The sequence below is a fragment of the Triticum urartu genome, chromosome 2A (assembly GCF_056163025.1).
Source record: "Triticum urartu cultivar PI428250 chromosome 2A, HENAU_Tu73, whole genome shotgun sequence".
Lineage (NCBI taxonomy): Eukaryota > Viridiplantae > Streptophyta > Magnoliopsida > Poales > Poaceae > Triticum > Triticum urartu.
Genome location: NC_141874.1, coordinates 87,575,282 through 87,647,370, shown reverse-complemented (window position 1 = coordinate 87,647,370; position 72,089 = coordinate 87,575,282). Strand labels below are relative to the sequence as shown.

Sequence of the window (72,089 nt, the reverse complement as noted above, 5' to 3'; positions counted from 1 at the left end):
TGGTCCGATGAATATTGAGGCTCGCAACAGGTATCATTATTTTCTGATCTTCACAGATGATTTGAGCAGATATGAGTATATCTACTTGATGAAACATAAGTCTGAAACATTTGAAAAGTTCAAAGAATTTCAGAGTGAAGTGAAAAATCATCGTAACAAGAAAATAAAGTTTCTACGATCTGATCGTAGAGAAGAGTATTTGAGTTACGAGTTTGGCCTTCAGTTAAAAACAATGTGAAATAGTTTCACTACTCATGCCACCTGGAACACCACAATGTAATGGTGTGTCCGAACGTCATAACCGTACTTTATTAGATATGGTGCGATCTATGATGTCTCTTACCGATCTACCACTATCGTTTTGGGGTTATGCATTAAAGACAGTTGCATTCACGTTAAAAGGGCACCATCAAAATCTGTTGAGACGACGCCTTATGAATTGTGGTTTGGCAAGAAACCAAAGTTGTCATTTCTGAAAGTTTGGGGCTGCGATGCTTATGTGAAAAAGCTTCAACCTGATAAGCTCGAACCCAAATCGGAGAAATGTGTCTTCATAGGATATCCAAAGGAAACTATTGGATACACCTTCTATCACAGATCCGAAGGCAAGACTTTTGTTGCTAAATTCGGAAACTTTCTGGAGAAGGAGTTTCTCTCGAAAGAAGTGAGTGGGAAGAAAGTAGAAAACTTGATAAGGTAATTGTACCTTCTCCCTTATTGGAAAGTAGTTCATCACAAAAATCTGTTCTTGTGACTACTACACCAATTAGTGAGGAAGCTAATGATGATGATCATGTAACTTCAGATCAAGTTACTACCGAATCTCGTAGGTAAACCAGAGTGAGATCCGCACCAGAGTGGTACGGTAATCCTGTTCTGGAAGTCATGTTACTTGACCATGACGAACTTGCGAACTATGAGGAAGCGATGATGAGCCCAGATTCCGCGAAATGGTTTGAGGCCATGAAATCTGAGATATGATCCATGTATGAGAACAAAGTATGGACTTTGATGGATTTGCCCGATGATCGGCAAGCCATATAAAATAAATGGATCTTCAAGAGGAAGACGGACGCTGATAGTAGTGTTACTATCTACAAAGCTAGAATTGTCGCAAAAGGTTTTCGATAAGTTCAAGGTGTTGACTACGATGAGAGTTTCTCACTCGTATCTATGCTTGAGTCTGTCCGAATCATGTTAGTAATTGCCGCATTTTATGAAATCTGGCAAATGGATAAACAAAACTGCATTCCTTAATAGATTTATTAAAGAAGAGTTGTATATGATGCAACCAGAAGATTTTGTTGATCCAAAGGGAGCTAACAAAGTGTGCAAGCTCCAGCGATCCATTTATGGACTGGTGCAAGCATCTCGGAGTTGGAATATACACTTTGATGAGTTGATCAAAGCATATAGTTTTACACAGACTTGCGGTGAAGCCTGTATTTACGAGAAAGTGAGTGGGAGCACTACAGCATTTCTGATAAGTATATGTGAATGACATATTGTTGATCGGAAATAATGTAGAATTATTCTGTAAAGCATAAAGGAGTGTTTGAAAGGAGTTTTTTCAAAGAAAGACTTCGGTGAAGCTGCTTACATATTGAGCTTCAAGATCTATAGAGATAGATCAAGACGCTTGATAAGTTTTTTCAATGAGTACATACCTTGACAAGATTTTGAAGTAGTTCAAAAATGGAGCAGTCAAAGAAAGAGTTCTTGCCTGTATTACAAGGTGTGAAGTTGAGTAAGACTCAAAGCCCGACCATGGCAGAAGATAGAAAGAGAATGAAAGTCATTCCCTATGCCTCAGTCATAGGTTCTATAAAGTATGCCATGCTGTGTACCATATCTATTGTATACCCTGCACTGATTTGGCAAGGGAGTACAATAGTGATCTAGGAGTAGATCACTGGACAGCGGTTAAAATTATCCTTAGTAGAATAAGGAAATATTTCTCGATTATGGAGGTGACAAAAAGGTTCGTCGTAAAAAGTTACGTCGATGCAAGTTTTGACACGGATCTGGATGACTCTAAGTCTCGATCTAGATACATATTGAAAGTGGGAGCAATTAGCTAGAGTAGCTCCGTGCAGAGCATTGTAGACATAGAAAATTGCAAAATACATAACGGATCTGAATGTGAAAGACCGTTGACTAAGATTCTCTCACAAGCAAAACATGATCACACCTTAGTACTCTTTGGGTGTTAATCACATAGCGATGTGAACTAGATTACCGAATCAAGTAAACCCTTTGGGTGTTGGTCACATGGCGATGTGAACTATGGGTGTTAATCACATGATGATGTGAACTATCGATGTTAATCACATGATGATGTGATCTAGATTATTGACTCTAGTGCAAGTGGGAGACTGAAGGAAATATGCCCTAGAGGCAATAATAAAGTTATTATTTATTTCCTTATATCATGATAAATGTTTATTATTCATGCTAGAATTGTATTAACCGGAAACATAATACATGTGTGAATACATAGACAAACAGGGTGTCACTAGTATGCCCCTACTTGACTAGCTCGTTAATCAAAGATGGTTATGTTTCCTAACCATGGACAAAAGAGTTGTTATTTGATTAACGAGATCACATCATTAGTTGAATGACCTGATTGACATGACCCATTAGCTTAGCACCCGATCGTTTAGTATGTTGCTATTGCTTTCTTCATGACTTATACATGTTCCTATGACTATGAGATTATGCAACTCCCGTTTGCCGAAGGAACACTTTGGGTGCTACCAAACGTCACAACGTTACTGGGTGATTATAAAGGAGCATTACAGGTGTCTCCAAAGGTAGATGTTGGGTTGGCCTATTTCGAGATTAGGATTTGTCACTCCGATTGTCGGAGAGGTATCTCTGGGCCCTCTCAGTAATGCACATCACATAAGCCTTGCAAGCATTGTAACTAATATGTTAGTTGCGAGATGATGTATTACGGAACGAGTAAAGAAACTTGCCGGTAACGAGATTGAACTAGGTATTGGATACCGACGATCGAATCTCGGGCAAGTAACATACCGATGACAAAGGGAACAACGTATGTTGTTATGCGGTCTGACCGATAAAGATCTTCGTAGAATATGTAGGAGCCAATATGGGCATCCAGGTCCCGCTATTGGTTATTGACCGGAGACATGTCTCGGTCATGTCTACATTATTCTCGAACCCGTAGGGTCCGCACGCTTAAGGTTACGATGACAGTTATATTATGAGTTTACATGTTTTGATGTACCGAAGGAGTTCGGAGTCCCGGATGAGATCGGGGACATGACGAGGAGTCTCGAAATGGTCGAGACGTAAAGATTCATATATTGGATGATATGGTTAGGCCAAGGGGTCAAGCCCATGAGGCTTTAGGTCGGTGCAAAAGGAGTTTTGCGGAGGCCAGGGGGCCAAACGCCGGAGACCCTGGCGTCTGGCCCTGGGCCAGACGCCGAGGCCCATGGCGTCTGGGCCAGACGCCAAGGATTGTGGCGTTTGGTCCTGGAGTCCGAGTGGGACTCTTGCCTTTCGGGCAAAACCGACTTTGAGGAGGCTTTTGCTCCAAGTTTCGACCCCGGGGCTCAACATATAAATAGAGGGGCAGGGCTAGCACCAAAGACACAACAAGTTGATCCACGTGATCTATTCCTTAGCCGTGTGCGGTGCCCCCAGCCACCATATTCCTCGATAATACTGTAGCGGAGTTTAGGCGAAGCTCTGCTGCTGTAGTGCATCAAGATCGTCACCACGCCGTCGTGCTGACGGAACTCTTCCCCGACACTTTGCTGGATCGGAGTCCGGGGATCGTCATCGAGCTGAACGTGTGCTCGAACTCGGAGGTGCCGTAGTTTCGGTACTTGATCGGTTGGATCGTGAAGACGTACGACTACTTCCTCTACGTTGCGTCAACGCTTCCGCAGTCGGTCTGCGTGGGTACGTAGACAACACTCTCCCCTCTCGTTGCTATGCATCACATGATCTTGCGTGTGCGTAGGAAAATTTTGAAATTACTACGAAACCCAACACAACTATGGCGCCAAGATAAAGCATATCAGAAGTGACAATGGCACTGAATTCAAGAACACTGGCCTTGATACATATCTTGATACCTTGGGCATCACACATGAATTCTCAGCCCCATACACGCCACAGCAGAATGGGGTCGTCGAACGCAAGAACAGAACACTCATTGAGATGGCCAGAACGATGCTAGATGAATACAAGACTCCAAGAAAATTATGGCCTGAAGCCATTGATACTGCATGCCATACAATCAATCGTGTTTATCTTCACAACCTTCTGAACAAGACATCTTATGAGCTCCTTACTGGCAAGAAGCCAAATGTCAGTTACTTCAGAGTATTTGGCGCCAGGTGCTGGATCAAGGACCCACATCACACCTCAAAGTTTGCACCAAAAGCACATGAGGGTTTTATGCTTGGATCTGGAAAGGATTCGCACTCCTACAGAGTCTTCAATCTCTTTCATTACAAAGTGGTTGAAACAGTGGATGTGCGGTTCGATGAGACCAACGGTTCACAAAGAGAGCAACTGCCAAATGTGCTAGATGAAGTTCCATCCAGTGAATCAATCAAGCTAATGGGAACTGGAGAAATTATACCTTCTGAAGCTCATCCTGAAGAACTTATCATCTCAGCACCTGATCAACATGAAGACAATGCTCAGCCTGAAGACATTCCTTCTAACAACGACAATGATCAGCAAGAGCAAAATCTTCGCCCTGTACATCCTCGCGTTGTCAATGAAGTGCAGATTGAAAGAATAATTGATAGCATCAATGCACCCGGTCCACTCACTCGTTCAAGGGCAACTCAGCTAGCAAATTTCTGTGGGCACTTCGCATTCGTCTCAATAACAGAACCCAAGAAAGTTGAAGAAGCCTTCATGGAACCTGAATGGATTCAAGCTATGCAAGAAGAGCTTCAACAGTTTGAGCTGAATAATGTATGGGAACTGGTCAAGCGTCCCGATCCTCGGAAGCACAACATAATAGGCACAAAATGGATATACCGCAACAAACAAGATGAGCACGGTCAAGTTGTCAAAAACAAAGCTCGTCTCGTTGCTCAAGGATATACTCAAGTGGAAGGCATTGACTTCGATGAAACATTTGCTCCTGTGGCTAGACTTGAAGCCATACACATACTGCTGGCCTATGTGAATCATCACAACATACTTCTTTATCAAATGGATGTGAAGAGCGCATTTCTCAATGGAAAGATTGAAGAAGTGTATGTTGCACAACCACCTGGCTTTGAAGATCCAAAACATCCTGACATGGTATACAAGCTCAACAAGGCACTGTATGGCCTCAAACAAGCCCCTCGGGCCTGGTATGACACACTCAAATACTTCCTGAAGAGCAAAGGCTTCATACCTGCTTCCCTCGACCCCACTCTCTTCACGAAGACATATGATGGTGAACTGTTTGTGTGCCAAATATATGTGGATGACATTATCTTCGGCTGCACCAATCAGAAGTACAGTGAAGAGTTTGGATATATGATGCAAGAGCAATATCAAATGTCTATGATGGGAGAGCTGAAGTTCTTTCTCGGTCTTCAAATACGACAGCAACGCAATGGCATCTTCATATCTCAAGAGAAGTATCTCAAAGATTGTCTGAAGAAGTTCGGTATGCAAGACTGCAAAGGCTTCACGACGCCAATGCCAGCCAAGCATCATCTGGGTCCTGACGACAATGGTAAAGAGTTCGATCAAAAGGTATACCACTTCATGATTGGTTCTTTACTTTATCTATGTGCATCTAGGCCAGATATTATGCTTAGTGTTTGCATGTGTGCTCGATTCCAAGCGGCACCAAAGGAGTCGCATCACTTAGCTATGAAGCGAATTCTTCAATATTTGGCTCACACCCCAACTCTAGGATTATGGTATCCAAAGGGCTCAGAGTTTGATCTGGTTGGATTCTCGGATGCTGATTATGCTGGTGACAAAGTTGATCGCAAGTCTACATCAGGCACATGTCACTTTCTGGGACGATCACTTGTATGTTGGTCTTCAAAGAAGCAGAACTGTGTATCTCTCTCCACTGCTGAATCTGAATACATTGCTGCTGGATCTTGCTGCGCTCAGCTTCTGTGGATGAAGCAAATGCTCAAGGACTATGGCATTCATCTGAAGCAAGTGCCACTCTACTGCGACAACGAAAGCGCCATCAAGATTGCCAACAACCCAGTTCAGCACTCGAAGACAAAGCACATTGAAATTCGCCATCACTTTCTCAGAGATCATGTTGTGAAGGAAGATATTGATATCATACACGTCAACACTGAAGAGCAATTGGCAGATATCTTCACCAAGCCCTTGGATGAGAAGAGATTTTGCAAGTTACGGTGTGAGCTAAATATCCTGGAATCCTCAAATGTCCTGCGATCAGGCACACATCCTAACCCTTATGCATATTGATGACTTAGATGTGCAACACATGAAGTAAAGTATATCTTCAATCAATGAAGACATACATTCTAAGTGTGAATACATTAATGTGGAATTTGACTTTGGAGCGCCACAATAATTGTGCGCCGTGTCTGGGTCTAATACTTCCTATACGATGGGTAACGCAACCACCAAATGTTCTATTTTGAAGTGTTTCACTCATGGCGTTACCTTGCTATGTCTTCACATTTGGTTTGGCTTCAATCTCAACATGTCTTCATGATTATCTTCACTATGTTGATTATATATATACTAGTGTTCTGTCCTCTACAGCATTCACTTATAGCCATGTCTTCTTGTTGAATCTTTTGAACTAAGTGAATGTGATCGGACCCTAACCTCTCTATGCTTTCTATCTCAAACTCTATCTCTCCAAATCATATGCATTCTATTGAAACTGTCGAATGTCTTCTCTGCATCCTTGTCAGCAGAAGATACAGAGACAACCATTAAGTCTGTTTTCAATGCTCAATTCCTTCACCTGAAACCCGGGGAAGTGGGAACGACCACCCGACAATCCAGGCGTGCGTGGGACGTGGAACAAACCCCAATATGCTGCATGATGGCCACGTGTTCCTCAGATGCGAATCGCCAGGGGCACCTGTGTAATAACGCAGTGCCGCCCCTGTACCTATAAATACACACCTCACAGCAGTCATTATCTCTTCTTCCACTCTCGCACGAACCCTAGCACCACCGCTAGCCCTTGACGACGCCGGCGACGAAGCGCTTTGCTGCCGCAACCTCTCCGACGCCGTCTTCACGCTGACCGCGGACATCGTCCTCTCCGCCGTCGCCGTAGGTGTCCTCCGTCGCCAAGTTAGGGCACGGAAGATCGAACTGCTCGGCCTCATCTTCCACTCCGTCTAGCAGTTCTTAGTGTGGTAAATAAAACTTCCTTTTACGGCACCATTGATCCTATGGCTTTGTCACTTTCTACCACAAGCAGTTTCTATTCACACAAGTTAGATCTCTCTCATACTGCATCTCATAACATGCCTAGTATATTCACTCATGCTTCACAAAGTAGTTAGATTCCTCACTTGTACTGATCTCTGGATTCGTACAAATCTGGAACCAACTCCTTATCTATGAGTGAATGTCTTTGCACGATGAGGTCAATGTCTTCTAAACTGATTTATATTCAAAATCTTCTGAGAATGCATATGACCTCTTCCCCTTCCCTCGCACCTTAATGCTGTCACAGGTACATGTCCGTGGGAGAATCCCTTGGTTCTCATAGTCTGCATTCATTTGCAGAATTACAGCATCATATAAATTCTCCCGAAGCAAGTTCCTGTCTGTCCAGCAAGCGAAAATCTTTGAAGCCTTTGAACGTGTTGAAGCCTTTCAGTTTAAAGTTCATGGCTTCAGAGAAATCAGCAAGGAAGGGTGGCAGAAAGCGTCGTGGAGAAACATCTAGAGATCTGCTAGATGACCTCTCAGAACTGTACAAGACAGATCCTGAAGAGGATTACAATCAGCGCAAAACACGAATCCAATGGATTCGACACTATTGGGCAGAACAGTGGTTCAAGTACAGATTTGTGACAAAGGAATATGCTGAAAAGAATGCCATCAAGCGACCATGGGGAGACATCCTCTACAAAAATCTTCAACCCAGGAACAGAGATGAAGCCATTGAACAAGGCTTCTATCCCTACATGGTCCGTGGGCCACGGCCTGCTGATGCACAGCCATCGTCACTACTATGGTGTCGTGATGACATTCTGTTCAAGCGCAACTTCCAGTTTGCCCAGAACTCAGCAAAGCAAAACAAGAAGACATTGGGACTAGACTTCAACCCTGGTCCCTCAGCTCCAAGGGTTGATGGCACACGAGATGCAGAACCCAATGTCGTCGGTCCTTTCTACAACCTTGAAGGCCTCATCACCCATATTTTGGTTCAAGGGACCACCGTGAATGAGCCTGTAGCTGACGCTGAATCAGATGAAGCGCCTGCAGCGCCGAAGCCAAAGAAGTTGAAGAAGCCTAAAGCTTCAAAGCCTGCCCCTTCACCAAAAATCTCACAGGCGAAGCCACTGGCAACTGCACCTCCTGAAGACAGTGTGCGGTCTGAAGATTTGTCACGCATCTCCAAGCCCCAGAAGGTCAAGATGCCTCTGCCACACACCGGCTAAGAGCTAACTGCTGCTGCCATTTTGCGCAATGATGTCATTGATCTATCAAGTGATGAAGATCTTGCAGATGACGCTCTTGAGCAACTCATCAAGAGCAAAGAAGAAGCAGAAATCTTCAATGATCTGCCGCTCTTTGATGTAACAATCATCCACAACTTCATTGATGAGTGGTTTGACACGCCAAACATCAGCTTCGATGATCTCCAACTACCCATTGGCCTCAGTGTCGCCTTCCATGGCACCATTGCTTCAGAGTTAGCCATAGCCCAGCGCATTGTTGAACTGAAGCAGAAGATTGACTTTGAGAAATCTCAGTTCAAGAAGCATATGGCCAAGCTCAGCGTGCAAGACGTGAAGAACTTCAAGATTATGCTGCACGAGCTCAAGGAAGCCTTTCTAAAGAAACGTGCAGAAGCTCAGGGTTCTCGTGAGCGCATGAAGGTCCTGGCTGATAGGTGTGTGCAAGCCTACAATGAGGCTGAGAAGCGCAAGGCCCTTGGGCGTCCTGGCATCGACCCCAGGATGGCTGCCAAGAAGACGAAGAAGCCCGCTATGGCTGAACCCGAAGCACCAAGGCAGGAAGCAGATCCCCTTGTCTTCCCAACTAGCATGACTGGCCCGAAGCCAAAGGCCAGGTCAACCGCTTCAGAACTGAAGAAGACCAGGACTGCTAAGGCTGAAGCAAGGAAGAGAAAACATCCTGAAGCCTCTGCTACTGCCCCCGCCAAGAAGAAAAGAAAGACCAAGAAGGAACGGGCTGCTCCCACAGAGCCCTTGATTGTTGAACCCATTTCCATGGTTCACCCCGACGCCGATCCACAAGAACGTCAACTGACTGTCCATGAGCCTGCTTTCACAGAGGCTCATGAAGCTGAAGACTTTCCAGCAGATGATCCCATCGCTGCTGAAGACATTGGTCATCATGACCATGTTGAAGATGATGCAGCCCTTCCTCAGTTAGAACACCAACAGGTATCATCGCCTGTGCTAACGCACAGCGAAGTCATCAGCATTGGTCATCCACTGACGCCAATTGCACAGGATGCTTCGTGGGCGGATCGCCCACAAGAGGAAGAAGACTCTGAGACCCAGCTAACACATACTCCATAGGCGTCGCCCGCGTTGCGCAGGCTTCGCAAAGGTCCAAGGCCTCAAGTCTCTGCGTCTGAAGCTAAAACTGCTGAAGACATTCCGGCTGCATCAGCCGATGAAGAAGAAGTACCACAAGCTACTACTCCCCTGTCCCACCAAGAAGCAGTTCTCGAGGAGAACATGATCGTAAGCGACCCTCCAGCTCGTCAAGTGGAGGTTGAAAATCTTGCGGCTGCAACCACCAACACCACTGAAGCCACTGACGCTGTCATGGCTGAAGCTAATGTGGAGCCCTCACCAACAAAAGCACCAGAAGTCAGCGAAGCCACTGATCCCGCCACTTCTGTTCCTGAGTCTGCTGCCGGTCCCCAGTTCGACTATCATGTTGAGCATAGGCCTCAGGTACAAAAGCCAATCCCAAGATTGCCAAGGTTCCCAGGTCCTGCATCAGCACCTGGCTCCTTCAATATCAATGGCTTCAGAGCAGACAACACATTCTTCAACAGCTCCAGGAACCCCTACTCCAGGGAAAGAATATCATCTGATCGGTTCTGGAGTTATCCGCAGCGAAGCTATTACTCATGCGTTCTTTACAACCAAGGTTGCATCTTCCCACACAAGCGCCTTGACATTGAAGCAATAACTGGTCTGCCCTATCTAGAAGAAGCTCTGGATTGCTTCAAAGAGGTTGGACTGCTGCCGTTCGTCACTGACCAAGAGCATTGGAATGAAGAGTTGCTGCTCCAATTCTATGCCACACTTCACATCCGCGGGTATAGCAGAGATCCAAAGACTTGGGTCCTGGAGTGGATGACAGGAAACGTTCATCACGAAGCCAAAGACTTTGACATCATTGAGCTCACTGGTTTGCCCACTCCTGGCAATCTCTACGAGCATGGCTGTCAGCTTCATAGTGAAGCTATTCAGAGCATCTTTCAGAAGACTGAACCTAATATGAGTCAGATGCTCAGTATGATGAAGCCATTGCCCCAAGATGCTGCTTATCCCACGGAGTTCTTCGTTGAAGACCTTGAGTATCTGCCAAGAACCATTTATCACATCATAAGGCGAACTCTCTGGCCAATCAAAGGACATTCTCCCCATGCCAAGCTGGAAGGTGCAATGAAGACTTTGGTCTTCTACATTCTTCATGGAAAATGCTTCAATACACAGGATTTCTTCCTTCGCTAACTTGCTGCATCTGGCTCTAATCTGTTTGGTTTAAAGTTCTACGCCCCTTGGGTGATGCGGCTGATCAAACTTCACTCCGCTATCTCATATCAGCCCTCGGCCCGCAACCATCGGATCTTTTTGCCTGATGTGGATATGTCTATTGAAGCCATCTATCCTGAGCCTTCCAAGGAACCTCTCAGTCTTCAGAATGCAGAGCATCAAAGTTTCACTCAGAATATTGAAGGCGTTGAAGCCGTAACTCGTGTGTATCCTTTGGCTGACACTACACGTGCACCGCATCCTGCTCTCACTGAAGCCACTGACAGTACAACTGCTCCACGACCCAAGAAGCGCACTCGTGTTCTCAATGACCGAGAGCTTCTTGTGGCTCTTCATCAGAAACAGGGTAGGCATCATGACTGGCTGAAGCGTCAGATGCAAAGCCTCTTGGTGGATGTTAATCGCATTCGCAATCTTGCCACCAAGAATGCTTTTGTTGCCCATGAAACCTCTCGCCGCACATGGAAAGGGCTAACACTGATGTGTTCTGAAGATGATCTTCAAGAGGATGGCTTCACTGAGCGATTCAAGTTTGACTCCACACCTCCTCGAAGGGCAGTGCTACGACGAACTCCATCCCTTGAAGACTCTGAGTTCTCTTCCTCTGCTGCAACTATGAATGCTAGAGTAATCGAGGATGAAGACGATGCTACTTCACCGCCACCTCCTTCAGCACGCTTTGACTCTGCTCCAAGCTCTTCAGCACCGCCAAACACAACCAACGACCCTGCTGCTTCACCTACTCCTCATGGGAACGAGTAGATGCTCTATGTCTTCAAACCTTTTTGGTCCTTACTGACAAAAGGGGGAGAAGCATATGAGGTTGATAGTCTTCAAGCGGGTCCATATGGGCGGGTGCTTTATATTTTGCTTCGTGCTTACAACTCTCGTTTTGCTACATTTGGTTCTTTGAGTTGTAACACTTAAACTCGATGGTCGTCTGCTACTTATTTGCCACCTTGTGTTGCGATGATAAATTCTGCATGTGCGATGATAAATTCCGCACTTAGATCATTCTGTAGACGTCCATTTTCCATTATGCATGTCATTATCTTCATATACTTTCACATGCATAGTGGATTGTCATCATAAGTTGAAGTGGATCTCCACAAGTACAACCTGCCATGTGCATTTGCATTCCAAAAGCAAATTACTTATATGCACATCTTCAGGGGGAGCCCTTGCAACTTATGAAGACAATTCCTTATCCTTTACAATTTCACAGATTATATTCCCCGTTGAAAGCTTCAACTAGTTTGTCATCAATCGCCAAAAAGGGGGAGATTGTAAGTGCATCTAGTGCCACCCCTGGTTGGTTTTGGAGTATTGACGACAAACCTAGTTGAGGGACTAATGTGTTTGTGAGAATTGCAGGATAACACAGAGAAGTCCCTCATTGATTCGGTTTTCCTACCAGAGATGACCCCTAAAAATGTATGAAGACATTGAAGTCAAAGGTGGTATATGAAGATATTCACATTGAAGACTATGACAAGAGAAGACACCACATGAAGCCTATGGAGCTCGAAGACTTAGATCTTTCGTAGTTCTCTTTCTTCTGTGTTGAGTCATAGGAACCACCGTACTGTTAAGTGGGGTCCAAGAGAACCAGTCAGAATGACTGAAGTGATGCTTAAACAAAACCTATGTCTTCGAGTGAAGACTTTGAGAGCGAATCTTGTCCAGAGTCGGGCAAGTCAGCTTTGCTTGAAGCCCAAGTAAAGTTGCCATGTGAGTTTGAAATCTGACCGTTGGAACACGTGTCAGTTCCCTAGTGACCCAGGGTCATTTCGGACAAATCAGGTCGGGTTGCCAAGTGGCTATAAATAGCCCACCCCCTACAACCATAAACGGTTGGCTGCTCAGATTCAGAGTACGGCTTTTGTCGTTTGAGAGCAACCCACCTCGAAGCCTTTGAGAGAGAATTCCTTGCGAGGATAAAGCCCTAACCACCCAGAGCCAAAGAGAATTAGGCATCACTTAAGTCTTCTTGTCTGTGTGATCTGAAGACTTATTACACTTGAGGACTGTGCATCCTCCAGCCGGTTAGGCGTCGCCTTCTGAGCATCCAAGAGACATTGTGGATTGCCGGTGAACGAAGTCTGTGAAGGTTTGGGAGTCTACCTTGAAGACTTACCAGAGTGATTGGGCGAGGTCTGTGTGACCTTAGCTCAAGGGGAATACGGTGAGGACTGGGTGTCCTGAGCTGCGTGTTCAGGACTGGGTGTCCGAGACTGTGTGTCCTAAGGTTTAAATACCTAGCCGCCCTAACCAGACGTACAGTTGTCACAGCAACTAGAACTGATCCAACAAATCATTGTCTTCAGCGAGTCACTGGTTTCATCTTCCCTTCCCTTTACTTACTGTTACTCCTTGTGAAGTCATTGTATGTTCGCACTATCTTTTGTCTTCACTGAGTGACTGCGTGTTCTGTGTGGCTTCACAATATCTTCCTACCTGATCCTTACTACATTGCTGCTATTAGTCATTGTGCTTTCACTCTATTGAATACTTGACTGTGGCTTGCCTAGTGTAGTCTACCTTCCGCTGCAGGGTAATAGGTTTATTTCTATCGTTTGTCTTCATAACTTCCACGTTTTGAAGACTTTCATAAAAATCGCCTATTCACCCCCCCTCTAGTCGATATAACGCACTTTCATAAGGTCGTAGAGTTCCTTATCGAGTTGGTACACATGATCGGGGAAATAGGGATCCTCGAACCCGGGGGGTTGTTTGACATACACCAACTCATTAATAGGACCATTAAGAAAAGCACTCTTCACACCCATTTGTTGCAACTTGAAGTTATGATGAGAAGCATAAGCAATCAACAAACGAATAGATTCAAGGCGAGCAATGGGGAGCAAAGTTTTCACCGTAGTCGATACCCTCACCTTGGGAGTAGCCTTGAGCTACCAAGCGAGCCTTATTGCGGACAATAATTCCATGAGCATCTTGCTTGTTCTTGAATATCCACTTGGTTCCAGTGACATTATGGTTCCCTAGTGGCCTTGGCACCAATATCTACACCTTGTTGTGCTCGAAGTTGTTGAGTTCTTCATGCATGGCATTAAGCCAATCCGGATCTTCAAGCGCCTCATAGACCTTTTGGGGTTCAACGCAAGAGACAAACGTGTGATGTTCACAATAGTTTGCCAATTGTCTACGAGTGCTTACCCCCTTTCGTATGCTTCCAAGCACATTTGTCATGAGATGACCCTTGGTAGATAGCTTGGATGCAATGTTGGCGGCACGACGCTCCAATTCCTCCTCAGGAGTGAGTCGAGGAGCGGTTACTTGATCATCTTGAGTGTCGTCTTGAGCTTGTTCTTGATCTTGAGCTTGCTCTTGATCTTGAACTTGCTCGGAGGAGAGAACTTGACCTTGGGCATCACTTGGTGGTTCAACGCCATCTTGAGGTTGATCTCTCCCTTGGTCTTGTTCATGAGATTGAGGGCCTTCACTTTGTTCTTCGGAAGCGTGTGGGTCTTGGGTTGGTGATGGTTCCACTTGAGTGGAACATTGTCCTTCTCCTTCGGTCACAAGGGGTTACTCAATGGGTAGGATAAAACCAACACCCATTCTTCTTATGTCTTGGGGAGGAATTTCATCACCTACATCACAAGTACCACTTGGGAGCCATTATTCTCATCAAACTCCACGTTACACGTCTCCTCAATAAGTCCCATGGACTTATTGAGGACACGGTAAGCATGAGACTTTGTAGCATAACCAACAAATATGCCCTCATGAGCTCTAGCCTTAAATTTATACAAACGGACACCTTTCTTGAGAATGAAACACTTACACCCAAACACCCGGAAGTACTTGAGGTTGGGCTTGTTACCGGTGAGTATCTCATATGGAGTCTTGTTCAAGCCTTTGCGGAGGTAGAGCCGATTGGATGCATGACATGTGGTGTTGATGGCTTCGGCCCAAAAGTTGTATGGAGACTTGAACTCCGCCATCATGGTTCTTGCCGCATCCATCAACGTCCGGTTCTTCCTCTCCGCTACACCATTTTGTTGAGGGGTGTAAGGTGCGGAATATTGATGTTTGATCCCCTCATCACTAAGAAACTCATCCAAGGTGTAGTTCTTGAACTCGGTGCCGTTGTCACTTCTTATTGTCAAGATCTTTCAATTGTGTTGACGTTGAGCTTCATTTGCAAAGTCAATGACGGGTTGTTGGGTCTCACTCTTCCTCTTGAAGAAGTACACCCAAGTGTATCTTGAATAGTCATCCACAATCTCCAAGCAATACTTTCTACCCCCAAGACTATCAAAGGATGGAGGCCCAAAGAGATCCAAGTGAAGGAGCTCCAAAGGCCTCTTTGAGTAAATGATAGTCGTGGGAGGGTGAGCCTTCTCATGTAACTTTCCTTCAATGCAAGCATTGCAAGCATGATCTTTGGCAAAACTGACATTTGTTAGTCCACGGACATGGTACCCCTTGAGAAGACTTTGCAAAGATCTCATATTGACATGGGCTAAACGGCAATGTCAAAGCCAACCCACGTCAACTTTAGCCATTAGGCATGTCGCGGTCTTAGTGGGTCGCTCCGAAAAGTTAATCACATAGAGACCGTTCTCGACATGACCAACAAAGGCTACTTTAAGAGTCTTGCTCCACAAGAGGGCCACGATATCAATATCAAAGAAAGTGGCAAAGCCCATGATTGCAAGTTGACGAACAGAAAGTAAATTGTATGCAAGGGACTCAACAAGCATGACCTTCCCGATTGTGAGGTCATGAGAAATGACAACCTTGCCAAGCCCCAATACCTTAGAGGACGAGGCATCACCCCACTCAACATTGGTGGGCATAGATGGAATCTTTTGCACGTCCACCACCAAGTCCTTGCTTCCAGTCATATGATTAGTGGCTCCACTATCGAGAAACCATGATCCCCCACCGGAAGCAAATACCTACAAGAGATCAATTCTTGGTTTTAGGTACCCATTTTGTAATGGATCCTTTGATGTTAGTGACAAGGGTCTTAGGAAACCAAATAGACCATTCAATGTACTCATAAGGAGAACCAACAAATTTAGCATAAACATGCCCATCACTAGCACGTCATAACACATAGGAAGGGTTAAAGTCATTGGTTTTGTTGGAAGGGGTGGCATTGCCCTTCTTGACACCACCACCCTTCACATTGTTCTTCTTCTTAGAGGCACCCTCTCCCTCTTTTACAATAGTTTGCATGAGAGGAGGAGGTCGGTTGGCCTTGTCATTCTTCTTCTTGTTCTTGGACTTGGGTGCAAACCCAATCCCTTCCTTGGACACAACTTCCTTTTGTTGCTCAAAAGATCGTTGAGGTTCTTCTCACCTTGTATGCATGACACAAGGCCTTTCTCAAGTTGCTCCTTCAACTTTTCATTCTCCTCAACAAGATGCACAACAAGGGTTAGTTGCATTTGCATTATCAATTTAAACCATATGAGGAAAAGTGGCTTTCTCCTTGGTTAGCCTCACTTGGAGTTGATCATGAGACTCTTTAAGACTAGCATGAGTACTCTTCATGGCCTTGTGAGCCTTGTCAAGGATATCAAACTCCTCCTTGAGTCTAGCAAGATCAACACCAAGTTTGGCCTTCTCAGAATTTAGCACACGAGACACAACAAGAGCATGATCAAGATATTTCTTTAATTTAGCATGGTCATCGTTGTGTGACTCCTCAAGAGCCAAGCGATGACCACGCTCTTCCTCAAGATCATTAGAGAGATCCGATATCTCATCGGCATAGTCACGACTATGCCCCTCCATCTTAGAGATGGTGTCTTCGTGAGCCTCGATCATGTCATTGGCTTCACCAAGTTGTTCCAAGAGAGCAACGAAGTGCTTCTTGGATTTACCCTTAAGCTTACTCATAAAAGACTCAAACTCATTTTCCTCCATGTTGGACCCCCCACTTTCATCAATGCAAACCGTCAAATAAGCATGAGTAATGATGGTAGTTTTGATGTTGGGGGTTACCTTATTGGTGGCTTTAGCCATGAGGCACTTGACGGTGATGTTCTCATTGGGTGAGTCGAAGAGGGACGCCCGTGGTGTTGTCGCAATGGCCATGGAGGCCATGGCAACCGTCTCGCCATCTTCATCATCATCATCCTCATGGTACTCTTCTTGTGCCACCAATACCTTGGGAGGAGCCTTCTTGGTGAAGTGGTTCTTGTTGGGGAAAAACTTGGCCTTGTCCTTCCGGATGAGCTTGCCACCATTGTCTTCCCTCTTCTCATAGGGTCACTCCGCAACAAAGTGGCTCACATTGCCGCAATTTTAGCAAGTCCTCACACGTTGCTTGCCCTTGGCGCCACTTGAGTTGCTCTTGTTGAAGTTGGGCCTTGAGTTCTTCTTGCTCCAAATTGTCTTGAAGCGAGATCCATGTGCTCATGATAATCATATTTTGTATCCTCGGGGTTGCTCTCCTATTCTTCCTCTTCCTCCTCTTCTTCCACAATAGCCTTGGCCTTCAAAGCAAGGTTGGGCTTCTTGGCTCTTTGAGAACGCAATACCGCATTGTCGATGGTCTTGTCCAAGATACTCATTGCCACAAACTCATCGAACACTTCGCTTGAGGACAAGGTGTGGAAGTTCGGCCTTTGACGGATGACGGAGGACATGGCCTTATGGTAAGGCATCATGGCTTTGAGAAATTTCTTCTTGATCCAATTGTCATTTGTATCCTTGCTCCCATGATCTCGGAGTGAGATCGTGAGTGTGGTTAGTCTCCGATAGAGCTCATGAGGTTCTTCACCTTCATTCATAGCAAATTCATCGGCTTCATCTTGCACCACTTCATAGTTGGAGCGTTGAATGCTTGTGCTTCCCTTGTAAAGGGAAACAACATGGTTCCATGCTTCCTTTGCCACGGTGAATGGTCGGAGATGCGCAATATCTTCGGGAGGGATTGCATCTTGGATGATGAAGAGAGCATTCTTGTTGAATTGATGATCTGCGGCTTCTCTTGGGGTGAAGTTGCTTGGGTCATGCGGATAGAAACCTTGCTCAATAATTCTCCAAAGGTTAGTATTAACATGATTTAAATGACATTTAAAGCGATAGACCCAAGCGTCAAAATCCTCATTTTTCACAATCCTAGGAGGAGAACCGGCATGATTTAAATGAGTGGAGGGAATCGGTCCTCCATAGGTAAGTGGAGGTTCCACATGGGCAGAGATGCCATTTCCACTTTTACCACTAGACAAAGGAACTTTATCACTAGAAGCTTCCCCCTTGTCGAAGTTAGCAACCGTCACCTTGTTAGTGGGATCACCCACTTCCAATGGTGTGGTAGACAATTTAAGACCATCAAGAAAATCCTTAAGCACGCCTTTGACCTCGGCCGTCATGGAGGTTTTAAATCCAAGGCCACATTGAGCTCCTCACGTGAGACCGAGGTTCCCCCATCGGCCGTAGACGAGGACGGAATCACACCGGGGTGCTCTTCCTCACCGTCTATGGTGTCAACCATACTCTTCGGACGGCAAAGTCCTTAATAAAGAAACCTGGCTCTGATACCAATTGAAAGGATCGATATAGTTGACTAGAGGGGGGTGAATAGGCAACTGACAGTTTTTAGCTATTCTTTACCAATTTAAACTTTGCATCAAAGTAGATTGTCTAGATATGCAACTAGGTGAGCAACCTATATGATGCAACAACGATAAGTAAACAAGCAAGCAAGGAATGTAACACAAGATAAGCTTACACGAGTAAAGGGATGAGGTAACCAAGAGTGGAGTCGGTGATGACGAGGATGTGTTACCGAAGTTCCTTCCCTTTGAGAGGAAGTACGTCTCCGTTGGAGCGGTGTGGAGGCACAATGCTCCCCAAGAAGCCACTAGGGCCACCGTATTCTTCTCACGCCCTCACACAATGCGAGATGTCGTGATTCCACTATTGGTGCCCTTGAAGGCGGCGACCGAACCTTTACAAAAAAGGTTGGGGCAATCTCCACAACTTAATTAGAGGCTGCCAACAACACCACGAAGCTTCACCACAATGGAGTATGGCTCTGCGATGACCTCAACCGTCTAGGGTGCTCAAACACCCAAACACCCAAGAGTAACAAGATCTGTGAAGGATTAGTGGGGGGAATCAAATATCTCTTGGTGGATGTGTAGATCTAGGCCTTCTCAACCAATCCCTAGGAGATCAATAAGTTTGATTGGCTAGGGAGAGAGATCGGGCGAAAATGGAGCTTAGAGCAACAATGGAGCCTGGGGTGGAAGAGGTAGTTGACTCGGAGAAGAAGGCTCCCCTTTTATAGTGAAAGAGCAAATCCAACTGTTATCCACTTAGCTCGCGACGAGTGGTACTACCACACTCAACAAGCGGTACTACCGCACGAGCCCACGATACTACCGCAAGGCCCTGTGGTACTACTGCTGTTACGCCACAAGCTAGGGCAGACCTGAGGCAAGGAAGCCGAGGGCGATAGAACCACTGGTGCGATACTATCGCAAGGCAGGATTGGTCTAGACTGGGAAGGCACAGACATATAAAAATACATCCATGACTACTTCCGCTGACTTCCGATCCATGCAAAAATCCGACACGGTACTACCGCAAACCCGGAGCGGTACTACCGCGTAGGGCACGGATGTAAAAAATTACATCCGCCCCTACTTCCGCTCATGTTGCTGTGCCTGCGCAGAGCTCGCGGTACTACCACGCCCATGGCGCGGTACTACCGTGTAGGGCGCGGATGTAAAAAATTACATCCGCCCCTATAGACGCTCGAGCCGCTCAGCCTGGCCTGAGGCCATGGTACTGCCGTTCCTAAGGAGCGGTACTACCGTGAGCACCTGCGGTACTACCGCGCCAGAGGCCGGTACTACCGCAAGGGCCTGCGGTACTACCGCTCCAGAGAGCAGTACTACTGCATGCCCAGTTCAGCAACACTAGGAGTCCTTCATTTTGCAGAGGCACAGAGAAACGGAGGATGCCCCAAAGGGCCAACGGAAAGGTGGTGCAACAAGGAACATATGTGTACGTGTTGATTCCACCCAAACCTTTCCAACGCGGATCTCCTCTTAATAGTATGGCTTTCCTACGACTCAAACCACCAAAAAGAAATATAGAGAAACGCCGTCTTCAATAGTCTTCGAGGGGCACCAAATCGTCTTGTGCCTAGACATGATATATCTGAAATGCTCAATGCACACGATTAGTCCACAAAAGCATTCTCATCAATCACCAGAACTACTAAGGGATAAATATGCCCTTACAAGTTGTGCCTACATTCAGAGGAATTATTGGTGAATGAAAATTTGATCGAGTGGGCTCTCCGAAACAATAGAATTCATAGCAACCTGAATGATAAGAAATTCATGCTCACTTATACAACACTTCAGATTTTATTAAAAAGGTGCAACTCACATTCTACGCCGCTCTTATACAAAATCTTTGAATTGAAGTTTCAATGTTGATCGATATTTGCCTTCAAAGCTTTCTTTTCGAGTGGTGACGTTTGAATAGGCCGAGTCCAACTCCAATCTGCACCATCTGTTTGGAGGAACCTTCTGAATCGACCTCGATAGGCTTGGTGTTTCACACTATAATTAGTTATGGTATAGGTACCCGATCCTAAAGGGGAGTTAACCACATGTGGGTCCCAAACTGGCTCAACTCGTGCGAGGAAAGTGGATGGTGAAGATACATAATATTATGACACGTGGGCCCAAAACTATAAAGTAAGAAAAAGATGAGTTAATGTTGGAGCAAATTTTAGTTTCCTTAGAACTGATAACGTCGCTCATGCTCGTGCTTCGATCAGTCTTCATGTACGTCTACTCTGCGGAACATACCACCCACAAGGGTACTTGACATGCATACTCCCAATCAAAATATTGAGACATTTGCAATAATTCCACAACAAGGTATAATCGGAAGCACACCATATAGAGTGAGAGTAAACCTGATCGTTTGTCAGTCGTAGCGGGGGTTTGGTCATGGCTTGCAAAACCTCGTCTTTCAAATACATTCCTAAAAAACACTTTTGTCAAACCCAGGCTCGTCCTGAATACAAGCCAAAGCCCAAAAGCCTGCCCCGAACATAGATTTTCAGTGCTTCATGTGGAAGGTCGGCATGAAAACCTGAAAAAACAAAAGCTTAATCCCAGCCCGGATTATCTTTCGAGCTACAGAACTAGGCCTCAAGCCCGACCCATGAGACAAGCCCCATCCATTTGTTGGGTTAGGCTACCCATGCTTGGGTTTAAGTCACACTTTGGAAATGCGCCAATAGATTTGAGAACCCCCTCATGATAAGCAAGGTGAATTATGTCGATTATACATATTTAGGGCACCATATTAACCTTACATGAGAGATAATCCAAATAATAGTGTTATTGGTTCCAATATAATTAGTTCAAGCATACCGTGTGCATTCTTTCCAAAGATTGTGCATATTGTGTGCATTCTTTCCTCTTTTAGGGAAGCCAATTGGGATGTGTAGCTCGTATACGTTCACTGTTGTGAGCTTTGATAAGGTGGAATAAGGTGAATAATGGAAAGAGTGTGCTTTTTTTAATTCACATGGGCAAAGATTCTAGTTCAGGCCATACTTTTTAGTCATGTGTTTTGAGAATTCTTAAAACACATGACTCATATCGAGAAAGGTGTTTGTCAATGCATGCTCATTTTTTTGTAGATGCAAGGCTACGACTCAGAGTTACAATCTATTCCATCCAAAAGCAATGGTTTGTTTAACCTTCTATTACAAGAATTAGATACCAAGCTTATACTTTCATAGGCCACGACGAACCTTCAAGATCCATAAACCATGCCAATTTCCTTGTTTTGTTCAATCTTTTGGCTTCTATAACAAGGAGGTGAAAGATGCTCGTAAAAATTCAAAGTACACCTCCCATTTTGTTTAGTGCGGTTCTTATTTTTCTTTATCATAAGGCAAGAGGCGTCAGTTAGCCAAGAAATTAGTGAGAACAAATTTTGTATAATTTTGAAAAAGCTCCTGATGAATAAACAAAGATGAGAAATGGTGTTGGTCCTTTGCAATAATGAAGGTATTTTAAAGCGTTTCCTTGATGTTGTTCATATCAATGACATTTGTTCTATTGACTAACAAGGTGTCAAATTGCACCGTCCTAACAGATAATAACTAAAAAATGCGAGATATCAGAGGTGAAGACTATGGCGTGTCAAGTACCATGAGAAGAAGAGGAATGGAGTGAATGCTTTGATTCCTAGGGAGTGCCCTTATGCCTATAATATTCATTTATGGCTTGTTGGCAATAGCCGACTCTTGTTGCAGCATCAAGGGAGCTACATGAACTTCACAAAAAAAATCGGCATGTAAATTTCATCAACAATGTTGTTGACGAGTTACTAGCAAATCAAGCTGCCAAAATTGTTACTTAAATTGAATTGGGGAGATTGATACACCAAAAGGTACAAGTCATATAGGCTCTAAGAAATGACAATAAACACTAGATGAAGTTCCCACTTCAAGTGCATTTTGGATCTTGAGGAAATTGTTTGATGCTACAATTATAATCTCACAAAAAGTATACTCATTTGGTCTCGAAATATTCTCGAGGAGATCCTAGAGTCACAATCAAGATAATTATCTAATTTTATTTTTGTTATTTCCTATCTCATGGATAAGATCGTGAAAATCACAAATGTCTTGTGTCATACACTTCACAAGAAATCTTTGGATATTTTAAATGCACTAGATTCAGTTTTGACGGCAAAAATTGGTATTGAGATGGTCAAAGCCGCTTATAGAGGAGGTGAAGTATTTTTTTAATGCCCCTTTTCCTCCACCTCTGCAGTAGAATAATAATTCACAATTACTTTACTAAAATTTATGTCACAATTGTAATTCATAGGTATGTTGATGTGACTAAGTCTTCAAACGAACATGATAACACCACAATGCTTCACCATTACAAAAAAATGTGTTCAATGTGGCGAAAAATCTACAATTGGTTGAACTAAACGACCAACCAAGTGTGCATACTACATAGCTTCTGACACTACGCACATCCTTTGGATCCAAGACATGAGTAATTTTACACGTCAAAGATTTGCATGCTTGTGCAAAAGTTCTATCTGATGACTTTCAATTTAGGATGAGATCAATTGGAGACACAGCTTCTGCACTTCCAGTCAGATGTTTGCAACCACATAGACTTGAAATATTTTTCCATGGCCTTGTACTAGTTAAAATATGTACATTTTCTATCCATTCATTGGTTGATATATTATTGTGGTTATTCATCTCTCTCTCGGTGCCAATTGCAACCATAGAGCAAAATATTTTCAGTGTTTAGCAATAAAGCACCTTAAAAAGGGTTATAAATTTCTTCAATCTTAGATGGTTGTTAATTTGAGAAGGAACTACTTGTAAAGCTTGACATTTGTGAGATTGCTGACTTGTTCGACAATGGGCTAAGAGGAGGTTCTATTTTGCTCACGACATTTCAAATACATGAGATCATATTAAGTGTGGCAACATGTGTTCATTCTAATGTGCGCACATGTAATGGATGGTGTGGATTACATTTGACTGCCGCAAAAAACTTGCACGACATGACGCTCAGGCATGTACAATGTTAAGAGGGTGTTTGGATCACTAGTGACTAGAGACTAGAGACTAGTAGTAGTCACTTTTAGTCAGTAAACCTCCAAACACCCCTGACTAATGGGTGACTAAAACTAGTGTAGTCCCTAGTCACCCCACCCCCAACTAAAAGTGACTAAAGTCTCTCCTCTAATTAATTGGCGGGCCCATCCTGTTGCGGGCACAAGGGAGAGAAGAGAGATAAATGGAAGGGAGAGAGAAGAATTTAATACTGAGACATTTAATGCTGACTAGTAGTAGTCACCTTCCAAACAGGGTCTGACTAAAAACTTTTAGTCTGACTACTACTAGTCACATGACTAGAGAGTATCCAAACACCCTCTAATTTGATTCCTAAAAGCAAGTCATAACATATTTACATATGCATCCGTCAAAATACAATAAATATAAGCAAATCATAACATATGTATACACGCTAATATAAAATATAAACAGACCATAACATATTTACATATGCATTTGTTAAAAAAAGTTGTAGTCCTCATTCAAGTGCCAAAAAATATATGAAAATGTTCCAGCATTGAAACTTATCAAGATGCGCCTTTGAAGCAAACGTTACATGGTTGTATAAATGGGGAAGGAAATAGCTGCAAAGTTCAACATTGGCCCGCACCGCCTTGGAGATGATAGAGCGTATCTTGGGCCTGCCAGAGGAAAGTATATTGTGTACTGTTTGTCTACTATGGAGGTGGTAGACAGAGAGAAACCGAAAGCGCATGGTGAAAGGCGTCCATCTCCTTTAGAATATACTAGCTAGATGAATGCCATGTTGTCGGAGTGGACACCTCATCATGCTCTTGTGCAACCCGCGACAAGTGATGTTTAATTGTAATGGATAGCACCAGCACTCGAATGTGTGCAGATGAACGCCGATGCCACTTCCATGAACACTTGGAAAGGAGGATGGGATATGGCTCGAGATGAAGGAGGCAATGTCATCTTTGCAGCCGACAGTTTATCAGGTCTATCCAGGGCTCTACATGCAGAAGCGGTGCCCCTTATGCACACCACCAGGCTTGCAGAAAAGTTCATTATAGGACATGTTTTTACCACTGACTACCTCTCGATGGGATCCGACAGTTGGGACCATGCACCTTTGGGCATTCTATTATGTGAATCAAAGTTCAACCTGCAAATGGGGTTCATAAACTACAAGATTGCACGCCAATGTAATGTACCATCTCATCTATTAGTTGGTTATGGGCCGAGGGCTCTAATCGGGGGCTAGCGTATCTGCCTGTCTGATCTCCCCCTACATGTTAGTGGTGTTGTGGCCGACGGTATTGCCAGGCCCACTAGTTAATGGAATGCATGGTGTTCCTCATAAAAAAATTATTGACTTTGTTCGGTAGGCCTAGTGGTGTGTAGAGCTACATTCAAACAAGTAAAAAAATGTGATTTTCCTTTTCAATTGTAAAACATATGTCGTTATAGTTTTATATTGATACACATATTTATGACATGATATATTTTGTGTCATATCTCTTGTACGCCCATTGTCTTCTTCACCCTCCTCGATGTTCAAATGTTGGCCCTGGTCCATGCATGTTAATTTACCTCTGAAATGGAAGAGAAAGCTAATGACATGGCCGAAACCTCAAGCTAGCTAGCCAATACTTGAATTGGATGGATCTTATAATGTAGTTGCTGGCTCATCGGGTGGTAGTATGATTCTTAGGAATGAGATCGACACCATGATCTCAATAGCATGGAGATGCTTATCCCTCATTGCTCGAGAACTTGTGGTAGGAATAAGTGTGAATATGGCGGACATTGCCTTGACCATGCAGTGGAGTAATTTGCCAACCATCATTCATACATATTGCTCTACAACAATCAATTACATAGCATGCAATATATATGACATGGCACATTTTTGTCAATCTTCTTGAGGGAACTAGGCATCTTAGGATATTTCATGACCTTGCTTTTCCAAAGACTCGTAGAGAACAAAACATGGCTGCAATTTTTTCAGCAAACCATGGGAGATTGGACATAACATTGTGTGACCGTTACACCATGTGCTGGAGTTTGTTTTACATCTAGTATTAGTTGATCATAACCCTTTACTAGAGGAGTGTTATCTCCATTTCCCCTAAAAATGTCATAGATAGGTCCGAAAAAACCGCTCCACACACACCTTAGTGCCCGATCTTTGCACGGCCAACATCCAGCGGTCTGTAGCGACCAGACCTCAAACGGTCCAATCTCTGTGCTCAGGTGTCATCCCTGGATCAGTAATGCTCACACCACACAGTACTTGAAGGATTTATAACAGAGTAGCAATCACACACTTATTACATCGAAAGTCTCAAAAGAGAACTCATTACAATAATAATGGCTTAAGGCCATCTAATAATGATAACAACGGAAGGCTTGGAAGATAAGTGAGTCCATCAACTCCAACGGCATCACTGAGTATAGAACCACGACCTAAAAACACCTTACTCGTCGTCTGAAAAGTCTGCAACATGAACGTTGCAGCCCGAAACGGGTCAGCACATGGAATATGCTGGCAATGTAACACATAGAGAGCAATGAAAGAAAATAGGCTATACTATATGCATATTTGGCTGGTGGAAAGCTCTATGGTTACAGTTTTGCGTAAAGCCAATTTTTCCCTACTGCAAAGGAATAAATTTTATTTAACTATCATGGTAGTTGTTAAACATTGAGAATGGTTGACAGCATTCTCAATCCCAATTAAGCATCATCATTAAGAACCAACAAATTAATTAGAGTAGCATGATGAGATTCACATGATAATCTAAGTACTAGATACTCAAGATGTCCATAACCGGGGACACGGCTAACCATGATTAGTTTATACACTCTGGAGAGGTTTGCGCACTTTTCCCCACAAGACTCAATCTCCTCCGTTGGTTTTCTCGCACTACATGGTGTTTGAGAAACGGATGACCGAGACATAGTCTTTCAGAAACGCTAGCACCTTACGATGGGTAGACCGTACCACCTACATCCCCTACATCTGCTAGTCTACCACTTTAAGAGTTCGCACGACTTAGTCAACTATGCTAGAGCCCATAGTAGCTTGTGGCTGCACACGGAAGTTTCTAGCATGAATAATCTCATGATCCCTTTGAGCCTGGGTGGCGGTCCGAAGAAAAACAGGCAATCGCTGGGATACCCAGGTGCCTCAATCCACCCAGATGTGTATTTAAGTTGCCACATTAGATAAACCATTAATTTAACAAACTCACATCTGTCATGGATTTCACTCACCCAAACCATGTCTACTGGCATAGCATGGCATAATAAGCAAACGTAGAAGTAACTCCCAAAGGTTTGATAATAACAGGTAATAGGTACTACCTCATCTACTTTCCAAACCCACAATTTAATTAGATCCTAGTCAATGCAATGTGTGAGGATTGATCTAATGCAATAAAACTGGGTAGTAGGAAGGAATGATCAAAGTGTTACTTGCCTTGCTGGTGATCCGCAAAACCTAGCGATTCGAAGTAGTAAGCGGCGCACTCCGGGTACTCTATCGCAAACAAACAAGCATATGATAAGTACTCATGTAATGCACAGGTAAAACTCGAACAAGATATCTAACCAGATAGTTCAAATTAAGAACTCTAGTTGGCAAAAAGAATCAAATCGAACGAAGCAACGAAAGACAAACGACAAAAGAAATAAGCTCCGTTTACTAATCTGAGTCTAGGACAATTTTTACAGAGGCAAAAACTTGTGTGAGTTGGTTAAACGGAAAGAGGGTTTCGAGACGAAACTCCAGGCGCTTGAATCGCCTGAGTCCAACAAACGAGCGAAAAGTTAAACTAAAACGAACATCGGATCAGAAATCGCGATTAGAAAAATCGCGGATTTAATCCGAGAAAAAGAAAAATGACGAACAGGTTAACGAACGAACGTTCGTTAACAGGAACTAAACGATGAACGCGTTCGTTAAAACGAACGGACGAGCGAACGCTCGCTAAATAAATAAACCGGAGAAAAACTGATCTATTTAAAAAAACGACAACTAGGGTTTAAAAAAACCGAAACGACTTTTCTCAAAAAAAACCCGGGACGGCGGCTACCTTGGCTCGGGGCTCCGGCGGGCGACGGGTGGTGCGGGGCGGCGGGGCGGCAGGCGGCGTGCGGCGGCGGCGCTGGAGGTGTGGGAGGCGGCGGCGGGTGTGGGGCTGCAGGAGGGGCGGCGGCGGGGTTATAAAGGGGGGAGGCGGCGACTTGGGGGAGGGGTCGGCCTCGGGAGGCGGGTCCTCCCCGGACTCGGGCGACGGCGGTGGTCGGGACTCCTGTCCCGACCCGGCGGGAGCCGGCGACGGCTGGCTGGGCCGGCCTGCTCGGCTGGGCCCTTGGCCCAGTCGGTCGCGGGGTCTCTTTTTTTTTAAACAATTTCGCTGCGACTAAAAAATCTAGAAAAATAAATAAAATTCTAAAAATGCCAAAACAAATTTTCACCGTCTAAATAAAATATTTAGAATAGGATGAACATTTTCTTGGCCCTAAATGCAATTTTTGAAAACGTGCAATTTTTCCTAAATTCAAATAAAATAGCAAATAAAACCAAAATAAAATCTTATTTCATTTTTTTATTAAATCCCCAATATTTCTATATTTTGGGAAAGTCATTTTATTCCCACTCTCATAATTTGTATAGTAGAAATAATTGAAGATAAAATAAATAAAATCAAATGATCCTATTTTCAAAATTTGAGAAAACTCAAATATGAAAATAACGAAATCCCCAACTCTCTCCGAGGGTCCTTGAGTTGCGTGAAATTTCTAGGATCAACCAAATGCAATAAAATATGATATGCAATGATGATCTTTTGTATAACATTCCAAATTGAAAATCTGGGATGTTAGAAACCTACCCCCCTTAAGATGAATCTCGCCCTCGAGATTCGGGTTGGCTAGAAAATAGGTGAGGGTGGTCCTTCAACAGATCTTCCTCTCGTTCCCAGGTGGTTTCATCTTTCGTGTGGTGGCTCCACTGAACTTTGCAAAACTTGATAACTTTGCTGCGGGTGACTCGGCTGGCATGCTCAAGAATCTTGACTGGTTTCTCCTCATAGGTCAAATCACTGTCCAACTGAATCGCTTCCAGCGGCACTGTGTCTCTCAGCGGTATGTCAGCCATCTCTGCGTGGCACTTCTTCAACTGGGAAACGTGGAACTCGTCGTGAACTCCTGACAATCCTTCGGGCAATTCCAACCTGTAGGATACTTCTCTCATACGCTCCAAAACTTTGTATGGTCCTACAAAACGTGGCGATAACTTTCCCTTAACTCCAAAGTGCTTAACTCCTCGAAGTGGAGATACTCGAAGATAAACTCGGTCTCCGATTTCGTAAACTATCTCCTTGCGTTTTGAGTCTGCATAGCTCTTCTGCCTGGACTGGGCTACCTTGAGCCTATCACGAATCAATTTTACTTTCTGTTCAGACTCCTTAATTAGATCCGGTCCAAACAACTGGCAGTCTCCAACTTCATCCCACGACAATGGGGGCCTGCACCTCCTTCCGTACAGAACTTCGAAAGGGGCCATCTTCAAACTGGATTGATAACTGTTGTTATAGGAGAACTCTGCGTATGGCAAATTCTCATCCGAACTAGATTCATAATCTAGCGCACAAACACTCAGCATATCCTCCAAAATCTGATTGACTCTCTCGGTCTGTCCATCTGTCTGCGGATGGAAAGCTGTACTGAATTCTAGCCTGGTACCCAAGGTTTCATGCAACTGATTCCAGAACTTTGAGGTAAAATGGGTTCCTCTATATGATACAATGCTCCTTGGAACTCCATGCAGACATACGATTCTGGTCATGTATATCTTTGCCAACTTTGCACTGGTATAGGTAGTCTTCACTGGGATGAAATGAGCTACCTTTGTCAAACGGTCGACTACAACCCATATCGAGTCATAGCCTGAACGAGTTCTGGGCAATCCGGTGATAAAATCCATGCCTAACTTATCCCACTTCCATTCGGGTATCGGCAATGGCTGTAGCAATCCTGCTGGCTTCTGATGTTCCGCCTTTACTCTCTGACATACATCACAAACTGCTACATACTCCGCAATATCCTTCTTCATTCCGGTCCACCAGAAATACCCTTCAAATCCAAATACATCTTGATATTTCCTGGGTGAATCGAATATGGTGAATCATGGGCCTCTTGCAGAATTAACTTCCTGATCTCCAAATCATTAGGCACATAAACACGGTCTTCAAACCATAAGGTACCGTGCTCATCCTCACGAAATCCTTTAGCTTTTCCATTGCTCATTTTCTCCTTAATAGAGGCAATCTCCTTGTCAGTCTTCTGGGCTTCTCTGATCTTATCCATCAACGTAGACTGAATCTCCAATGCTGCTACATAGCCTCTCGGAACTATTTCCAAACATAGCTCACGAAGATTTTCGGCTAACTCCCTTGGTAAATCTCCTGTCATTAAGGTGTTGACATGACTTCTACGGCTCAACACGTTAGCTACTACGTTAGCCTTTCCAGGGTGATAATGCAATCTCATATCATAATCCTTGATGAGTTCCAACCATCTCCTTTGTCTGAGATTCAACTCCTTCTGCGTGAAAATGTACTTCAAACTTTTGTGGTCAGTGTACACCTCACAATGATTTCCAATGAGAAAATGTCTCCAAGTCTTTAATGCATGCACTACAGCTGCTAACTCCAAATCATGCGTAGCATAATTCAACTCATGAGGCTTGAGTTGTCGTGAGGCATATGAGACAACTCTTCCTTCCTGCATAAGCACTGCTCCAAGTCCTCGACGTGAAGCGTCGCAATACACCTCATAATCCTTGGTCTGATCTGGCAAAATCAACACTGGTGATGTAACCAAACGTTTCTTTAACTCCTGAAAACTAGCCTCACATTCCTCAGTCCATATGAACTTGGTATCCTTCTTCAGCAACTCCGTCATAGGTTTCGCAATCTTCGAGAAATTTTCAATGAATCTCCGATAGTATCCTACAAGTCCAAGAAAACTCTGAATCTCTCCAACTGTTGTTGGCGCTTCCCAATTTGTCACAGTGTCAACCTTGATGGGATCCACTGCTATACCTTCTCCAGATATAACGTGTCCGAGAAATCCAACTTCCTTCAACCAAAACTCACATTTGCTAAACTTGGCATATAACTGATGTTCTCTGAGCTTACCAAGTACCAAACGCAAATGCTCCTTATGCTCCTCTTCATTCTTCGAGTAAACCAGGATATCATCAATGAACACTACGGCGAACTTATCCAAAAACTCCATAAACACTTTGTTCATCATGTTCATAAAATATGCAGGTGCGTTAGTCAGACCAAATGACATAACGGTATACTCGTACAACCCATACCTGGTGGTAAAAGCCATTTTAGGAATATCCTGTTCTCGAATCTTCAACTGATGGTATCCTGATCGCAGGTCGATCTTGGAAAATACCTTAGCTCCTTGCAATCGATCAAATAGATCATTGACCATCAGTAGTGGGTACTTGTTCTTGATGGTTACTTCATTCAATCCTCGATAATCAACGACCATCCTTAACGATCCATCCTTCTTCTCCACTAGAAGTACTGGCGATCCCCAAGGTGAAGAACTTGGGGGAATATAACCTTTATCCAATAACTCCTTAATCTGCTTCTTAATCTCCACCAAATCCTTTGCGGGCATCCTATATGGTCTCTTAGATATTGGCCCTGTGTCTGGCAAAAGCTCAATCAAAAACTCAATATCTCTATCCGGTGGCATGCCTGGCAACTCTTCTGGAAAAACATCAGGGAAATCCCTCACTACTGGTACTTCCTCTTGCACAACTCTTGTTAGGCAATTTACTTGAGTCCTTTTCGGCACATGTCGGGATACATACTTGATCCTTCTTCCTTCTGGGGTGGTAAGCAAAATTGACTTACTGGCACATTCAATGTTCCCTTCATACTTTGATAACCAATCCATGCCTAATATCACATCCAATCCTTGAGATTCCAATACTATTAGGTCCGAAGGAAAAACATAGTTACCAATCCTTAATGGTAACCGATCACACCATAGACTAGCCATATACTCTGCTCCAGGCGAGGTTACTAACATGGGTGACCTAAGGGCTTGGGTTGGCAGTTTATACTTATCCACGAATCCCCTTGATATGTATGAATGCGATGCACCAGTATCAAAAAGAACGAGTGCAGTAAATGACTTAACCAAAAACTTACCTATTACTGCATCGGGCTGGGCTTCAACTTCCTCCACATTTACGTGGTTCACACACTACAACAAGAACCCCCCTTTAGCAACGCATCGATGTGTTGTTGTATGTCCATATATTCGTTGCTAAGGTCTACACCAACGGATTAGAATGTGTTGTCGTTGGTGGCGTTGCAAGGGTCTACAACAATGTATATGCATGCATTGGTAAACGGCATGTAGATGTGTTGTAAGATAGCAACGCATAGATCTAGAGCCTAACAACACACCACATGCGTTGTTGGCTACCATGCACAAAAAGATTTTCAAATGGAACTTTTTTAGGGAGAATTTCAAATTGAACTTTGTTAGGTAGTATGAACAATTAATGGCATTTTCTATATTCCATCCAGAATTATTAGGTCAACACAGATAGTGAATAGGAGCCACAATATAATAAACAGAAAGATTCATATATTAAATCGATTGTGTTGAAATACAAAGATCCTGATCCAAAGATTACAAAATGTAAAACTATCTAGTAGTAGCCCAATTTTAGACCTTGCAATCTACAACAAGGTTTGAAACATTGGTCCTGGAAATGACGTTCTAATTATCTAGTAGTAGCCTCTTTCTCGACCTTGCAATCAACATCTTAGCTGTGAATCGTCAACTTAGCTTGCAATCCACAACAACAACAAAATGAGGTGAGTAAATTACAATAAAAAATCAGGTTAATAGAGGAGGCAAAATATAAACGAGGGGCACCATAGTAGCTCTGTGCGCAGATTATATATCCAGTTTCTGTAACCTACAGATTTAACAAAAAAATTGTAATTTAGAAGACCAGAAACCTGTACAATATACGTATGCTAACATTAAGTTTGCTCGATCAGATTTTTTTAAACTTTCATAAGCCAATAACAAACTTAGTGAATTGGACAAACAAAATTAAGTTCTAGACTTACAAAACACAATGTAGACTGGTTGCGAGTCGTCAATACATCATTATTCATACACTGGTCACAAGCCCAAATTGTTCATCTCATTTTCTAATTTATTGTATACTGAATATGAACTCTGAGTTAATTTGAAATAATGAGAAAGTGATGTTAGTATGCTGAAATTATATTTAAGAAATAAACAAAAATTGTCAAGGGACATGGTTCAATATTTCACGTAAATGATTACTATCCTAATTTGCAAACTGCTTTTTTCAGTAACAATTAGTGTTGTTTGAACCAAAAAATTGGTGCAAAGTAGAATACTCTACAATCAATTTCAAGTACATTGATAAATGAGACGGGAATTGCAGAAAAAAGATCCAGAAAGTTAATCATTTTGATTTGCCTAGTACCCGTACGTGCAGAACTTTACCTCCTTTGCCAAACAGTTAACAATACTAAATCAGTAGCTGCAAGTACACCATATATCAGTATAACTTCTAACTATTGCATCTTGCATGATATTCAGCACAGAGCAGCCGAGCCACTGTCGCAGATCAGGGAGCCGCACCTAACACCGCTACTGCCCATCAAGGAGCTATTGTCCCTGACTTGCACGTTGACACCTAAACCAAATTCTAACCCAAAAAACCTATCATGGTGGACGACTGGAAGTGTAACCAGATGGATGGTATTGGTGTAATTGTCTACTGATGATGCAGACACCAAATAGGTGAGAACTAGGACGACACAGGAAACATACAGAACCTAGAGGACAAGATAAAATGTGCATGTGGGGCTCATTCCTTTAGTACAAAGTGTGTCGGTGAAATTAGTGAACATCCATAACACTAATAAGGTGATGTTAATAGTGTTGACCTATTGATATGTGATGGAATGCTCTTTGATGACATGGTCCTAGCTAGGATAAATCTAAGATAATATTGGTACCTAATTGAACGGTTCTGTGATGATCAACTTCACTTGAAAATACTGATTGATTACTCACCTACATAGCAGCAAGAAATAAAAAATCTAATGCATAACAAGAAACAGTTTGTTAGAAAAAGAGGATGCAAATATTCTTCGTAAATTAGCAAAGATATCCAAGGTCGCATATATGTAAACCAGTCAGCTTAGAAGCAACAACCTGCACATGGCGAACTGATAGAAACAAATTAAAGAGGCATGCCCTAAAACTAAAACTCCTAGAATGTAGAAGCGGATGTTTGGGCCTTCCGTGCTCCACAACACCATAGAGGAACATCCTATTGCATATACTGAAATAATAAATAGACTAAGAACTAGAGGATCCAATAGAGAAACGTGGACGCGTTCGCCAGGCCACTGGTGGATCAGATCGATGAAGATGGCGGCTGAGAAAATGTCGGACTGAGAAAAGAGGAGTATTACAGTAGGTATGGTGATGATGTTTTGGTGGCGGAGGAGGAGTGAGACCTTGAAGGCTGCGCTTGAACTAGCACACCATCTTCACGGCGACGTTGCGGACGGCGTACCAGACACGAATCTGGCCCGGATCTCAAACTTTGATAGGTCAGTGTTCAAGATGTCCTCGCCGTCGCCCCAGATCATGGCCACCGGTGGCACCACCAGGTACCATGGAAATCAGATCCAAAATTTCCTGCGAGAAAGATTCGGGTGAGGGGCTTCCGCTGGCGTTTCTTGTTCCTTTCGCGACCCTGCATCTCAGTACCTTGCTCCAGGATAAGCAGGACGGGAAACTTGGCCCACGTTTAATTGGAAAACCAACCAAGATGGTGGTGTGCTGAGGATGGAGAGGAGATGATTATGGAGATAGAGAGGAAGGTGAGGAGCAGGTGGGTACGGAGAGGAGGTTAGCTCCTTTTTAGTGGAGGAAGGGGAGGAGGTTAGCTATTCGTGGGGAGGTGGCAGAGGTTGAGGCCACGACCCAACAACACATGTTGTCTCTCTGTTGCTAATGATGTGTTGGTGTATGTATGTTCTTGTTGTAGTGACATGTCCCCTATTGAAAGGGTTCGGCTTCTTCCCAGAGCTTCCATTGCCATTTCCATTTTGGGCTTCAGGACATTCACTGGCATAATGTCCGGTCTTCTGGCACTTAAAGCAAGTGACTTGGCTCAGGTCTCTCTTGGCTGGGGTTGATGGGTTGGTGCGATTCTGGCCGTTACTTCCTCCATTCCCATTACCATTCTTGGTGCCATTGTGATTGTGCGAGCTACCTCCTCCATGGGTATGCTGAAAATGTCCTTCCGGCCTAGGGGTAAATTGTGGCTTTTGCTGAGCTCCAAAATTGTGCTTCCCTTGTCCATACTTCCTCTTGCGGTTCTCAATTTGCTGCTGCTTCCCTTCAATCATGAGAGCACGATCTACCAACTCCTGGTAGTTGTTGAAGGTGGCTACCATCAACTGCATGCTCAGCTCATCATTCAGTCCTTCCAGAAACTTCTCCTGCTTAGCTGCATCCGTAGCAACGTCATCTGGGGCATAACGTGCTAGCTTACTAAAGTCCTCCATATACTGGCCAACTATCCATCCTTCTTGGCGCAAGTTGCGAAACTCTCGCTTCTTTAGGGCCATAGCTCCTGCTGAAACATGGGCAGTACGGAAAGCCTGCTGGAACTGGTCCCATGTGACAGTGTCGACAGGGAAAGTGGTTGTGAAATTCTCCCACCATGATGTTGCGGGTCCTTCAAGCTGGTGTGCGGCAAATTTCACCTTTTCCGCATCTGTGCATCCTGCCGTGGTCAACTCCCTTACTGTCTTGCGGAGCCAATCATCTGCTATTATCGGCTCGGTGCTACTGGAAAACACCGGCGGATTCAGCCTAAGAAAACGGGCTAAGTGATCAACAGGTGGTGGTGGTGGGTTGTTGTTGTTGTTGTTGTTCCCTTGATTCTGATTCTGGACTAGCAACTGCATCAATGTGTTCTGCTGCTGGATCAATTGGGTGAGCTCCGGTGGGAAGGTAAATCCGGGGTCATGTCTTGGAGTTATCTGAGGTTTTAGAAAAGATGAGATTTAAGAGTAGAGAGGGGTCTAGAGAGAAAACACTACCCATATGCACATGAGGCAAAAGCAAACAATTCACTTCATTCAATCAAACAAGGGCATACAATCGATCTAACTATCGCAAAAGTGCTCGGATTACTATAATTACATGATGGACTACTACTACTGTTGGGGTGGTCTGTTAGAAATATTCTTCGGTTGCAGACTCCATGATATCTGCTCCAGCTTCATCAACATAGTCATCATCGCTATCATCTGGATCCGAGTCGATGTCGTCGATGATGATGTAGTCTTCCGGGCGAATCTCCTTGGGTTCTTCGTCTTCTTCTACTGGCGTAGGGCCTCCCATAAATATTTCGATCTTCATTGTTAGGTCGGCATTCTTATCCACTAGTACTTCGATTTCCTCTTCATAATCTTCACGTGTAGCTTTGAGTTCTTTCTTCAGTTCCTTGATTCTTGTCCTCGCCTTATTCAGATCTATCATGTCGGTGCACATCTGGTTCTCCTGACGTCGAATGTGCTGGTTTAACTCCTGAATAAAAGCTGCAATTGATCTATCCTTCCTGGTGCTGATCATCTCCCAGTGCTCATCTCGGCGCCCACAAATCTGGTAGATAGTATCCTTGAGATCATTGTGGTAAACTTCTCCAATGCGTTCCATGACGATGTGAGCTGCCATGCTCTTTCCTAGACTCCAGGTTGGTGCATCAAAAGAAAACTCTATGGGCTTAGTGACTGGCATGAACGTCCTTCCTGGAACTTGAACTTGAATCATCCAACGCTCTTCTTCAGCTAATGTGGTGTTGTAGGTTCCGGTGAAGCTTGGTGCTCCTATGTTCGGGTATCTTGTGACTTCCTTCAAATGACGTCCAAAGGGTGTATCTTCATCCGGTTGTGTGAACTTGTTCCTTGCATCCGCCATCCTAAAAGAGTAGAAAAGATGAGAGGTCAGAATGAGAAGAGTGAGTAGTGATCTAGGGCTTTAGCTTAGTGGTCGTGTCCTATAGTCAGCGTGTGCTCTGATGCCATCTTGTGGCGACCAGACCTCAAACGGTCCAATCTCTGTGCTCAGGTGTCATCCCTGGATCAGTAATGCTCACACCACACAGTACTTCAAAGAATTTATAACAGAGTAGCAATCACACACTTATTACATCGAAAGTCTCAGAAGAGAACTTATTACAATAATAATGGCTTAAGGCCATCTAATAACGATAACAACGGAAGGCTTGGAAGATAAGTGAGTCCATCAACTCCAACGACATCACTGAGTATAGAACCACGACCTAAAAACACCTTACTCGTCGTCTGAAAAGTCTGCAACATGAACGTTGCAGCCCGAAACGGGTCAGCACATGGAATATGCTAGCAATGTAACACATAGAGAGCAATGAAAAAAAATAGGCTATACTATATGCATATTTGGCTGGTGGAAAGCTCTATGGTTACAGTTTTGCGTAAAGCCAATTTTTCCCTACCGCAAAGGAATAAATTTTATTTAACTATCATGGTAGTTGTTAAACATTGAGAATGGTTGACAGCATTCTCAATCCCAATTAAGCATCATCATTAAGAACCAACAAATTAATTAGAGTAGCATGATGAGATTCACATGATAATCCAAGTACTAAATACTCAAGATGTCCATAACCGGGGACACAGCTAACCATGATTAGTTTATACACTCTGGAGAGGTTTGCGCACTTTTCCCCACAAGACTCGATCTCCTCCGTTGGTTTTCTTGCACTACATGGTGTTTGAGAAACGGATGACCGAGACATAGTCTTTCAGAAACGCTAGCACCTTACGATGGGTAGACCGTACCACCTACATCCCCTACATCTGCTAGTCTACCACTGTAAGAGTTCGCACGACTTAGTCAACTATGCTAGAGCCCATAGTAGCTTGTGGCTGCACATGGAAGTTTCTAGCATGAATAATCTCATGATCCCTTTGAGCCTGGGTGGCGGTCCGAAGAAAAACAGGCAATCGCTGGGATACCCAGGTGCCTCAATCCACCCAGATGTGTATTTAAGTTGCCACATTAGATAAACCATTAATTTAACAAACTCACATCTGTCATGGATTTCACTCACCCAAACCACGTCTACTGGCATAGCATGGCATAAAAAGCAAACGTAGAAGTAACTCCCAAAGGTTTGATAATAACAGGTAATAGGTACTACCTCATCTACTTTCCAAACCCACAATTTAATTAGATCCTAGTCAATGCAATATGTGAGGATTGATCTAATGCAATAAAACTGGGTAGTAGGAAGGTATGATCAAAGTGTTACTTGCCTTGCTGATGATCCGCAAAACCTAGCGATTCGAAGTAGCAAGCGGCGCACTCCGGGTACTCTATCGCAAACAAACAAGCATACGATAAGTACTCATCTAATGCATAGGTAAAACTTGAACAAGAGATCTAACCAGATAGTTCAAATTAAGAACTCCGGTTGGTAAAAAGAATCAAATCGAACGAAGCAACGAAAGACAAACGGCAAAAGAAATAAGCTCCATTTACTAATCTGAATCTAGGACAATTTTTACAGAGGCAAAAACTTGTGTGAGTTAGTTAAACGGAAAGAGGGTTTCGAGACGAAACTCCAGGCGCTTAAATCGCCTGATTCCGACAAACGAGCGAAAAGTTAAACTAAAACGAATATCGGATCAGAAATCGCGATCAGAAAAATTACGGATTTAATCCGAGAAAAAGAAAAACGACGAACAAGTTAACGAATGAACGTTCATTAACAGGAACTAAACGATGAACGCGTTCGTTAAAACGAACGGACGAGCGAACGCTCGCTAAATAAATAAACTAGAGAAAAACTGATCTATTTAAAAAAACGACAACTAGGGTTTTAAAAAAAACAAAAACGGCTTTTCTCAAAAAAAAAAAACCCGGGGCGGCGGCTACCTCGGCTCAGGGCTCCGGCGGGCGGCGGGTGGTGCGGGGCGGCAGCTCCGACGCGGCGGCAGGCGGCGCGGGGCGGCGGCGCTGGAGGCGTGGGAGGCGGCGGCGGGTGTGGGGCTGCAGGGGGGTTATAAAGAGGGGGAGGCGGCGACTTGGGGGAGGGGTCGGCCTCGGGAGGCGGGTCCTCCCCGAACTCGGGCGACGGCGGTGGTCGGGACTCCTGTCCCGACCCGGCGGGAGCCGGTGGCGTCTAGCTGGGCCGGCCTGCTCGGCTGGGCCCTTGGCCCAGTCGGGCGCGGGGTCTCTTTTTTTAAACAATTTCGCTGCGACTAAAAAAATCTAGATAAATAAATAAAATTCTAGAAATGGTAAAACAAATTTTCACCGTCTAAATAAAATATTTAGAACATGCTGAACATTTCCTTGGCCCTAAATGCAATTTTTGAAAACGTGCAATTTTTCCTAAATTCAAATAAAATAGCAAATAAAACCAAAATAAAATCTTATTTGATTTTTTATTAAATGCCCAATATTTCTATATTTTGGGAAAGTCATTTTATTCCCACTCTCATAATTTTTATAGTAGAAATAATTGAAGATAAAATAAATAAAATCAAATGATCCTATTTTTAAAATTTGAGAAAACTCAAATATGAAAATAACGAAATCCCCAACTCTCTCCGAGGGTCCTTGAGTTGCGTGAAATTTCTAGGATCAATCAAATGCAATAAAATATGATATGCAATGATGATTTTTTGTATAACATTCCAAATTGAAATTTTGGGATGTTACACGGTCGCTGCCCTTTCAATTCTACGCATGACCGGCTGAATTCTACCATTGTGCAGGTATCATGTCGCATGTCGTTCGCATAGCACTACTCTAGGTCCAATGCTTAGCGAAGGTTCCATTTTGCCAACAACATTTTAAATATACAAAGAGCGCATCAAGCGAGGCAACACACGCTCCATGTTAATGTGTGCGCATGGAATGGTTGGTGCGGGTTACATTTGACCGTGGTAAAAAAACCTGTACAATGCGTCGATCACACATGTACAATGTTCATTTGATTCCTAAAAGCAAGCCATAACGTATTTACATATGCATTCGTTAAAAACACAATAAAGACAAACAAGACATAACATATTTACACACAATAATAAACACATAAACAAACCATAGCATGTTTACATGTGCATCAGCTAAAAACACGACAAACGCACTCCTCATTCAACTGCCCCAAAATGACCAAACAAAGTGAGCAAACACAAAACATGCCATGCCCCACCCCCAGTACTTTGTGCCATGTTTGGATCTCTCTTATGACCAGCACACATGAATCACGCTGCGGTCCACTGCTGACTGCCCCCTCCAATAATCCTTTTCTTGAGGAGAGAGAAGAGAAGAGAAGATGCCCACGCTCCAATAATCGCCCCGACGCAAAACGTCAAAACCCCTAAACCCCAGTCCAAAATCGCAGCCAGCCACCTGCGCACCCTCCCCAATCCTGCAGAGCCCCACCAAAAGCCGCCGCAAGCCCCACCCCTGTTTTAAAAACCACACAAACCCAACCGCGGCCACACCACCCCCCCTCCTCGCCCTCCCGTTCACTCGGCGGCCCCTTTCCTGATCCATCCGCCCCCGCTCGCCCGCTCGCTCGCTCGGTCGCGGTTCCCTGCCTCTGCCTGTCGCTCGCCTCTCCGTGCGCCCGAGAGGCGCAGCCGCAGCAGCAAGCAAGCCGGGCCGCGCTCGTTCGTCGCCGTCTATAAACTACTACTCCTCTCCTCTCCTCCCCACCGCAGCACCCCCATCAGCCACCCACCCCTCTCCCCCTCGCCTCCCCGCCCCCCCGCGCCCTATCCTCTCCTCTTCCACACGATCCCGGCCTTGTCCGCTTCCGCATTTCCTCCCCACCACGCGAGCGCCGGCCCCTCCTATATCTATCGCGCTGCCGCGCGCCCCCGCAGCCGCGTGTGGTGGTGGTGGCGGTGGACTGGTGGTGGCGGTGCTGTTTAGCTAGACTTCCGGTAGGTGGGGAGGAGGGACGACTCGCGCGCGACCTGACCGGATCATGGCCGCCACGCTCCCGCGCGCGGTGGCGCCGCCGCCGCCGCTGCTCCCGCTCCCGCGCGCCGCGCCGCTGCTCCTCGCGGGCCGCGCCGCCGCCCGCAGGCTCCGCGCCAGGGGGGCCCGCACGCCCGCGCTCGCGGCCACGCGCCGGAGCTGGGCCGTCTCCGCCCGCGCCGTGCTCGACCTGCCGCGCCGCCGGGCGCCTCAGAAGCCCGCGCAGGAGGTATGGCTCGCTCTGCTCCCCACCTGCCGACCAAGTGCTCGTCTCGCGATTGGGTTTGGTTTCGGGGGTTGGGGTTTTTGTAGGTTCGGATTGTTTGGTGCGATTGTTAGATTGGTTTATTTACGAAGTCACGGGCCATGGCTTGTTTTGACGGATCATGGTTCTTTTATTTATTTGCGCTGTAATATGCTTCTGATAGCTATACGGTTGCCAAATTTTCGCGTTGGGAGATATGGGGGAGATCAGGATTCAGGAGACCCAGGTATCTCCTGATTTCTGTATCGGACGATAAGGTTCTATGTGTTGACTCCAAAGTTCACTGCATGTGCTTGTTTTATTAGGTCTCTAGCTCATGATGATGCACTTGCATACTATCGCTTTTGTTATGTGGCGTTCCTTTCATGGGATTTTTATAGTACAAAGCGCAGCAAGTGCACAAAACACAGCAAATGCAGGTGCAATAAACAAGTGTGTGGTTATGAAAGGTTAGGTGACAGCTGTGGTGGTAGGTACTAATCACGACCAAGTTCCAGGAGTACGACATTGTGTGATGCATAGGTGGATAATTTGCAACGTACTAGTACTAGTTTTCCATTTCCGTTCTGGAATGCGTTTGAATGGGCTGTGACCTGTGAGCTGTGACAGTTATGAGTAATAACAAACCATATGTGCTGTGCTTTATATCTGACATTAGGAATTCCTTTTTTTGCCAGGCTGCGGATTTAAACGACATCTTAGCAGAACGTGGAGCTTGTGGTGTTGGGTTTGTCGCAAACTTGAGTAATGAGCCTTCGTTCAACGTTGTCCGTGATGCTCTTACAGCTCTTGGGTGTATGGAGCACCGTGGTGGCTGTGGATCCGACAACGACTCTGGTGATGGGGCAGGATTGATGAGCGGTATACCATGGGACTTGTTTGATGACTGGGCCAGCAAGGAAGGGCTTGCTCCTTTTGAAAGAACACATACAGGTGTAGGCATGGTCTTCCTTCCACAAAACGAGAATTCCATGGCAGAAGCAAAAGCTGGTAATGATTTTGATGCTTTAGCACCATGCTTCGTCCCCATTGTGGATCATTTCTTGTCTTTCTCTTTTGCTGGGATCTTGTCTTTAAAGTACGACACTTCCTAATTTTATATGGTCAGCGATTTCTGCTTGGCGATGCATGTCCTAGTAAATCTGACTCCGATCTCTTCGGACTCGTAATGCTGCCATACTTTGGTTGCCATGCCATCGTGGTGCTTGAAACCTACGCTTGGAAAGTTCTTTTGCAGGAAAAGTTTATGCCCTTGGTATAAGAACTTTCCAAAAGGAAATTTATTATTTTGTATTGACAGTCAGATTACACATGTGTTTTTTCAGCTCTACTTGTACCACAACACACATAGCTTCCTAAGAGTCTATTCATTTTGCAGCTGTTGAGAAGGTTTTTACAGATGAAGGCCTTGAGGTTCTTGGCTGGAGACCGGTTCCTTTCAATCTATCAGTGGTAGGCCCCAATGCAAAAGAAACAATGCCTAATATACTCCAGATATTTGTGAGAATTGCGAAAGAAGATGACGCTGATGACATAGAGAGAGAATTATACATCTGCCGAAAGCTGATAGAGAGGGCTACAAAATCTGCTAGTTGGGCAGACGAACTATATTTCTGCTCTTTGTCAAGTAGAACTATCATTTACAAGGGAATGCTTCGATCTGAGGTTCTTGGGCAGTTCTATTTGGACCTTAAGAATGAACTGTACAAATCTCCTTTTGCCATATATCATCGAAGATTCAGTACCAATACAAGCCCTAGATGGCCTCTTGCACAACCAATGAGGTTGCTTGGACACAATGGAGAGATTAACACAATACAGGTTTACATTAACTTCTTCAACTTACTGTTAATTTTTACTCCCTGTATCTTACATTATTGTTTAGTGTCTTCCTTGATGCTCGCCATTTGTTTGATACTGAAAACTAGACATCCTTTGGGCATTACTCATAGCGTTCCTTTTCTTTGCAGGGAAACTTGAACTGGATGCGATCAAGGGAAGCCACAATACAATCTCCTGTATGGCGAGGCCGTGAGAATGAACTACGCCCATTTGGTGACCCTAAAGCATCCGATTCAGCAAACCTTGACAGTGCTGCTGAAGTACGAGACTGCACACCGTTCATTAATATCGTAACATAAAGCATGCATTTCTTTTGCTTCTTGTCTGTACAACCGCGCCATTCACACGATTTTGCATACTTGTCACTACTAGAATATTCCAAGGCCTTCTGGGCTCTGTTGAACATGCTTAACGACACATAACTCAGACATCTGTCAAGCTGTTACAAGAGATTAACAATTTGGCTTTAATGGGTACTGAATAAGCTGTTACTTTAACTTGACTACCTTTTGCACCTTGATTTAAAGAGATGAAATGAACTAAAAGATAAGTAGTTTCATAAATTTCAAACATACATGCAACATTTATGTTATTTTGAAGCAAAACTTTTGAAATTTTGGATAGCGAAGTGGTACTTTGACTACTCGTATTAATGCTAGAAACATGCAGTTGTTGCTAAGTGGCAATGTGACATATCTGTTTTCACTGTGTATAACAAATCATATATGCTATTCTCAATGTGCATTAAGCACCCCTGCCTTTATTTCGAGTATGTATTTCAACCTTAATTACTGGTGTGTAATTGTTGAGTCATCACATCCTTTCTTGCACCAGTTACTGTTAAGAAGTGGTAGAAGTCCTGCTGAAGCTATGATGATGCTCGTCCCCGAGGCATACAAGAACCATCCGACATTATCAGTAAAATACCCGGAGGTATGGGATGCATTAGTGAACATATATTGTGGGCATGCATGAATTCCCTTCCATATTAACTTATGCAAACAATTGTGTCCAATTGAAGCTTCTCTTGGTTTGTGTATTAGGTAATTGACTTCTATGAATACTACAAAGGTCAAATGGAGGCTTGGGATGGGCCTGCTTTACTTTTGTTTAGGTAATATCTCGTCGATCTGTGATTTGCCGTATTATATTTTTTACTATCTTTATTTTCTGATGCAAAGACAGTTTCTTTACTAGTTTGGTTAAAGTCATTTCATGCATTAGCAGGTTTTGCTTCCTTCTCACTTTGTCCCTCTGTTTCTGAATAGCCGTCATTTAGAAGTTTTGCAAAACAACCAGGGCACATATAGGAAAGACCACATTACTCCCTTTCATGGGGTTACTTGTTATTCTTGGGATGGTATGTTAGTCTACTCCATTGTAATAAGTGACATCAGAAATGGGCTAATGTTAGGGGAATACAAGGAAACAATGGCCCAAACTTATCTTGGAGTCATAGCTAGTTTTTTAGGCTTAAGTACGTGTAGCCTTTATTTAACACATTCACAGTTTGACCTGCAATTAGGAGCCAAATTTGTGTGCTTATGGCATGTATTGGGGAAGGGAGCTAGTATATACCTAACTGCAGGAACTAAAAGATATGGCAAATAGGTGTTTAATTGCAAAGAGAGAGAATCTGAACACAGAGATGGGTATGTGCTAGCATCAGAAGTTGTGGACAATATTAGTTGTAGAAGTTGAAACCTCTGACAGAGAAGTTTCCAAACATGTATTTGTCGTCAAACAGAGTAGGGAAAATAGCTGTAATTTTTCCTCCGTGCCGTGTTATTCAAAGCATAAGATATCCAAATGCTGCTTTTTCCCAACTGAGTAATTTCTTGCAACAGAGTGGGCTAGATTAATATATTCTCTTTTGTATACCTCTATGTAGTGACGGAAGGACGGTAGGGGCATGCCTTGATCGAAATGGGCTGCGTCCAGCACGCTATTGGAAAACATCAGATGGTTTTGTTTATGTTGCATCTGAGGTAGGTTCAAGTTACTTCTTCTACTGTCTGAAATTTCTGTTTGGTTACAATGTTATGGTAGAGCGATTTTATATCACACATTAGTGAAGTGTCCATTTTGAAATTCTGAAATTGGAGCATTTGGTTTATCTGCCAATAACTTATTGCAGATATACTGACATCCTTCTATACCAAATCGCAGAGTTCAGATGTCACAAGCTAAACTTAATGTAATATTCAGTAAGTATTGTGCCTATTTGTTGAAGTGTCAGGTCTCACAGCTACACTAGGTGATTAGGACAAATTATGAAGTTACTTGTTAGTGTTTGGTTGCTATTTGAATGCTATGTCGCTCATGCATTTGTGCCAGCAAGCTTCAATGATCTTATATGGGTTTCTGTTCTTGCCTTTGTGGCTACAAATTCATTCTACGGTGACAGATCATGTAAACCTTTGTTTGAGTAGAGTTAGATATTCAATCTGTTTTTTGCGTTCCAAGACTTGACTTGGATGTAGGCATGTAGTAATAACTTGACATTTTAGCGTATTTTTTGGGCTACACTTCTCAGCTTGCTCTCTCATATTGTGTAGTACTTTCATCCTACTAGAGAGTATACGCAGTACCAAGATTAGAATTACTTTTTTATCAGTCTGTTTTTTGCGTTGCAAGACTTGACTTGGATGTAGGCATGTAGCAATAACTTGGCATTTTAACGTATTCTTGGGTTACACTTCTCAGCTTGTTCTCTCATATTGTGCAGTACTTTCATCCTACTAGAGAGTACACAGTACCAAGATTGGAAGTTATTTTTTTATGCTCGCTTTGTCTTGAATAAACTCCCCTCACATGAGATCCTTTGTTCTGCTGATGCGTATACTCAGAGAGTAAAAGATAAAACTGTTAGTTGTCATACATGATGCTTCTTATGGTTGTAATTTGACTAGTCTAGCTTATTAGATGTGAATTTATACTCTAGTAATGCCTTTACCATCTCTTGGGTAGTTGAATCTGATCTGGTTATTTTAAAAGCATGTCATTTGACTACATGCTAATAATTGACGAAGTAACCTTGGATCACATTCTCAAATGTTTTTCTGTTGTTGTGTGGAAACATTCTCAAATGTTCTACAAGAGTTTGGCAAGTATTACTTTGTAGGATTCTCACCAACTGACTAGCTGTATTAATGAAAATCTACAGGTTGGTGTTATACCGATGGATGAGTCGAAGGTAGTAATGAAAGGAAGATTGGGTCCTGGAATGATGATAACAGTTGACCTAGAGACTGGTCAGGTTAGAATAGAATAAGACAATCTTTTCCTTGTCTCGCCTTTGATCATCAGAGTCTTATAAAATGTAGATTCTAAACCTCACGAGTCATCCCAGGTCCTTGAAAATACAGAAGTGAAGAAGAATGTGGCTTCAGCAAAACCCTATGGAACTTGGCTGCAAGAAAGTACACGTTCAATAAAGCCTGTCAACTTCCAATCCTCTCCTGTCATGGACAATGAAACAATTCTGAGACATCAGCAGTAAGAACCATGAAATATTGCTCTATTGAACTCCTCTTTACTTTTCCCCTTGTACTTATTTGCTTATGTTTGTTCCAAGAGTTAGCATGTACTCCCTCCGTTCCGAATTACTTGTCTTAGATTTGTCTAGATATGGAGGTATCTAGCACTAAAATAAGTCTAGATACATCCGTATCTAGACAAATCCAAGACAAGTAATTCAGAATGGAGGGAGTACTTCCTCCGTTCCAAAATAGATGACTCAACTTTGTGTACTAAAGTTAGTACAAAGTTGAGTCATCTCTTTTGGAACGGAGGGAGTATGTATGTATGTCTGGCAATATGCCTGATGCTTATGTTGAGAAGGTTGGACTTGTGGCTGACTATTTCAGTGATGGTATATTGCAATGCCTTTTGCTCTTTCTGTGTTATGTAAACCTTTTTAAACTATATACATAAAATCATTTGGGTCAACATATTGTATCCATCAAAAAGATTTCCACAGATTACATTATGGAATGTCTGAAGTAAACCTAGCTTGATACAGAAGTATAGGGCATTACTTCTTTTTTTCAGATTTCAGAAGATAAACCCCAAAAATGTTACTTTTGATCATGTCATGCCCAGAAATATACTGCCAAAGAATGTGGCTGATTTTAACGTGTGCTCCATGTCTACAACTTACCTATGTCGTTGTTTCAGACATTGTAAGAATTAGAGATATTAGATGGTCAGTCAGATCTGATGTTTAATTTAATGTTATTATATTTTTTAGGGCATTTGGTTATTCCAGTGAAGATGTGCAAATGGTAATTGAAACAATGGCTTCACAAGGGAAGGAGCCAACATTTTGCATGGGCGATGACATTCCATTAGCCGTGTTGTCACAAAAGCCACACATGCTCTTTGATTATTTCAAGCAGCGATTTGCACAGGTCAGTAAATCCTCAACATTTCAGTAATAGTGTTAAAAAATCTAGGTTATGAAACTTCCTCTATTACCCTTAAATACTTACACGGTATTGACAGTCCTTGCCAAAAAATTCTTATCCACAGTACAGTTAGTTGGGAAAATCACATCTCCGTAGTCACATTTCAAGGTTATTTTGAAGTAATAATTAATTCCATCCAATCTTCAATCCATTCAATTATAGGGATGGCTTGATTTTAACCCTAAGAATTAATCTCCATCTTCATAGAAACATACCTTAGACGGTTTATATCTATATGGAGGTGTAAATCTGAGTACAATATATGATACTATCAATAAGGAAGTAAACTGAACAAACAAGGGAACTAATTAGTGTGATCTCTACTTGCCAATTAATACTGCACCAGCTGGGCCTGCATGAACAGTGTGCAGGTGCACCGTGGCTTCACATCAGTAATGGTTCCTCATTTACAAATTATCTTATTAATCAAAGTCATGTCAGCTTTGTCTTATGAATGTATCTCATTTACAAATTATCTTATTAATCAAAGTCATGTCAGCTTTGTCTTATGAATGTATCTCATTCAATTTCTAGGTCACAAATCCTGCAATTGATCCACTCAGAGAAGGTTTAGTCATGTCTCTTGAAGTTAACATTGGTAAACGAGGCAACATCTTGGAGGTTGGCCCTGAAAATGCTGACCAGGTTAGTTAGTTTTGAAGGTAATGATTTGACCTGTATTCTTGGGGCAATATTTTGATATCATCTTATTGACTTCTCAGGTTACCCTATCAAGTCCTGTCCTGAATGAAGGTGAACTAGAATCACTATTGAAGGACCCAAAATTAAAGCCCAAAGTACTCTCAACATACTTCAATATCCGTAAAGGTCTAGATGGTTCCCTTGAGAATGCAATTAAGGCTCTTTGTGAAGAAGCTGATGCTGCTGTGCGGAGTGGATCTCAACTTCTTGTGCTTTCCGATCGTTCTGAAGCACTTGTGAGTAGCTTCCGACTTCTTAATGTGTTCACACAGATATTTACAGCAATCTTTATGCTTCTTGTTTATAGACTCGAACTATATTTTAAGTAGCTTTCATATTCTTGTTCACTTTTCTTTTTCAATGGGTAAGAAGCAGTGAATGTGCTTGGTTTGAACTTAAATTATTTTTTTACTTCGCTCCATAATGGGCAATACTGATTTGTCGAAGTGTACCAGATCCAAATACATGTATACTTACTATCTACATCTATGGTGCACCATACAAAATGATCTACTGGTACCTCGATTAGTGTCAGTTAGTTACTAGTCATGGGCTACCTTTGTCTAATTATGCATCCACCAGGAGCACTATTCACAATATATGATAGTACCAATCTATATAATTTGAAGGGCTGGACTACAGCGGCGCTTAACGCGCGACCTGTCCTAGTTTGGTTGTGTTGGCTAGTGCATGAATCTTAACATGGTATCGGAACCTAAGGTCTCGAGTTCAAGTCCTGTCTTTTGCAGTTTATCCAAAAATTAACCTAAGAAACTTAATTTATACCAAACTGGACACTTGGATATCAGAATGTCTTTATTGTCACAATTTATGTACACATAATTGTGCAAAATAATATAAGACACCCGCGCATCAATATGATATGCCTATAATGATTGATGCATGTGGATGTACATGGTAGCTTCTTGTTGGTGAAACCATTATCCGTGTCCTCTTCACCTCATATTGGCTTTCTCTATCTTTGAAGTTTCATTGAAATATCCAGCTTGCTTCATGAATAGCCCTTCGCTTCTTGTCAAATGTCTGACCGGCTGTCTAACATTGCCTGCCATATCTAGTAATATGATTTCCACCTTTAAACTATTTGGTCTTGTGACCAGAAAATACAGACATTACTTTTCCTGACATACAGTTACTTGAAAACATCACGATCTAGTGCTAGGTTATGAAGCCATTATTTTTTTTGTCAACTTCAGAATCTCTCTTGTGCGATGCAATACACTATGGAGATAGAATTACACACTTCCTGTATTGCAATTAAATGAATGTATAATGCAGGAACCAACACGGCCTGCTGTCCCAATACTTTTAGCTGTTGGTGCCATCCACCAGCATTTGATTCAGAATGGCCTCCGCATGTCAGCTTCAATTGTTGCTGACACTGCTCAGTGTTTCAGCACCCATCAGTTTGCCTGTTTGATAGGATATGGAGCCAGGTATGACTTATATTTTAAAGAAGATTTGTTTAGTAACAGCTAGATCATTACTTATGTTCGCTTCACTTGACATTCTGATCCAGCATAGATGAATATATAAACTCCCACTCTGTGTTAGTTTATGAACATGATTATTAAACTAGCATGACTGTTGAATACATACAATGCAATCAAGGTGGACTAATGTCATTCATCACTTTTGGCTGCTTATGTCTTTGCATGTCAACTTTTTGCAATATATATTTATGATTTCTGTCTTCAGATATCCAATACTATCCTATTCCAGGATCACATAGCAAATCTTCTGGGAGTAGCATCGAAATAAATTATCAACTGAAGTATTTGATAAAACATCAAACTGATTCAGGTTTTTTCCAGAAGAAACAAATTCCCTTTTCAAGCCAGTGCCCCATAGCCACTTGGCTAATATTTCCTTCGACAATTGGCGTATAAACGATAATTGTGAATCAGCAGCCGATGTCCTCTGGAAACTGGGCATGCAGTTTGGACTTGCAGAATGAATTAGAACATAAGACAACTTGAGTCCTCGTACTAAGCCTTACTGAAATATCTGAATCATCATCCAAAAGAAGTACCGAGTTAGAGGAAGAAAGGATAAAAATAATTCAGTTAGATGAAGCAGCCACAATAGGTAGAGGAATTGGACTTCGTTCCAGTTTAAATTAGCAAATTAGAACCTATTTGTTGGGAGGGTTTTCTTGAAGATCCAATCATTCCTTTGGTTCTTCAGCAACTTGTAGTTAGAACTTATATTCAGCTGTGCACATTCTCCAGGAACTATTTAGTTCTCAAGTTACAATGTTGTGTCAGTCGCTAGATTTACTAATATTCATTCTTATGTTGCACATTAGTGCTATATGCCCATATCTGGCATTGGAAACATGCCGGCAATGGAGGCTGAGCAACAAAACTGTCAATTTGATGCGAAATGGCAAGATGCCCACAGTGACCATCGAGCAGGCTCAAAGAAACTTTATCAAGGTATGATTTCTATGGCTTGTAAGTTGTGAGTTTTGACTAGTTTGTTGCATGTAGTTGTGCTGCTGCCCCTACCTGTGTGAACATAGTTGGACTCAGTACTACTCCCTCCGTCCCAAAATAAGTGACTCAACTTTGCACTAACTTTACAAAGTTGAGTCACTTATTTTGGGACGGAGGGAGTACATTTGTGCATTAATGCTGTAGTTGATAGTTCAAGTGTGATCTTTGTGTTCCGTTTTACATCTGTTATTAATTGGTTTATGTTTTGCAGGCAGTAAAATCTGGCCTGCTCAAGATACTCTCAAAAATGGGCATATCCTTGCTCTCAAGGTTTGTCTTATCTTTGCCATCCAGTGTAATTTAATAATGGTGCCAGTATGTTGAAGTACTTCTGCAATTGTTTAATGGGTCCACATCTTTTGGATAGTTACTGTGGAGCTCAGATCTTTGAAATATATGGTCTTGGCCAAGAAGTTGTCGACCTTGCGTTCTGTGGGAGTGTATCGAAAATTGGAGGACTCACCCTTAATGAGGTAATTCACAATTATGCATATAGTCATGCAACACCTTTCTTTTTGGTGTTGATATTCTTGTTGACCTGGTACATCGTCTGTCTAGAAGAGTGTTTAAATAGATTAACACCTGAGTTGGTTCATGTACCTTGTTATTTCTTTTGAGACTGTTACCTACTGATAATTCTCCATTTCTTTATTCTATCCTTTTCTTGTAAAGCTGGGTCGAGAAACACTATCATTCTGGGTAAGGGCTTTCTCAGAAGATACCGCAAAGAGGCTGGAAAACTTCGGATTCATCCAATCCAGACCTGGAGGTAGTATCTCTTTCATCAGCTGTAACAAAAAGTTAGGTTTTGTGAGTTGGGTGCCTGTGTTCTGCCAATTTTAATCCAATATGAGTTTTTAATTAAAATGACACCAATTAACGACCTGAGATCTGGTTGCGGCAAATTGTACGTGCAATCAACACATACAAAGGTCACAACTAATTGAGAAATCTATGTTCCTCTTGAGTTCTACTTTCGATTCACCAATAGCAAAGTGTCTTCATGGATCCTCTCGTCTCTAGTTAATTTGTTTTGTTGAAAAGGAGGTGTACTGGAGAGGCCCTTGGTGTTCTGGGTCTTGTTTTTCACGGGTGTACTATTGCAATGTTTGGACTTGTCCTAGCCAACCAGGGATACAAAAATGCTTATATCTTAACGTGATAGCTAAATCCATTTACCTTTTTTAGCGTGATAGGTACTAAGATATGTCCATATAATGAATACTGACAATACCTCCTGACTCCTCCCTAAAGTTACACTTGTTGCTGAAGGAGTTGCATTTTAATAAATTTGTCAGATCATATGCAGTGCAATGTTATCTTACTGTTTATTGCTGAAATAACATGGTGTCTTTTGCTCCCTGAATAGGTGAATTTCATGCAAATAATCCTGAGATGTCAAAGCTGCTGCACAAAGCGATTCGTGAAAAAAGTGATAATGCATACACCATCTACCAACAACATCTTGCAAGCCGTCCTGTCAATGTTAGTGGTGCTTATCGTCACTTAGCAGGTGGGCAACCTGTAGAATTTTTCGTTATCACCTTTGGTTTACCATATCTTCTACGCTGCAGGTTCTTCGAGATCTTGTAGAACTAAAGAGTGAACGGACGCCTATTCCTATTGGCAAAGTTGAGCCTGCAACCTCTATCGTTGAGCGTTTTTGCACAGGTGGAATGTCCTTGGGTGCTATTTCTAGAGAAACACACGAAGCTATTGCCATTGCAATGAATAGGATAGGTGGGAAATCTAATTCAGGAGAAGGTGGTGAGGTGGGTCCTATAACTATCCATTAGAAGAATAAAGCTATTTAGTTATGTGAAGCAGCTCCAGTGGAAACTGCAACATAGAGCTGCTTATGGACTTGCTTACTTTTGCAGGACCCAATCCGCTGGAGTCCCCTTACAGATGTTGTTGATGGGTATTCTGCGACACTCCCTCATCTAAAAGGTCTTCAGAACGGGGACACCGCCACAAGTGCCATTAAGCAGGTGCAGCATCAACTGCTTTATTTTTGCACTTTACCTTGGCTATTATATACTCCCTCCGTTCTGAATTACTTGTCGCAAGTATGGATGTATCTAGATGTATTTTAGTTCTAGATACATCCATTTCTGCGACGAGTAATTTGGAACGGAGGGAGTATAATTTTGATGCAGATTACGCTTCTGTTCTCAAAACCATGATTATGGGTTCCTCTAATTATCACTGGGAGACACCACACTCTCGTAATGGCTACATTATCAATTCTTCAGTAAATACTGAGTAGGATTCCACTCAATTTTGTTATGATAGCATGGTTAAAAAGAGCACTTTGAAAACCAATGCTGTGAACAAGCCCAACCTTATTCGAGATTAAGTTATGTATCTAGCCAATTCTCCTTTAGAATACGGGGAAATTCACACTGTTGAATATGCTTGTTTTCCTGTAAAATGGGGCCAGTACGAGTCTTTTCAGGCCAAGATTACCTTGGGGGTTGAACATCAAAAATCTTCTATCACTACATCACTAGAAGGTGTTTACTGGTTTGCTACTATAACTGAATGGAATTCGGCACCTGCACTTCTGCCCTGGAGGTATCTGTTTCCAGAAGGAATTGGAGGACTATCAGTGCTAGTTATGTGTGGGTGCTAGTGTCATATGGTAGTCAGCATTCTCAAACGTGAAACTCTGCAGTGGCAGCATATCCAAATTTTCTTTATTATCATGTTTCCTGCTTTTCTGAAAAAGGAAAGAAGTAGAAGCATGTTTTGGTACTTTCATCTGCACTGTAGTATCAAATACGTAGGACGCATATTGTCCACCTCTTTATTTATGTGTCCTGATGAATCAAAGGTACACTATATCCACTATCCAGTGGGTTCATATATTTGAGTTGGTTCTCATATGTACTATCCTTTCACAGGTTGCATCTGGACGTTTTGGTGTTACACCAACATTTTTAGTTAATGCTGAACAAATTGAGATAAAGATTGCACAAGGGGCTAAGCCTGGTGAAGGGGGTCAACTTCCTGGGAAAAAAGTCAGTGCATACATAGCTCGGTTGAGAAACTCCAAACCTGGTGTTCCTCTCATATCCCCACCACCACACCATGACATCTATTCTATTGAGGATCTGGCGCAGCTAATTTTTGATCTACATCAGGTTTGTTTTGCACAACTACTTCTACAATATCAACTAGTAATGTTGGTGCTAAGGGAAAACTGCTAGTTTTAAATTAAGTTTTATGTGTGTCACATAAGAATTAGAGTCCTTAAGCTGCCTTATATGTTAGCTTCAAAATAAATTATGTGTGTCACATGAGAATTAGAGTCCTTAAGCTGCCTATATATCAACTAGCAGTGCTGTTTAATTATTGATTTCTTTGAGAAGGAAATCCATTTATTGGTACTAATCAAATATTTAATTCATATTTGACTGGGCAGATCAATCCTAAAGCGAAGGTGTCGGTAAAGCTTGTAGCTGAAGCAGGAATTGGAACTGTAGCCTCTGGAGTATCTAAGGCAAATGCAGACGTAATTCAGGTAGATTAAACATCAAAATTTTAATAACTTGTTGATTTAGCTCATACCATTATTGTACGTGGATCTGTATCCCATAAGTGGCTATGCTTCTGTGGTTTAGTGTTATTTTACATTTTTTTGTACCCTTAACCTTTTGCTGTATGGTGTTATCTGCTAAGTTGGCCCTCATGAGGCTGCTTAAACCGCCTTTTGTTATTTCATGCTGCAGATAGTGACATTTGCTGTCTGATGTTCACGATGATAGACCTTCCTATTGTAGTTCATTTTTTTTTATGAAATATGAATTTCTCGCTCCCTGTGGATAGCCAGTTGTTAGACATTGCTATAGTGGCACTTGTCCTGTAACAGACAGACATCACTTTTTAGTGAATTATATGCAATAATCTGTAGTTTTTTTGGGGGGAAAATCCCAGAAATCTAGTAAAATTTCCCAGAACACAAAAATTCCAGAAATATAGAAATGTTTGTTGCACACACAGACACCATAAGGTAAGCAATGACTTATGAAGAGGCCGATTTAGTTTAATGAATTGGATGAGCACACTAAACCTGTTGGTTGTTACATCATTGAGAGAAACCATGCTATGAAATCTTATTTAATTTGTTGTGAGTGGTTTCATCCAAAGTCTACTGTACTCATGGGTGAACTAGAGGTTCAGTATACATATTTTGGTGATCTAATATGCCATTTTATTATACAGATATCAGGGCATGATGGTGGAACTGGAGCTAGCCCAATTAGCTCAATCAAGCATGCTGGGGGTCCTTGGGAACTTGGTCTTACGGAAACACACCAGGTTTTCTACATTTAATTGCTTGATATAATCAGTTTCTTTTAATACCAAATCACTTTCTTTGTTCTAAGCCTAGTTAGCTTCCTTCAGACACTCATACAAAATGGATTGAGAGAGAGGGTGGTACTTAGGGTGGATGGCGGATTCAGGAGTGGCCTAGATGTCCTTTTGGCTGCTGCCATGGGTGCTGATGAATATGGCTTTGGTTCTGTAGCTATGATAGCTACCGGATGTGTCATGGCACGCATTTGCCACACAAACAATTGCCCAGTTGGAGTTGCTAGTCAGGTAGTAGCAGCAGAATTGATATTTTTATTTGTCCTGCTTGGCTATACCTTACATTCTATGCTCCTGCAGAGAGAAGAGCTACGCGCTAGGTTCCCTGGTGTTCCTGGTGATCTTGTGAATTACTTCCTCTTTGTTGCAGAGGAGGTATGGCATCACTCACATTACTAGTGCCTTTTCTGTTAACCTCTTTCTGTGCTTGATTTGCAAATTTGGTCATGCATATTTTTGGAGTAACCATGACTCATATTTCAAGTACTCATGCTTCTGTTCCAGGTACGAGCCACATTAGCCCAGTTGGGTTATGAGAAGCTGGATGATATAATTGGGCGGACAGATTTACTTAAGCCAAAGCATATCTCTTTGGTGAAAACGCAGCACATTGATCTTGCATACCTATTAATGGTATGGAGTTGATAGCTATTCTCATTTGAGTTATTGGCATTTCATGCCTATCTTGTTATATTTATCGGTGTTCTCGTTTCAGAATGCTGGATTACCCAAATGGAGCAGCTCTCAGATAAGGAGCCAGGACGTCCACTCTAATGGCCCTGTTCTTGATGAGACAATCCTTGCAGATCCCGAGGTAATGTTTTTGATAGCTTTTCTTAGTTACGTCGATTAACAACTGTCCTCCTGAGCAGATTTGTGTACACCCAATATTTTTTTTGCTCAGGAACAAAGAACTGTGACGTTGATCAATAGATATTGTGGCCTTAAAGTGAAATGCATAGTTGCTAGGAACCAAGCTCTGCTGTATGCAGCATTACTTAAATTATATAATGGCATTTTGCAGGTATCCGATGCAATTGAGAATGAGAAAGAGGTTTCAAAGACATATCCAATTTATAATGTTGATAGGGCTGTTTGCGGCCGTGTAGCGGGTGCCATTGCTAAGAAGTACGGAGATACAGGCTTTGCAGGCCAGCTGAACATTACGTATGTCAACTACTTTCTTGTCTGCATAATTCTGTGCCCTTTAACTTTTATTATGAGAAGATAGGAAATAAACAATTTCAAACATTTCAGGTTCACCGGAAGTGCAGGACAGTCCTTTGGTTGTTTTCTGACACCTGGCATGAATGTTCGCCTAGTAGGAGAGGCCAACGATTATGTGGGAAAGGTACTAAATGCTCAACTGGACTGAAAATACTGTCTGACAAGCAGCTTTATAATGCCTTCTATTTCATTTTCACAGGGTATGGCTGGTGGAGAGCTGGTTGTAGTTCCTGTAGATGATACAGGATTTGTTCCTGAGGATGCTGCTATAGTTGGGAACACTTGTCTGTATGGAGCTACGGGTGGTCAAGTATTTGTGAGAGGCAAGACAGGAGAAAGATTTGCAGTTCGGAATTCTCTTGGGCAAGCAGTGGTTGAGGGCACAGGAGATCATTGCTGCGAGTACATGACCGGTGGATGTGTAGTTGTACTCGGCAAGTAAGTACACAGTCTGCATTTTCCCTACTTCGTGTATTACCCTTCTTGTCCTGATATATATTTCTCAATCCACAGAGTTGGAAGAAACGTTGCAGCCGGAATGACCGGTGGCCTAGCCTACATGTTAGATGAAGATGATACTCTAGTCCCGAAGGTATGCAAATTTGGAATCTGTAGCTATACCTTCAGCTGCCCTGTAGCATGCACATCTAGTGAAAGCCTTGGATTCAAATCTCAAGATCATAACGTGCAAGTGTTTTACTAGGTAAACAAGGAGATTGTCAAGATGCAGAGAGTGAATGCTCCAGCTGGGCAGATGCAGCTCAAGGGCTTGATTGAGGCCTATGTTGTAAGTCTAGTGCACTCTTTGAAAGTTTTGTGCCAAGGTTGGCCATTACCCATGTTCTTATAATTTGGATGTCGCTTTTATAGGAAAAAACGGGCAGCACAAAAGGCGCTAAAATTCTGAGCGAATGGGAGGCATATCTGCCACTCTTCTGGCAGTTGGTGCCACCCAGCGAAGAAGACTCGCCTGAAGCTTGTGCCGAGTTTGAGAGAGTACTTGCCAGGCAAAAAACGGCAGTACAATCTGCTAAGTGATACTAGCCAAAGCCCAATCGCCAAAATGACCAAAGCTAAACGGAGGGAAAGCGTTCTTACTGCGATACTTGAAAGTGATTTTCTCAGACCGCGGTCCTTCTGAAGCACTAACGTCACCAAAGGCTGCAATTTTGTGGAAGCTCTGTCCAAGGCATCTTCTGGAAACGGGCTTGCAGATACCGTCGAGGATTCTTCTGCACGCTTTTGCAGCCTAGGTAACCAACCACCCCTGTAAATTGGTTCGCTGACGCTAGGCTGCAAGGCCCGGCCCCTGTTGAACTGCTGCTTTCTTGTACATGATTCCTGGCTTCGCCTGTGTAATTATATTTTTTGTTCTGCACACATTAGTTCTTATATTTATACCCGTCCTGTGTTAGGCATGCGAGTTGCATGTGCTGTAGTTCAGTACAGAATAAGTAAAGTTTATGATGAAGTAGGACTTCTCCGGTGTCGACAATCGGTGGAACTTGTTTTTCTTTTTTTCAAGTTCTACGGGGCGTCAGCGAACTCTTAACGATTTCCATTATTAGCTCGATGGCGCCAGCGTCACCGAGGTTTGAGGTTTGACGGTGTGTGAGAAGAGAGCCGGTAAACTCGTGGCTAGGGTTTCACCCAATAGCGCGGAGCCCAGCTTGAGGACTAGCCGTATAACCAGGTGAACCACCGTCACGAGGTGGTTTGTCATCTACAACCGGACGACCTATATCCGTCCCAAACATCTGGTTTGTCATCTACTCCCTTTGTTCTAAATTACTCGTCGCAGAAATGGATGTATCTAGAACTAAAATACATCTAGATACATTCATACTTGCGACAAGTAATTTGAAACGGAGGGAGTACAACCGGAAGCCCCAAACAGGCGGCTTGTTCGGTCGTTGCCTAGATAGAAAAACATCATCCAACCAGATCGAGCGAACTCTGCCCAAACGTCTGGGTTTGAAAGAGTGAAAGCATCTTCAACCATCAAACTTGTTAAGCAGGTGTAATATTATGGTTCTCAAAATCAGAAACTGCTTCACTTTTAAGTCCTAATATTTAATAGCGGGACCCTCATATGATCATGTGTATGTTTTCCCCTCGTATATATACTAGCAAAAGGGTTCGTGCATTGCAATAGGAGAAAAAAAGTCATAATCTCCAATGGCCATAATCACATTTTGCTGCATCATTGAGATAAAACCACCACTCTCAATTTCGTAAAATTATGAACATTTTTTAAACTCATGCACATTTCAAATCATGAATATTTTCAAATTCATGAACACTTTTACAAATGTTCAAACATTTCCTATATAAAGAACATTTTTGAATTCATGAACATTATATACTATTTGCATTTTTTTAAATTGTGAACTTTTCTAAACATTTTCTTGAAACGGCGAACATATTTAGGGTCGGTGAACAATTTTTTTGAAAATTGATGGAACAATTTTTAAAACTCATGAACATTTTTTTGATTTAACGAACATTTTTTGAAATGCATGATCATTTTTTGAATCAGCGAACATTTTATGAATGAATAAACTATTTTGTAAGTCACAAAAAGTTTTTTTAATATTTAGGTTATTTTTCCAATCATGAATATTTTTCGAATTGGCGGAATTTTGTTCAATTTCATTAACATTTTTTAATACATGAAATTTTCAAAAAATTATGAAATTTTTTTGATTTCGAAAACATTTGTTTTCAAAATTCTGAACATTTTTTGAATAAACAAATATTCTTTTACAAAATCATGAACATTTTTTGAATACATAAATATTTTTTAATTTACTAAAAATTTTATTTCAAAATTCTCATTTTTTATTTTCAGAACTTTTTTGAAGATCCAAATTATTTTAAGTAAAAAAATGAAAACGGAAAAGAAAAAGAAAAAAACAGGTCGCCTAGACATGGGCCGGCCCAAACGGGCGCGTTGCGTCTTCTCCCAGCACGCAGAGCGCAATATAGGAGGTCCCCACTGCATTGGCCGAATCAGGCAGGGGATTCGCATGTGTGAAACGTTTTTATCACTTACATGTGGCATTGGTGGGTAATATTTTATAACTTTATGGGCAATTTCTGTGACATACCACAAGACACAATAACCTTTTTTTAAGGGAATAACCCTTTTATTATTAGGTATAGATCAAGCTAACACGGGGTATGATTTTGGTCCCGCGGGAGATGTGAAGATGGAAACGTTTCCCCTCCTGTGATATTTTTCATTTTGCTCCTTCATTTTTCTTGTATTTTCCATTCATTCTCAATAATGATGCATTATGTATATCCACACAAAACACAAGATTTTTTTTTCTTTTCGAAAAGGGGAAAGACCCCCGCCTTTGCATCATCATGATGCACACAATTATTTTTATTAAAAGGAAATAAATAGGTCTGAAACGTACATAGTATTAACTAAAACGACAAAAAAAACACCACATAAGGTGGGTACAAACGAAAGATTACATGACTTAACCACATAATCTATTAGTGACATGCCAGCCAAAACGGTTGAATAACGTCTGTGAAACCATTTTCAGATGGTTGCACCCAAACACCATGAGCTTCCCAGCGTCCCCATGCTGAAGTGATGACCACATACGGATTGATGCAGTGGCTCTGAAGATAACCTGCAAAAAGTTAATAGAGCGAGACCTATTAAAAATACAGTCATTCCGGCAATTCCAAACACAAGATAACTACTCAATTTATCGCCAACCTCAACCCAATATCTCACCACTATAAATATAATCCTACATTTCATATTGCACGTCCTTAGTCGGCTCATGCTCCCCCGCTTTCATCTAGTGCAAATGCGTTGAACTCTAGTCCATATACATCTTGCCGAAGTCGTGCGGGCAGCATACTGGTTGTCACTGTGGCGTTCGTATGTGAGATCACCTTATTTACCTAATGATGAAATGCACAAGAAATATTGTGTTGTACTCCCAAAGCTAAATAAGACAGACATGTACCATTTGATGCATGGGCCAGGGGTAAAAAGTCACGACCAAGCACTCGAGTGTGTATGCGATCAATTTCACAAGTAGGAGAGGCGGGAATACATGCCATCGTCTTACTATGCCCGGTTGGACCAAGCGCCTGCTCTATGTACGCAAAACGTACAATGTAGTGAAGGACCATATAGGGACACTTATCAGGTTATAAGGACCTAAACGGAGCAGTTTCTGAATTCGAGGGCTAGATCGCACGTTTTTCAGAAACTCGATGGCTTTATTCGCATTTCAATCTTCTTGTAATTCTTGTACTTCTTCGGCCTGGAACAATGCAAAAGCCAAAAACATCAAATGGCATGGGCTAACACCATTTCTTTTTAGGGATTACTCCCAACCTCATATTGTATGAGCCAATGGTTTTTCTACTATCCCATGGGTTTTATATTAATGGTCTCATGCTCTCATCAATATGAAAGGTAGGAGAACACCCCTAGGACTCCGTCTTGTTTCCTTCCCTAATCCTAGGCGGCTAGGACAAACTTTCCCTCTAGACTTTACCAGCGAGCCTGTGGGTTCGCCTCCCCTCCACCTGCCGCTCCTACGGTCAGTGGGAGGAAGGAGAATCCCGGTGTGTCTACTCGGGTTAGTAGTTTAGGTCAGGGTTTTTTAGTCCCAGTAGATGCAGCGCTCGGGCGGACGCTTCTTCTTCGAGTTTGTCTTTCGAGCTTCGATCCTTCTCGAGGTCGTCCGTTTGGACAGAGTCCACGGAGCTCCAACGTAGATTCCTACTGTCTCCTTGAGGCGAAGAGGTTAGGGTTGCTCGACATGTGCTGAGATTTGATGTCAGGTGCTTCAGATCTATGGAAGGGTTCAACGACGATGACTGTGGCTCCATACTGCAGGTCCATAGGGACACGTGCACGAAGACTTCCCAACTTTTATTATGTTTGAGATATTTTGTATTTCCGATGAACTTTGATACTTCCTCCATCATAGTTTAGAAGACACAGTTAAATTTGCGTGCGTTTCCACAATAGACAAGTTTTAGGGCGCATTGCATTTTTTTAGCAGCTAATTAGTACTTCTATATACTACTAGTAAGTTATAGATGCACGTGAGAGCTCATATAGTCAAACTACAACCAAAGATAGACATATTGTTACTGTAAAATATATTGTGCCTGTTTTATCTAGGTATCCTTTTTGGCTAGTTATGCCGGCAAATGAAATTGTGAGGCATATGCATGAAGTATAACATACAAAAATCACTTAAAATATACTGAGCGTGTTTTATCTAGGTATCTTTTTTGGCTATCTCAAAGCTAATGTTCTACAGTATCTGTAAAGATAAATATGATTTATGAAGGTACATAGACTTGAATACGAAGTAAAATGAATGATAGTTTCGATAGAAAAAGAAGTTAGGAGAGTCTGAGTATGGAAGAGTCTAGAATAAAGTAGAAGTGTGCTTTAAATTTTGTGCAAAATGTCCATATGGCTTTAGCCCAACCATAGAATCTTCTAGATAGTACACGTGGAAGAATCCAGTGAAGTAATGAGAAGATCCAACGGTCAATAACACTCGGATTTGCCACGTCTCCACCGTTAGATCGGCTTCATCCAATGGTTGTTATTCAAAGTTATTCACACACTATATAGTGGTATAGATTTCTATATGCATGCGTAGTATGAATGCTATTTTTTAGCCCATATCACAACCAATAGATAACCACCTAGGTCCCAGAGAATTTCCAAGCCCGTCTTCTAAACCGCGACGGAGGGAGTAATAGATCTGATCCTTTTGTGTGTCTATCATGATAAAATTGAATAAGTTGTGGCACCACCAAGAATAACGAGGATCTTGGACTTTCATCTCACATGGCTCCTAAGTGAAAAGAAAGACCTCGCCTTCTCTCTACTTTGAGTACTCCCTCCATTTTTATTTAGCCCGCATATTAGTTTTGATCAAAGTCAAACTTTATAAACTTTAACAAAGTTTATAAACAAAAATATTAACCTACACAATAACAAATCAAGACCATTAAATTTATTATTGAATATACTTTCACATCATATAGATTTGTTATGGTATGTTTATATTGTTTTCTACAAACTTGGTCAAACTATACGAAATTTGACTTCTGTCAACTCTAATATGCAGACTAAATATAAACGGAGGAAGTACCTTCCCAGCGTATGTATTTAGACTAAAATCCATTCTTTTTCAAAATCTTACCACTGTCTTCAATAGTACAAACAAGGAGCAAGAAAGAAGAAAAATAAAGTGCAGTGATGGCTCTAGCAAACCCTCGCAACACCGATTAATCTCTAAGTGATTGAGAAATACTCCCATCCGTCCTAAAATTCTTGTCTTAAATATGTCTAGATATGGATGTATCTAATACTAAAACGTGACTTGATATATCCGTATTTAGCCAAATCTAAGACAAGAATTTTGGGACGGAGGGAGTACAAGTTGATGACCTTGGTTAAGAAAAATTTCCGGAGACGTTGTGCAACTTCTAATTATCTTAGGTCTTTGCGAACTTAAGAAAACTACGGAGTCTCTTGTATGATGGCCACCTTGACCTTGGATGCCAAATTGGCAATACGAACAAATAAAAGAGGAACAAGACACATACATGTCGAATAACATGATGAAAGATCGAGGTCGACCCTCTTCAACTTATGGAGCTAGTGCTTGAAAGATCTAATTAAGTAGTAGGAGAGATACTACATCCAACGAGTAAACTAAAACTGTACATATGTTTTCTAACTCCTCCTGCCTTTATTCAAATCTTGTTGTGGAGCTTGGACGGCGCGACGAGAGGGTTCTGCTGCGCGATCTGCTCACGGCCGACCTTCTTGTAGTCGAAACCGCATGCGTGCCCGTCCACGTAGCGGTGCAGCGAGCAGAAGGTGCCACCGCAGCGGCACGCGAACCCCAGCAGCCCCACCTTCTTCTTGCACGCCATGCACCTGGTTGACGCCGCCTTCTTCGCTGGCGCATCGGCCTCCGGTGCCGCCTCCGCAGCAGCTGCAGCGGTAGAGTCCTGCAGGCTCACCGACTTCTTGAAGGCGTGGATGAGGTCGTCGGCATTGATCTTCCCCTCGACGGCGGGGCCAGCCACACCTGTCGCCTTGAGGTGGTCGCGGTAGCACTTTGAGCACATGCTCTTGGTTGCCTCGCTCCCGTAGAACCCGCAGCCGTTCGCGCACAGCGGCGCGCCCCCACCGGCGGCGGCCTCCGTCGAAGACTCCTGCCCGTGCGGCATGTATCATCGCTGATCTGATTTTGATCTAAAAGAAACCTATCGAGGATCGATCGCCTCGCGCTCGCTTATTACGGGAGCCTGTGAATCTCGCGTTTGTTGGTAGCATGGGTGCTTTGTTGACGAGGCCCTGAGGGCTTCTGGCTTATAAAAAGGTCGGCCGAGCGTGACCAGAAGAACTCCGAGACGTGCTCTAGAACGTTCCAGTTGATCTCTGAAGCCACGCAGTGGCCTTTTCGGCTTCCTTAAGTGTATCCCTATCCAATGGGAAGCAGTTGCCAAACCTCCTCAGATGATATCCAAGAGTTTCTTTTTATGGTAATACGTTTCTCATTCATCTATACTTCTTCCGTCTCAAAATTTTTGTTTTAAATTTGTCTAAATACGAATGTATCTAGTTACGTTTTAGTGTTAGATACATCTATATCTAGACAAATTTAAGACAAGAATTTTGAGACGGATGGAATATTATATATGGATTATAGTACTACTAGTACTCCCTCCGGACCTTTTTATTTTGGCATATAAGATCTGTTTGAAGTCAAGCCTCGTAAACTTTGATCAAGTTTATAAAAAACAATACCAACATTTATAATGTGAAATCAACAACATTAGATGCGTCATGACCTTAATTTTTATATTGTATAAATTTAACATTGTAGATGTTAATATTCTTTCATATAAATATAATCAAACTTTACGAAGTTTGACTGACCGGAGGGAGTACAAGCCACGTACATATCGACCTGTCAAAACTGAAAAGATAACCTTTACACAAAGGAACACTAGCTAAGAAGTAAAATTACAAACGAGACCGAAGAATCCTTTGAGCTTGACACCAATGTCCGTCACCTGCTTTGGCACCACCACAACATCCAACATAAGAAAAAATGACGGATCACCTCCATACCCGAGCTCTAAGCGGCTCCATCGCTGATAAGCAGCTTTGCAGACTTCCAAGATGGTTCGCCAAAGACGAAACCATTACCGTTGAACGTATCAGACCGGGGCAACACCCCGGACACGCCATCAAACTCCAGATTTGGCACCCCCACATGACTAAGATGTGGAGAAGGAAATCATACCTGCCATCCACCAACCATGAACCCAGCAGACGATCACCGTTTTCCAGATGCTGTCAATGCAGACCACAATCTGAATCCACTCCTCGACTACCTCCCAAGCTCTGTGTCGGCGTTGGAGCAAACGTCGTCGCAACGGCGGAGCCTGAGGACACAGGTCCACCACAAGGATGTCGTCGTCGCCACACCATCCTTGCTTGAACAGACTAATTTCAAAATCCATCTCGAACCATAGGATCGATTGCCTCGTCGGAGTAGAATTTGAAGAAACTTTATTCAACATCGCCATCACCGCCGTCGAAGCAAAAATGTTGAACAACCCAAAACCCTAAACTACGAGAGCCTAAAAAACGATCCACACGCATGAATCCAGCGACCCCCCCCCCCTCTCACCGACGACCGAAGTCACCTGCGAAGGGAAGTCGCGGGAGGCCGGCGGCGGAGGCAAGTCTGCTAGCGGCAGAAGCTAGATCGCCTTTTCTTTCTTAGGAGAAAGAAAAGTGAAACGTAATCTCCAAGTGGTTTAAGAACTAGAGTTTCAAAGAGGTATAGGATATGCAAGAGTTCTGTCTAACGCTAGGTGTTTTCTCCAAGTGGTTTATAGGCATGGCCTCGGGGCATCTCCAACACAAACTCTCAAAACGCTCGTAAAAGTTCGGACCGACTTGTCCGGACGCTGCAAGCCACCCAAAATGGGCCTAAATTTCTCAGGTCCGCTTTCCCTTAAACCATAAGCAAACCAAGGCTGCTTTGCAGGAGTTCGAACCTCGGCCACGTATGACTACGACACATCTGTTCCGTGCATTTGGGGCGGTCCATACTGTTTCCCCAGAAAACCCCACCTTCCACACGCTCTCTGCTTCGATCGTCGCCGCCCTCCATCCTAATTTCCACGCATTTCGCTTTCGCCGCCGCATGGACCCGTCCAAACATTTGCGGTGAAGGATCCGAAGAAGGTGGCCTCGTGAAAGATCAACTTGGCGACACGGCAAGCCCGCCGCCTCAAAGCGAAAGCAAATGATGGGTCGGCCTGTAAAAAGAAGGGCGGCGGGCACGCGAGAACTTTGTCTCATATTAAGCGAGATGGTAGCAGTTATCGCTGAAAGATTTTTCTGTTTCCTGTAGCAACTGGGCTGGCCCACTTAATAAAAGAAAAGTTGGAGTACAAAAAAAGAGTGAAACCGGGGTTCAACATTTTCCGAATTCTTGATTAAATTTTTTAAAATATTTGTTCAACACTTTTCAAATACTTCTTCAATACTTTCTAAATACTTATTTTTTTCAAATACTTGTTCAACATTTTCTGAATGCTTGTTTAGCATTTTTCAAATACTTGTTCAACATTTTCCAAATGTTTGTTGTAAAGTGTCTTTTTTAATATTACTTATATATATTGCTGAAGGCGTGATATAGAGGCACCCAGTCGCGCGTCCACAAATGAGGAACACCACGTCCTCCACCAACAAAAGTACATAGTATTGTTTGGAGAACTTAAAATCATTAATTAAGAGGTACCTTTTGCAAAGTTACTACCACCTTCTTCAGTGATCAGAGTTCATATATATTTTCATACATTCATTTTTTAAATGTTATCTCTTGAACCTAGCAAAAAAATTAAAATACCCCCGGTTAGCAGGGAAAACACATTCTTGCGGGTGCGCCCTGCGTACGACATGTGGTAGCGCCGGGGCACACCCACGAACGCCCGCTTGAGTAGCCGTAAGCGCTGATTACTGAATCCCTTGAGAACTAGCAAATGCTATCTCAGACTTGTGGTGTCAAAATAACAGGAAAACTCTGCGTAGAAATTGGGGCTGACCCAGTACACGCAAAGTATTATTGGTTTCCATATGGGTTTCTTCAAGACCTCCTATCTGATGCATTTTGCGTCAAAGAAACTCACGACACACAGGAAATTCCTCCGACTAGGCTACTATAGTGGTCCATCGATAGTAGCAACGGAGCTAATTTATCGAGACTGTTTACTATAGTCATCCGGTTCACTATAGCAAACTGGTTTTCTAGTTGACTTTTTCTATTTTTTTAGAAAAATATGAACAATTTTTTTAAAGCACGAACAAAATTTTAAACTGTAAACATTTTTTTGAAAAGCACATACAATTTTTAAACATGTTTTGAAAACACAAACATTTCTTTAAAATGTCAACACCTTTTGTATTTTTTAACATTTTGTGAAATTACAAAAAAATATGTGAAGCGCAAACAATTTTTTTCAAGCATATTCATAAATTACTTTTAGAAGTATGAAAAGTTTTAAAAAATTGAATATTGTTTAAAAAATGCTAACAAAATTCGATATATTTTTTAAAATGAACTGTTTTTGAATTTTCTGAATATTTTTTATTTTGAGAAAGAGAAAGGGAAGAAAATAAGGAGTACAAAAAATAAAAAATAAAAAATAAAACCAGAAAAGAAAACTATTTAAGAAAAAACAACAGAAAAAACCGGTTCTGAATATTCTAGAAGGTTCCCGAAACCTGTAGAAATTGTGCACTACGCTACACAAGAAGGGGTTGGTCCACCCACTGCGCTCTCCTGGCTCGAAGTGCAGGTGGGGTCGACAATCTGCCACAGTTAGCGACAGATGGGATTTTCTAGTTTCTTTGGAATTCCCTATTAGACGCTCAGTCCGTCCAATTGTCGGGGTTATCGAGATGGGCTGACCCACTTTGAGCGTATTGCATAGTGGCAGCCAACCGGTTTTGGGAACCTTCAGAAGGATCCTGAACATATTTTCTCTAGTTTGTTTTGTATTTTTCTTTCTTCCTTTTCAGTTTTTTCTATTTCCTTTCTATTTTCGAAAAAATCTTTTACAAAATATTCATGGATTTCCTTAAAAACTTTGGAATTTCAAAAGAAATTCGTAATTTTTAAAAAATGTTCTGTAATGTCAAAATGTTCATGTTTCTCAAAAAAGAAATTTCAAAAATATTCCCGATTCCAGAAAAAAACCAAAAAATTCAACAAATGTTCGTGTTTCTAAAAATCTTTTTTAAAAAATGTTCCCCTTTTTAATATTTCTTCCTGAAATTATAAAATATTTGTGTTTGAAAAAATGTTTAGGAATTTTCAAACATGTGAATGTTTTGGAACATGTTCACGTTTTGAATAATTATTCAATTTTGATAAAAATAAAATATATTCATGCTTTCACAAAATATATTGAAAATTTTAAAGCACTGACTAAAAACCAAGGCACTCCAATGCAAGGCCGCTATAGTAACTGGTTCGCTGGAGATACCGCGCCGCTACATAGTACGCACTAGAGTTTTAATAATGTTAGCCATGATGGCATTCTCTAGAAAAAAAAGAGTAAATGGACTACGTCGGCAATGGCGGAGCTTGCACAAAAAGGTTGGGTGGGCCAGGCTAAGAATTGCTAGTAGCTGGCATTTTATGACCCATGGGCTGAATATAATAGGAGGAGAAGCTCCGAGCTGGGCGGGCCATGACTCATTCGGCCTTGCCTAAGCTCCGCCAACGTCGGGGTCCTATTTGATGTAAAACGTGTCATATAGGAGCTCCTTTTTTTTTGTGTTTTTGCGAAGGGCTAATGGTTGGATGCAGGTTCCTTTTCTTCTCTTTTTCTCTTTTCATATGTTTTTTGTGGTTTCCATTTAGATGTTAGATATTATTTTTTATTCCATTTAATCCAATAAGATTCTCTAAACTACAATTTTCTAAATTTGTGAGCAACAAATTTAGAGAATATTTTTTAATTCAACAATATTTTCTGGAAACATGAGTATTATTTTTATTCAACAATACTTTTTTGCAAATATGAAACTTTTTAAAATTCTTAAATGATTTTTAGTGAATGTTTTTTATTTGAATATTATTGAGGAAACTTGTAATTTTTTTTTGAGTATTTCTAAAATTTCAATAGAAAAATTCAATGTATGGAATTTTTACCTTTGTAGTACAAGTAGTTTTTTTTGAGAAAATTCCATATATAACACTGTTTAGGTCATATATCAGATGGGGTGCAAATAGGTCTTTTTAGGTGTCATTTAACACTGTCAAGGTTCCAAATGGACGGAAGTGTCATCATGGGCATAAATTTTAGACGTAGTGTTAAATAAGAAAGGGGAAAAAGATTGAATGTCAAATAAGGCAACAAATTCTAAGACAGAGTTAAATAAGTATTTTTCTCTAGTTTTTGCCCAAAATCGGCTAGAAAACCAAAAATATGTAAAGAAAATCACTATGATTCACTACAGTGCGGAATGCCAAATATGGGCTGGCCTAGTCGCTGACCTCTTACTGTCCGTTCAACATTTGTAAGCATAGAGTGTTGAAGAGTGATACTCTTGAACACAAATGTTATATCTCGCTTATAGCGAGGCTACCATAGGTCTCGCTGAAGGTTTTACCTTCGCGCTGTAGCTACTGGGTTGGCTGGTTTTCATCTTTTCTCTTTGTTGGAATTTGGGGCTAGATGGTGCAAATCTAGCCCGTAATAAAACATGAGGCCCCACTCGAAGGGGTGAAGGGGAAAACCTAGGCGTCAGACGAGGTAGGAGATGAGGACTACCCGCTCTCCTTGATGAGGAGTGGGAATGGCGGAAGCCGAGCGGTTCGCGCCCGCACCCACCGAGGATCGGGACTTGGCCGTAGCAGGGAGACACCAGTCGGCCTGGAGCTCTGTGATGGTGATGACGTTGGAGTGTAGCCACTGCCCCCTTTTGCTGGCGGCCTCGGGTGCTGGAACATTGGCGTCCTTCCCTTTGCCAGCCATCTCGTGCGATGGAGAAGAGTAGCGGGGAGGAATTGGTGCTAAAGACAGGTCTCCGAGCTCTTGGGCTTATGAGAGGTTCTTGGCGATAAGGCAGGAGATGAGAGCGTGGGTGGAATCAATATACCATTTCCCCTTTTTATAGGCCAGTCAAAGTCTAGGGGTCGTCTCACCTCGAAGTAAAAATCACTGGTTCCCAATGCATCGTGCAAAAATTACGCGCAAAAATTAGGGCATTTTCATTAATGATATCGAAATCTGGAGCACGATCTCTTATTTGATAAGACATGCCAACAAAAATGGCCTTGGGCCACGATACACCTAATAATGACAATTGACGAGGCAGTTTGGCTCTGCCATAAGAGATGACGCTTCGGTTCTTGGCCGAAAAGCAGTCAAGGTTTGAACTAATCATCCTACCTCTCGATGTAAGCGTTCACGGCTATGCTAAAGGAGACTTCGGTCCCGTTAAAAAATGAGTTATAATGAAAAAGGGCCTTGCTAAAGGATATCCCTTATTTACTTGAAGTAAATTGTCCCATAAAACACATGCCTACAATCGAAAATAAGGCTAGGAGGATCTCGGACCTGAGCATGTCCTAGGAAGCAGGAGCAGAAGTGGAAGATAGAACTCACCTATGAAGCCGAAGACTGAAGTAATGAAGCTGTCCCAAGGAAGGAGCCAATTTTCCTCGGCTTGAAGACTAGTTCAGGGGCTACTAATGGTGTCTTGGACTAGTGGGTGCACACCACGTCAGCCCGCCGTTCATGGGCCAGGCCAAGGACCCACCAGCAACTGAAGAACCGGTCATGCATGCACTGGCCCTCGGCATGATCAAGATGGAGTTCTCCAAAGACTTGGCCCTCGGGACCGATCTGAAGCGCAAATCAATGCCTTCTGGGAATGTCTCATGGATTGTGAGTTTTTGGATCTTGGTTTCTCACGGTCCAAGTACACTTAGTGTAATCGTCAAGATCTGGAATGCCATGTCAAGGTCCTTATCGACAGGCTGCGGCTAACAGTGCCTTTATTAGCATGCATGATGTTGGTGTTGTTGAGCATATCATGCGACGTCCTCTGACCATTATGCTATCCTTATTGACCTTTCTAGCCGGGCTACGAAATGGGCTCCATGGCCAGTGCAGCAAGGCCTCAAATTTTAGGCTATGTGGCTCTGATCTGCTAATTACAATGAGCACCTTGAGCAGAGGGCATAGAGGGTGACACCTCCTTGCAAGCTACCTGGAATAATTTGCATCAGGTTGCTGCTGCTTTAAAGACATGGAGCTGGTGTTCTTTTGGGTCAGTTCAGGGGAAAATTTCCAAACTTGAGTGGCGACTCTTCACGATCAGATCTGGAATGGTCTCATATGTTTTGCTTGCTGATGAAAGGTCCATCGAATCTCAGCTATGTGAACCTTTGAAAGGGAAGAAATTATGGCACGTCAACGGTCTAGAGTGGATTGGCTATGTGAAGGGGACCGTAACACTGCTTCTTCCATGCTCGTGCAACATCACTGATGCGGAGCATCCCAAAGTCATCCCCATGGACCTACCATCGCCTCACCAAGTGCCTAGCGGACCCATGACACGAGCACGCGCAAGAGCTCTCGAAACTGAGGTGACATCACTCCTCTCACGTTTCCACTTCGATGCACATGAGACATGTCTACTACCTCATATGGACACTTTGTGCATACTCAGATATCATGGAGAAGCTAAGGAGCAAGGAGAAGGAGAAGATGAAGATGAACGTGAAGACGGAGAGGAAGAAGGGATGAAGAAGAAGCTACAGGCTCCGGACGACCGGCCAGGACCGGACGTCCGACGATCTCCAGGCTCCGGACGTCCGGCCCTCTCCGGACGACCGACGCCACCGCACCCGAGCCAAATCTACGGATTTCCGGAGCCCAACGGACGACCGACGCCCGGACGTTCGACCCAGACCGGACGTCCGACTGAAGCACACCCGAGCCGAACTTACGGACGTCCGACAGGCACCGGACGTCCGGACCCTCGCGAGTCTCCGGACGACCGGTGACTCCCGGACGTCTGGCGTCTGGGCGCTGCCATGTGTTGGGCCGCAGCCCATGTACCCCCTTTTCGCCCCTTTTGCAGTAAGACTATATATAGACCTCTCCCTCCTCCTTTCTAGGGTTAGCAAAGGATTAGCTCATATTTTGTGTGAGAGCTTTGCTCATCCACTTGGATACCTTCTCCTCGGAGATTCGAGCCTCCACCGGAGAAGATCCCCCAAGCGGATTCAAGACCCCTTTTAGGGAAGAACTCAAGACCTCCTCACGGAGAAGACCGGCTACCCTTGTATCGTCCCTAGTTGTCCGTGGATCGTGTATCTTTCCTTATGTACTCGAGGATCTAGCACATGTGTGACTTATTCGTGTTGGTTTAGTGTTTCCTCTTGTGTTTCCCCTTGTGTTTTCCCTTGTTTTCCCCCTTGTGTTCGTCGTGTTCTTCGCGGGATCCGCTCCTTTCGTGACAGATCGGGCGATTAGGGTTCTACCCTACATCATCTTGGTATCAAGAGCCTCGTTGATCACGATTTCGGAGCCTCCCCGTTGTGTTGCTAGCCTAGTTTTTGTTGTTTTTGTCCCAAATTCGAAAATTCCCCACAAAAATAGCCCATTTTTTGGTGATTTGTTGGTGTGTTGAAATTTTGTTGGATTTGTTCCGTGGATTTGCTTTGTTTTGAGTGGATCTAACTTTTCCCCCTTGTCTCCACCCTTTCCATCCACCAAATCCTCCGGATTCGACGAATTTCCACATCTCCACCACGAACCCTAGCTATTCATCCCGTGCCCAAATTTTGCACAGGCACCGGACGTCCGACGACCGGACGACCGGCCTAGCCCGGACGTCCGACGAACCCTGATGAAATTGAT

General features: G+C 42.8%; 2 protein-coding genes across 3 annotated transcripts; one reads left to right on the top strand and one right to left on the bottom strand.

Annotated features, from left to right (window-relative positions):
* Positions 1-40,250: 40,250 nt before the first annotated feature.
* LOC147983972 (ferredoxin-dependent glutamate synthase, chloroplastic) lies at positions 40,251-57,579 on the top strand. 2 transcript variants are annotated; one of them, XM_087543242.1, is made up of 33 exons: positions 40,253-40,930; positions 41,644-41,956; positions 42,345-42,787; positions 42,937-43,068; positions 43,643-43,741; positions 43,852-43,922; positions 44,700-44,796; positions 45,975-46,067; positions 46,161-46,306; positions 47,061-47,220; positions 47,812-47,922; positions 48,000-48,215; positions 49,279-49,436; positions 50,309-50,438; positions 50,710-50,768; positions 50,866-50,971; positions 51,171-51,267; positions 51,868-51,983; positions 52,073-52,270; positions 52,379-52,489; positions 53,405-53,644; positions 53,926-54,024; positions 54,726-54,821; positions 54,909-55,106; positions 55,176-55,250; positions 55,380-55,508; positions 55,591-55,689; positions 55,900-56,042; positions 56,133-56,226; positions 56,302-56,540; positions 56,616-56,694; positions 56,806-56,889; positions 56,973-57,579. In XM_087543242.1, the coding sequence occupies exons 1-33, from the start codon at positions 40,709-40,711 to the stop codon at positions 57,138-57,140; spliced, it is 4,821 nt and encodes a 1,606-aa protein (XP_087399368.1). In that variant the 5' UTR covers positions 40,253-40,708; the 3' UTR covers positions 57,141-57,579. The 2 variants fall into 2 exon arrangements, with proteins under 2 accessions (XP_087399367.1, XP_087399368.1); XM_087543241.1 differs by having other exon boundaries at positions 40,251-40,930; positions 54,909-55,250.
* Positions 57,580-62,870: 5,291 nt separating this feature from the next.
* On the bottom strand, positions 62,871-63,368 carry LOC125541085 (zinc finger A20 and AN1 domain-containing stress-associated protein 9-like). The gene has a single exon (XM_048704570.2). It carries the CDS (start codon positions 63,351-63,353, stop codon positions 62,871-62,873), a length of 483 nt encoding a protein of 160 aa, XP_048560527.1. The 5' UTR covers positions 63,354-63,368.
* Positions 63,369-72,089: the final 8,721 nt, after the last annotated feature.

Bases quoted from the DNA above. Each gene is read 5' to 3' on its own strand.
- LOC147983972 (XM_087543241.1), top strand. From the start codon at position 40,709: ATGGCCGCCACGCTCCCGCGCGCGGTGGCGCCGCCGCCGCCGCTGCTC. The intron at 48,216-49,278 runs GTGAGTAGCTTC...TGTATAATGCAG, and splicing joins CCGATCGTTCTGAAGCACTT to GAACCAACACGGCCTGCTGT. The intron at 55,251-55,379 runs GTATGGCATCAC...CTTCTGTTCCAG, and splicing joins TCCTCTTTGTTGCAGAGGAG to GTACGAGCCACATTAGCCCA.
- LOC125541085 (XM_048704570.2), bottom strand. From the start codon at position 63,353: ATGCCGCACGGGCAGGAGTCTTCGACGGAGGCCGCCGCCGGTGGGGGC.